This window comes from Homo sapiens, chromosome 12, assembly GCF_000001405.40.
Source record: "Homo sapiens chromosome 12, GRCh38.p14 Primary Assembly".
Taxonomy (NCBI): Eukaryota; Metazoa; Chordata; class Mammalia; order Primates; family Hominidae; genus Homo; species Homo sapiens.
The window spans coordinates 73,994,611-74,066,699 of record NC_000012.12 but is presented as its reverse complement, the minus strand read 5'-3'; the positions used below and the strand labels follow the sequence as shown (position 1 = coordinate 74,066,699).

Here is a 72,089-nt window from a genome sequence, read left to right as displayed (position 1 = left end):
GGAGCTCTGTCCCAGAGAGGCACTGGCCTGATGCCAGCCTGAATGCTCGTGTATGAGGTGTCTGGAGACAGGGAGCTGGCTGATCACCATGAGGCACGGTGTCATATCAAAGGCTCAGTGTTGGTCTCTGCTGCTGGAAAATTGAGCAGTCAGCAGTGGCTGTAGCCAGTCAGCCTTTGTGTGGTCCATGTTGCTGATCCCATCCATAACCTCCATCCCTGCCACCATGGCCACTTTGTTCATGGGCCCATTGGGCGATGACAGGGGTGTCTGGGGAAAGAGGCTGACAGGTGCCCACAGAATGGATCATCTTATCCACTTGATTATTAGAATACTCCTCTGCTGAGGTCACCCATTGGGGAGCACTCACATGGAACACAAATGTCTTCACAGTTTTTGACCACTCAGAGAGGTCCATCCACATACCTTTTCCTCAAATTTCTTTGTCACCAATTTTCCAATCACGCTTCTTCCAAGCCCCTGACCATCCAGCGAAACCTTTGGCTACATCCCATTAATCAGTATATAATCACACATCTGGCCATTTCTCCTTCCTTGCAAAGTGCACAACCAGGTGTACTGCTTGAAGTTCTGCCCACAAGGAAGATTTCCCTTCACTGCTGTCCTTGAGGAATGTTCTAGAAAAGGGCGGTAGTGCTGCAGTTGTCCAATTTTGGGTAGTGCCTGCATATCATGCAGAACCATCTGTGAAACAGGTCCTAGTCTTCTCTTTCTCTGCCAACTGGTCATAAGGAACTCCTCTTGAGGCACCAGTGCAGGCCGCGGGAGAGAAGGTAAGGCGGCAGAGGTGGTGACCATGGGCATTTGAGGCACTTCCTCATTTAACTTACTTGTGCCTTCAGAACCTGCTCGAGCCCCATCATGTATATACCACTTCCATTTGATGATGGAATGTTGCTGTGCGTGACCCACTTTATGGCTAGATGGGTTAGAAAGCACTGAGTTTATGAGGGGCTGTTCAGGTTACATGGTGACTTGATGACCCACAGTCAAACGTTCAGTTTCCACTGAAGCCCAATAACCAGCCAAGAGCTTTCTCTCCAAAGGACAGTAGTTATCTGCAGAAGATGGCAGGGCCTTGCTTCAAAATCGTAGAGGTTTCCACTGTGATTCACCTATGAGGACATTCCAGAGGCACCAAACTGGATTCCTATCTGCAACTGACACCTAAAGCATCATTAGAACTGATGGGTCATATGGCCCAAGTGGCAGAGCAGCTTGCACAGCAATCAACCTGTTGCAGAGCCTTCTCCTATTCTGGACCCCACTCAAAACTGGCAGCCTTTTAGGTCACTCAATAAATGGGCTGGAGTAACACACCCAAATGAGGAATGTGTTGTCTTCAAAATCTAAATAAGCACAATAGGCGTGCTTTCTTCTTGGTTGTAGGAGTGGCCAAATGCAGCAACTTCACCTTAGGAGGAATATCTTGACAGGCCCCACACCATTGGACCCCTAGAAATTTTACTGAGGTGGAAGGTCCCTGAATTTTACTTGGATATATTTCTCATTCTCTGGCACACAAATGTCTATACAATAACTCCAGTGAGTTTGCTACTTCTTGCTCACTGGATCAATCAGCAAAATGTCATGAATGTAATGAACCAGTGTGATATCCTGTGAAAGCAAAAAGTGATCTAGTTCTTTCTGAAAAAGATTATGACAGAGAGATAGTCAATATACATGTGAAGTAGGATAGTAAAGACAGTAAAGGTATTTTGGTGGCCTTGCCAGCTGAAGGCAAATTGCTTCTGGTGGGCCTTATGGACAGGAATGGAGAAAAAGGCATTTGCCAAGTCAATGGCTGCATACTGGGTTCCAGATGTGTTAATTTGCTCAAGCAATGAAACCACATCTGGTACAGCAGCTGTAATTGGAGTCACAACTTGGTTAAGCTTACAATAAACCACTTTCATTCTCCAAGATCCATCTGTCTTCTTCACAGGCCAAAAAGGAGAGTTGAACGGCAGTGTGATGGGAATCACCACCCCTGCATCTTTCAGGTCCTTGGTGTTGGTTCTAATCTCCACAATCCCACCAGGGATGCAGTATTGTTTTTGATTTATTATTTTTCTAGGTAGAGGCAGCTCAAATGGCTTCCCACCATAATAGCCCTCACCCTACTAGTCAGGGAGCCAGTGTGGGGGTTCTGCCAGCTGCTAAATATGTCTATGCCAATTATGCATTCTGGCACTGGGGAAATGACCACAGGGTGAGTCTGGGGACCCACTGGAGCCACTGTAAGTTGGACCTGAGCTAAAATTCCATTAATTACCTAACCTCCATAAGTTCCTATTTTAACTGGAGGACTACAGTGACATTTTGGGTTCCCTGCAATCAAATCAGCTCAGAGCCAGTGTCCAGTAGTCCCTGAAATGTCTGATCATTTCCCTTTCCTCGATGGACAGCTACCCTGGTAAAAAGCCAGAGGTCTTCCTGGGGAAGGATGGGAGAGAGATTAACAGCATAAATTGCCGGTAGTGTAGTGAAGTCATTCCTCAAGGGGACCTGGTGTCTCCTTCATTCAAGGGGTTCTGGGTCTGTAAACTGGCTCAAGTCTAGAAATTGACTGACGGGCCATGATTCTGTTTATGTAATTTAAATTAGTCTTTTGTCTATTTGACCTAGAAGTTTTCTGCTTATATAAATTAAGTAGGAATGCAGTAGGCTTCCTATCAATTTCACTTCTAGAAATACCTTGATTAATTAGCCAATGCCAGAGCTCTACATGGGTCAGACTATATTGATTGTTGCTTTTGTGTCTGCTGTCCATTATGGTAGCTACGGCCACCTTGCCTTTGACAGTTTTAAATCTCTTGCATTTTCTAAGTAAATCTAAAAAATACTAGTTTACTTTACTTATATGTTTATTATTTAAACTTATAATTACCCATGAAAACTAAATCATTTTGCATTTTGCAGATAGTTACCTGAGAAATTAATTTACCTATCCAAGTAAATTGCACAGCTGTTGGTATTCATAACTCTACCATTTGATACACTTAAAAATTATTCATTTTTGAAGAATAATTTCAAATTTGTCATTTATTTACCTATTGGATATATGTTAACATGTAAGTTTTGTATATACGTATTTATAAGGGAAGTATATTACAGAGTTCTTCAGCTATTATTTAAATTTATTTGCATGTTATATATAGAAGGTTTATTTTCTATGTAATCCATAGATGATTAACAATAACTTATACTTTATGTGCAAATTGGAAAACAGACAGGTTAAAAAATATGCCATCTTAAAAAATTTATTAAAATAAAAACAACAGAAAGGACACTATAAAAATTGAGCTTTTGGTGGTATTATACAACTAAGATTAAAGGAAGACACATGGCTGCTTTTATGAGATGAAAGTACGAGATGGGAAAAAAATAATACCATCTGCAAAATAAAAATAATCTGTGACATTAAAACTTTTTTCCAACTTTTATTTTAGGTTCAGGAGGTATATGTACATATTTGTTACATGGGAAAATTACATATCACAGGGATTTGGTGTCCGGATTATTTCATCATCCAGGTAGCAAGCATAGTACCTAGTAGATGATAGTTTTTCAATCCTCATCCTTTGTCCATCCTCTGCCCTCAAGTAGTGCCCAGTGTCTATTATTCCCTTCTTTGAGTCCACGTGTGCTAAATGTTTAGCTCCCAGTTATAAAGAGAATATGTGATATTTGGTTTTCTGTTCTTGCATTAATTTGCTTAAGATAATGGCCTCCAGCACCATCTGTGTTGCTCCAAAGGACATGATGTTGTTCTTTGTTATGGCTGCATAGTATTTTATGGTGCATATGTACCACATTTTCTTTATCCAGTCCACCGTTGATGGGCATCTGAGTTGATTCTGTGTCTTTGCTATTCTGCATAATGCATACTGGCCCACATCTATAATCCCAGAACTTTGGGAGGCCAAGGTGGGAGGATCACTTGAGGCCAGGAATTTGAGACGCTAAAATTTTTAAATCTACTTTAAATCTCCTTATTCTAGATCTGAAAATCATCATTTGCGGCCCTAGAAATACCTTTATTTGACAAATGGTAAAAACCATTGTAGAATAATTTTATTATAAATTCTGTAAATCAGGAAACATTTAACTCCTTGGGTTATCTGCAGTGCCCAGAAAAAGAAAGAGGAAGGGAGGGAAGGAGGCAGAGCAGGAAGGAAAGAGACAAAGGTAGGTGGGAAAGAGAAAGAGAGACACAGAGAGAGTAACAATGTGGAAGAGACAGTTTTAAATGAAATTTTACCCATAATTGTAACTTTACTTAATTATTTGTTAGTTTGTTGAATTGTTTTTATTTCTCCACTACTGAGAAGGAATGTAGACTGTAGAACAGGATAATAACTGTTATAAAAAATAAAGGTCCATATTTTTACCCATCTTAGTAGCATAGTATAAATGTGTTGAACTACTATCAAAATAATAATTTTAAAGTCCTAGAAAGAATAGTATAGAGAATGCATGATAGGATTTGATAGTGGAAGAAATTATAGAATGAACTGAGCCTAAATATCTTTATTATATAGAATGCACTTCAGATGGTTTTAACAAAGTTTGATTGGGTAGTTGGGTAGACAAAAGAAGACATTTCAGTTGACTAATATGGCATGGGCAAAAATCATTGACTGAAGTGATTGACAGAATGTTTACAGCACCAGAACTTTGGCTATGTAAATAAATTAGTAATATGCTGATCACAATTTCTAAGCAAGTTGATTCTGACACCCGGTTGTAGCATTTCTGCAGTGACACTCATTATCTAAAAGGTTTACTTTTCTAGAAACAGCTTTGAGATCCTGACTTTTTGTGGCTAAAGTTACATAAAATTGCTCTGAAAAAGTCTTAGTTTGATATCCTGTAAAAAATAAGCCTACATTCTCTAATCTCCAGTCTCTATATCTGGGGAACTAGGGTGTGCTCATCAATTTGACAAATAATAAACACTCTTTTTTATCTATTTTTTTATTATACTTTAAGTTCTAGGGTACATGTGCACAACGTGCAGGTTTTTTACATATGTATACATGTGCCATGTTGGTGTGCTGCACCCATTAACTCGTCATTTACATTACGTACATCTCCTACTGCTATCCCTCCCCCCTCCCCCCACCCCATGACAGACCCAGTGTGTGATGTTCCCTTTCCTGTGTCCTAGTGTTCTCATTGTTTAATTCCCACCTATGAGTGAGAACATGTGGTGTTTGGTTTTTTGTCCTTGTGATAGTTTGCTAAGAATGATGGTTTCCAGCTTCATCCATGTCCCTACAAAGGACATGAACTCATCCTTTTTTATGGCTGCATAGTATTCCATGGTGTATATGTGCCACATTTTCTTAATCCATTCTATCATTGTTGGACATTTGAGTTGGTTCCAAGTCTTTGCTATTGTGAATAGTGCCGCAATCAACATACGTGTGCATGTGTCTTTATAGCAGCATGATTTATAATCCATTGGGTATATACCTAGTAATGGGATGGCTGGGTCAAATGATATTTCTAGTTCGAGATCCTTGAGGAATCGCCACACTGTCTTCCACAATGGTTGAACTAGTTTACAGTCCCCCAACAGTGTAAAAGTGTTCCTATTTCTCCACATCCCCTCCAGCACCTGTTGTTTCCTGATGTTTTGATGATCACCATTCTAACTGGTGTGAGATGGTATCTCATTGTGGTTTTGATTTGCATTTCTCTGATGGCCAGTAATGATGAGCATTTTTTCATGTGTCTGTTGGCTGCATAAATGTCTTCTTTGAGAAGTGTCTGTTCATATCCTTTGCCCACTTTTTTATGGGGTTGTTTGTTTTTTTCTTGTAAGTTTGTTTGAGTTCTTCGTAGATTCTGGATATTAGCCCTTTGTCAGATGAGTAGATTGCAAAAATTTTCCCCCATTCTGTAGGTTGCCTGTTCACTCTGATGGTAGTTTCTTTTGCTGTGCAGAAGTTCTTTAGTTTAATTAGATCCCATTTGTCAATTTTGGCTTTTGTTGCCATTGCTTTTGGTGTTTTACATATGAAGTCCCTGCCCATGCCTATGTCCTGAATGGTAATGCCTAGGTTTTCTTCTAGGGTTTTTATGGTTTTAAGTCTAACATTTAAGTCTTTAATCCATCTTGAATTATTTTTTTATAAGGTGTAAGGAAGGGATCCAGTTTCAGCCTTCTACATATGGCTAGCCATTTTTTCCAGCACCGTTTATTAAATAGGGAATCCTTTCCCCATTTCTTGTTTTTGTCAGGTTTGTCAAAGATCAGATGGTTATAGATGTGTGGTATTATTTCTGAGGGCTCTGTTTTGTTCCATTGGTCTATATCTCTGTTTTGGTACTAGTATCATGCTGTTTTGGTTACTGTAGCCTTGTAGTATTGGTTGAAGTCAGGTAGCAGCATGATGCCTCCAGCTTTGTTCTTTTGGCTTAGGATTGTCTTGGCGATGTGGGCTCTTTTTTGGTTCCATATGAACTTTAAAGTAGTTTTTTCCAATTCTGTGAAGAAAGTCATTGGTAGCTTGATGGGGATGGCATTGAATCTATAAATTACCTTGGGCAGTATGGCCATTTTGACAATATTGATTATTCCTATCCATGAGCATGGAATGTTCTTCCATTTGTTTATATCCTCTTTTATTTCGTTGAGCAGTGGTTTGTAGTTCTTCTTGAAGAGGTCCTTCCATCCCTTGTAAGTTGGATTCCTAGGTATTTTATTCTCTTTGAAGCAATTGTGAATGGGAGTTCACTCATGATTTGGCTCTCTGTTTGTCTGTTATTGGTGTATAAGAATGCTTGTGATTTTTGCACATTGATTTTGTATCCTGAGACTTTGCTCAAGTTGCTTATCAGCTTAAGGAGATTTTGGGCTGAGATGATGGGTTTTTCTAAATACACAATCATGTCATCTGCAAACAGGGACAATTTGACTTCTTCTTTTCCTAATTGAATACGCTTTATTTCTTTCTCCTGCCTGATTGCCCTGGCCAGAACTTCCAACACTATGTCGAATAAGAGTGGTGAGAGAGGGCATCCCTGTCTTGTGCCAGTTTTCAAAGGGAATGCTTCCAGTTTTTGCCCATTCAGTATGATATTGGCTGTGGGTTTGTCATAAATAGCTCTTATTATTTTGAGATACGTCACATCAATACCTAATTTATTGAGAGTTTTTAGCATGAAAGTTGTTGAATTTTGTCAAAGGCCTTTTCTGCATCTATTGAGATAGTCATGTGGTTTTTGTCTTTGGTTCTGTTTATATGATGGATTATGTTTATTGATTTGCATATGTTGAACCAGCCTTGCACCCAGGGATGAAGCCTACTTGATCATGGTGGATAAGCTTCATGATGTGCTGCTGGATTTGGTTTGCCAGTATTTTATCGAGGAATTTTGCATCAATGTTCATCAGGGATATTGGTCTAAAATTCTGTTTTTTTGTTGTGTTTCTGCCAGCCTTTGGTATCAGGATGATGCTGGCCTCATAAAATGAGTTAGGGAGGATTCCCTCTTTTTCTGTTGATTGGAATAGTTGCAGAAGGAATGGTACCAGCTCCTCCTTGTACGTCTGGTAAAATTCGGCTGTGAATCCGTCTGGTCCTGAACTTTTTTTGGTTGGTAGGCTATTAATTATTGCCTCAATTTCAGAGCCTGTTATTGGTCTATTCAGGGATTCAACTTCTTCCTGCTTTAGTCTTCGGAGGGTGTATGTGTTGAGGAATTTATCCATTTCTTCTAGATTTTCTAGTTTATTTGCGTAGAGGTGTTTATAGTATTCCCTGATGGTAGTTTGTATTTCTGTGGGATCAATGATGACATCCCCTTCATCATTTTTTATTGGGTCTATCTGATTTTTCTCTCTTTTCTTCTTTATTAGTCTTGCTAGCGGTCTATAAATTTTGTTGATCTTTTCAAAAAACCAGCTCCTGGATTCACTGATTTTTTGAAGGGTTTTTTTGTGTCTCTATCTCCTTCAGTTCTGCTCTAATCTTAGTTATTTCTTGCCTTCTGCTAGCTTTTGAATGTGTTTGCTCTTACTTCTCTAGTTCTTTTAATTGTGATGTTAGGGTGTCAATTTTAGATCTTTCCTGCTTTCCCTTGTGGGCATTTAGTGCTATAAATTTCCCTCTACACACTGCTTTAAATATGTCCCAGAGATTCTGGTATGTTGTGTCTTTGTTCTCATTGGTTTCAAAGAACATCTTTATTTCTGCCTTCATTTCGTTATGTACCCAGTAGTCATTCAGGAACAAGTTGTTCAGTTTCCATGTAGTTGAGCAGTTTTGAGTGAATTTCTTAATCCTGAGTTCTAGTTTGATTGCACTGCGGTCTGAGAGATAGTTTGTTATAATTTCTGTTCTTTTACATTTGCTGAGGAGTGCTTTACTTCCAACTATGTGGTCCGTTTTGGAATAAGTGCAATGTGGTGCTGAGAAGAATATATATTCTGTTGATTTGAGGTGGCGAGTTCTGTAAATGTCTGTTAGGTCTGCTTGGTGCAGAGCTGAGTTCAATTCCTGGATATCCTTTTTAACTTTCTGTCTCATTGATCTGTCTAATGTTGACAGTGGGGTGTTAAAGTCTCCCATTATTATTGTGTGGGAGTCTAAGTCTCTCTGTAGGTCTCTAAGGACTTGCTTTATGAATCTGGGTGCTCCTGTATTGGGTGCATATATATTTAGGATAGTTAGCTCTTCTTGTTGAATTGAACACTTTATCATTATCTAATGGCCTTCTTTGTCTCTTTTGATCTTTGTTGGTTTAAAGTCTGTTTTATCAGAGACTAGGATTGCAACCCCTGCCTTTTTAATTCTCTATCTTTTTTCTGCTAAAAAGTAAATAAGTTATTTATTTTGTCTTGTGTTCTCTTGACCACATGCTTTTTTATTGCAGTTTACTTATTCTAAAGTTGTCTCTTAGGATTTGATTCATTCCCAAGATTATTTCTGAAATGACTTACTTGTTTATAAACCTTAAGTGAACTTTAATAAGTGAACATACTTTTATTATCAATTCTATAAAGCTTGGTAATATTTTACTAAGAGTTTTAGAATGTCTGTCTTTACAAGCAGTTTTATAACATCGATTTTTCTTAAGCAAATTATTTTATTGAAAAGGAAAATTTAAAAATAAATGTGCAATAGACACTATATGCAATTAAAATCGTTAGCAATGAAACAAAATGGTTTAGAACATAAGTTTATTTAAATCAGGCAAATCTGTATTTGAATTCTCGTTCTGTCAATGGTAACTGTGTAATTTTGGTCAATTCGTTAACTTCTCTGTGCCTAGGCTTTTTGCATCTGTAAAATGAGGTCATTAATACTTTTACCCTGGCTTGTGGACAAGGTTAAGCATTCCCTACAAGGCTGCTAAGTCGTATGCAAAATATCACAGTAGTCATACTTTTCTGTTTTCTAGAATATTTTATGTGATGAAAAATTTTCCATGACTATTCTAGAAGACTTAGAAATGTATCTATAACTGAATTGGGATTGGGGAAAAGTAAGTTCTTGATTAAATCCCCATATTAGCTTTTCATTTTAACTCTGCACTTCCAAAACATCTTGCAATTTATTTTCCTTTTGAACTGTAAACTCTATAGGTGTTAGAGGGGAGCAAGAGGGCAGAGGAACACAATTTAAGAGGTAAAAAAATGTTTCTTTCCCAACTTCAGAAATTTGTTCAAGGCTTATCAGGTTGTAAAAATCTGGAGAGTAAATAAATTATTTCAGATATGGCACTGTGAGATACAGTAGAATTCGAAGAGTTTGAGAGTCAGAGAGATCTGTGTTTATTCACTTTCTAGATGTATAACCTTTGGTAAGTGGCTTTATTTTTCTAAGCTTTAGTTTCTAAATCTAAAAAATGAAAAGCACCCTTCTCATGCAATATCTCTAACACCTGAAAGGCACTCAGTACTTGGTAATCTAAGTATTACCTTAAAGGACCTATTAAAACCAAAATTAGCAGAATTATGAAAGTGTGGGTACTGAGATTTCCTGTAATCTACATGTTTAGATGCCTCTATTGGTGAGATATTAATTCAACTAATGATGTGTATTTATTAGACAAATCCTAAAATGTTCTTAATTAATTATACTCATACCCAGTTATAACTCTCATTTTATTAAGATGATTTTAAGAAAATGTCAAGAAAAAATGTATTTGTGTGCATTATTTAAAAAAATTTGTTTAGAGTCTTATTTTAGTTATTTTAAGATATTATTTAATGGAATTTACATAAAGGCTATGTAGTCACATATTATTAAGTTTGTGAGTCTCTGTGCCTGTCTGTTTCTATGGACATATGTATGTATGTATGCATGTATTTACTTTTGCCTTTGTCTTCTTAGATATTCCTCTATCTGAGAATTTGACTATAACAAGTACTAACATTTACTCTTTTGTTTTTGCTAGCTATTCATGATACTCAGCAGCAATAGGCTGTATATGTATTCTTAACTGGATAAGCATATGTCTGCTTACTGTATGAGTATATATGTAAGAACCTTTAACCAATAAATAGCATACAAACTGGTTTCTGAACCAGATTTTGAACCATTTCAAATGACAAAAGTATTGAGTTCTACCTTAGAGCCAGTGACGCTTAGTAAAACCATTTGGTGACTTCCACATAAAGCTAAAAAAAAGCAAAAAGACAAAAAAAAAAGGACAAAAGCAGTTAAAATTCAAGTCTGCATAAGAGAAAGAAAACTAGTTTGAACACTTAGAGAACTGGGTTGAAATTCTGACTCTCATACTTACTAGCTATTCGACTTAGAACAAATTCATTAATTTTGCCCTAAGATCTTCATGTTTTATTAAAAGCAAATTAGTAATACCTGTCCTTGTCATTAAATGAGAGTTGTGATAAAATTGAAACAATGTCTGGAAAACTATGTTGTATAATAGAAAATACATTACAAACATGTGTCATTAAAATTATCTTAAATTTAAAAGTGAATATAATCATTTCACGGTATTCTGATTATTTATGTCTTTCATGCAGGTAACAGAGGGAAGACATCAAATTTAGTGCCTGTACTTTCATTCACAGAGCATAAAAATAGAAAAAACAGGGCTTGGAGTTTTAGGGGATAAGAAACAGTACATTTCATGACTCTCCAGAATTACAAGTAATGTGTCTCTGAAACCTAATAATGGATCCATCAGTTTTGAATTGTAATGCCTTGTCAGTTTGAAAGTAGAACAAAAGCCTATAAAGTGGAATTCATGCCCTTTGCTATTATTATTAGTTAAGAGGCAACCAGGAGTCCTGACTTCATGAATGACACTGATTATAATGTTTCAGTCCCCTGAAAATGTCACAGCATGCATGATTCATATTTGTGACTTTTATTTATTAATGCATGTTAAGACAGAATAACAGGAATGTAGCAATAAGTATGGATTATTCTAATAGAACATATAACTAACACAAAACAGAAGACTGACTTATGAAACAGATTAATAAGAAATTCTGTAGTGAAAATAACACAGAGTTGATTTTCTACCAGTCTAATTAAAATCCTGAATTCCTGAGAGATTCATATGAACTGGCACAGATAATACTGACTTTATATCTTCAACCAATTGGTTGAAATCATATTTCTAAAATATTCTTTATAGAATTCAAAGTGCTATCCTTCACCTTCCTCTTTTTGTTCAAAGATTTATTTCCATCTGTTATAGTAGACTTATATGGGAGATGATACATAAGAGTATAAATTTATGCCATTTCATTAGCTTAGCATTGATATTGATAGCTAACTCTTGCTGTCGTCACCTTTTTAGATAAAAATAGTTTTATTTTAAAAGTTTAATAGATAGTTTGTCCCATTTACCTTTTTAAAATGAGATGCAAACATGGTAGGATCTAGGTAGAAAATTAAGCAGCATAATTCTGAAGAAAACGTATTATAAGCACTATCTAGTTACTAATTAGACTCTAGCAGAATCCTCATCTGCAATGATTAATGTACTGTTAACCAAATTAAAAAATGAGTCATCCCGTGTGTGAAAGAGATTTGCTTAACATTGCAATTAATCTTTCCATCTATGGAAGAAAATTGTTTCCTTCAGATTTTACTTAGCTAACAAACATAGATGAATTATCCTAGTTGCAAGTCAAAATAATTTCAAGCTATAGCTTTCCTGTGTTTCAGTATTGATTAATTTGATCTACTATTTTCCTGATATGCTGGCTTCTGTGTGCTCTCTTACCATAGATAGCTGGAGCCTTATCATACATCACTAACATTAGCAGAAACATCTCATAAATAGTACTTCTTTAAAACAATTATATACAATTTTAAAAGCATATCAGTTTATTCTTAAAATGGCAAAAACAAAAAACAAAACAAAAAACCCTCAAAGCTAAAATGATATATATTTTTAACCTAAGACAAAGGCAATGAATGAATGAATGATAATGCTGAATATGAGAACAGTTGTGATCAATAAAACTGGAGTACTCACTCCTGCCAATATTACTTCACTCACTTTAGTTAGTTCATTATTTAATTATTATCATATGTTGTGACACTAATAATGACATTCTGGTAATACAAAGAGTCATTGAAACTATTTATGAAAGGAAACTCTCTATAATCATAATTAATAAGTGGTTTGTAAGAGATTCTTTCAACTGGATGATAGCATTTGCAATTATTAATAAGAAATACTCCTTCAAATGCTATCCCTTCCTGACACTGAGTATCATTCTGTGAATTGCTCTCTTTACGTGGAAAATTGATTTTAGGCAGAGATAGTATATTACTCTGAATCATGAAAGTTTTCAAAATGTGTTTAAAACACATTGCTTGAGTAGAAAATAATAACATAAATTAACAATATCTGGAATTGAAGAGATAATCTCTGGATTATACTATGGTCTCAGGTGTATTGATACAAATTGAGAACAATGGTTTCTCCTTTATAACATGATGAATAACTTTGTCCCTAAAATAATAATTTCTACTATAAGTGAGGTGATTTTTGTTAATAACATAATATTAGAAAGCTATAAACCTGGTTTATATTATTTTACCTATTCAAATTATTTTTCATGTCCATATTCACTGGATTCTCTTACATAATTTTATCTAATGAGAAGAGCATAATTTACTATGAAAATACATGTCTGAAGTGAAATAAGTCATGACAGATCTACAAGTTGAATTTAGTATTGCATGCTTATTTGGCATATAATTTGAGTAAATTTGTTGCTCCACTTACTTGTCCATTCACTTATTTGGTTCTTTAATTATCCATTCAGTATTTAATGGGTAATCACTTTATACTATGTACATTTAATCACTGAAATACAAACATAAAGACACAGAAGAACTTCATGTAGACTTCACTTTCTTTTTTTATTATTATATTTTAAGTTCTGGGGTACACATGAAGAATGTGCAGATTTGTTACATAGGTGTACACGTGCCACGGTGGTTTGCTGCACCCATCAACCTGTCATCTACATTAGGTGCTTCTCCTAATGTTATCCCTCCCCTAGCCCCCACCACCCGACAAGCCCCAGTGTGTGATGTTCCCGTCCCTGTGTCCATATGTTCTCATGAACTCATCCTTTTTTATGGCTGCATAGTATTCCATGGTATATATTTGCCACATTTTCTTTATCTAGTCTATCATCGATGGGCATTTGGGTGGGTTCCAAGTCTTTGCTATTGTGAACAGTGCCGCAATAAACATATGTGTGCCTGTATCTTTGTAGTAGAATGATTTATAATCCTTTGGGTATATTATACCCAGTAATAGGATTGCTGGGTCAAATGGTATTTCTAGTTCTAGATCCTTGAGGAATCCCCACACTGTCTTCCACAATGGTTGAACTAATTTACACTCCAATCAACAGTGTAAAAGCATTCCTATTTCTCCACATCCTCTCCAGCATCTGTTATTTCCTGACTTTTAATGATTGCCATTCTAACTAGTGTGAGATGGCATCTCATTGTCGTTTTGATTTGCCTTTCTCTGATGACCAGTGATGATGAGCTTTTTTTCATGTTTGTTGGCTGCATAGATGTCTTCTTTTGAGAATTGTCTGTTCATATCCTTTGCCTGCTTTTTGATGGTTTTTTTTTTTTTTGTAAATTTGTTTAAGTTCTTTGTAGATTCTGGATATTAGCCCTTTGTCAGATGGATAGATTGCAAAAATTTCCTCCTGTTCTGTAGGTTGCCTGTTCACTCTGATGCTAGTTTCTTTTGCTGTTCAGAAGCTCTTTAGTTTAATCAGATCCCATTTGTCTATTTTGGCTTTTGTTGCCACTGCTTTTGGTGTTTTAGTCGTGAAGTCTTTGCCCATGCCTGTGTCCTCGATGTTATTGCCTAGGTTTTCTTCTAGGGTTTTTATGGACTTCACTTTCTAGCTAAGCATAATATGATGGTTAATTTTATGTGTCAAATTCATTGGGCCAGGGGTGCCCAGACACTTGGTCAAACATTATTCTGGGTGTTTCTGTGAGGGTGTTTTTGATGAGATTAACATTTAAATTGATAGTTGAGTAAAGTAGATTGCCCTCCCTAATGTGGGTGGGTCTTTAGCCAATCAGTTGAAGGCCTGAATAAAACTAAAGCCTGACTCTCTCCCAAGTAAGAAAGGATTCTTTTTGACTAATGGCCTTCACACTAGAATAACAATAGGAGTTGGGCAATTGTCTACGTATTTTGGTAACTCTCTCTACAGTTTACATTTTACTAGTCCCCATTGAATAAATATTGCCTTTCCAATAGAGGATCTTCCCTACAATTAAAACTCTTTACTCAAAAAAAATCATTTTCTTCCTTATTGCTAAGGCTCAGATATGAAATTTATATCTACCATTCACATGTACCTGAGAGAAATTTTTATTAAAAGTATGGATAAAGAATTAGGGTACGGTGTGTATCTTGTCCTGATGCCAATTTTTACAAAGTTCTCAACTCCAGGTGTGGAATGGCTTCTTGAATTGTCATATTCTGATTATGACAGAGCCAACAACTCTTTTAATTCACCTATTCTACAGTGTAGGGTAGAAAGTTATTTCTAGAATTTGTTTTTTTAGAACAAATTTTTTAGAATAATTTTGTTATTTATGCATTTAACAATGCTTTTCTGCTAGTGATTTTTGTTTTGTTTTTGTTTTTCGTTATCAAGAATTCTGACCCAAAAAACAGTCATATATGTCAATTTCAAGATTTGTTTTAACTTTGAGAAAGCCTAGAGAATAATTTTATGTAAATTTAGTAATCTGCAAATTACGGTACTTAAAGTAGGCCTAAAATATGGGTCTTCTAGGAAAATGATTCAGCTAGGAAATTCAACCTGAAAAATTAAAATTACAATTTTTTACCTTATCTGTTAGTAAAGATTCAGGAATATGCTGGAGTTTTCACCTTTACTTGGTGGTCAGGTAGGCATGTGAGGAGAATTTCTAGAGCAATTAGGGGAGGTTGGAAACTTTAGGAGCATTGCAAAACACAGTTTCTCGAAGGACCAGAAGAAATCCTCACTTCATCGTAAATGTTATTAGCATCAGATTGGATGTGAAGAGTCTGAATGATAAAGAAATTTGCCTAATCAATTAGGGTTGCTTTTGTGTCTCTCTTTCTTTGTAGTCTTTTCTGTGAAGCAATATTATAGGGCATTGGATGATTTTTATCCTATCACTTAGAATAATTTTTAAATGTCTTTACCATTATATTATAACAACTGCCCAGATTAACAGCAGACATTAATTTACCTAACAGTATCTGCTATTTTTATGATGATATAAGAATGTCAAAGAGATGCAAAATTATGCTAGATTACCAGGGTTTTTGTTTGTTTGTTTGTTGTTTGTTTTTTGTCCAGAAGATCTTTGGTACTACATTACTTGAAATGTTTTGGGGATTTAAAATAGAAGTTTTTGTTTTTGTTAGGTTTTTCCCTCAGTGGAGTACACGAGGTAACAACTACACTGTAAAGGGAGTAGTGTGTAAAGAGGATCCCTTTACTGTCCTATGATTAATTTTATCAACTTTTCCTAAAATTAGGAGTGAATACATCATTAACAGAAATAGCAGAAAACAATTAGATAATGATAAGGTAAACTAGAAATGAAACTCTGGATTGCAGTCCTTGAGCTCAAAATATCTGGAATGATAACACTGAGCATGCAGAGGGCCTGCAGACCCCTGTAAGCCCTGTGGAGTGGCAGTCAGAACTTTCCACGCAGAAATTGAGCACTAATGCATTGTTTGTGCAAGTAAATAGGGCGAGCAATTCTTCATTCTCATGCAGGTATATCTGTCTTCAGAAGTGGTCAGAAAATCAGTATCTGCCAACATTTAGATGTGGTACGATTATGGAGCAATGGAAATAGCAATAGTCTAAGAAAAAAGTTAACATTTTACTCATTTTGAAAAGTAATTATAAGTTGAAGAATTTAACTGTCAGCAATCCAGACTCAAAAGGTGTGCAATAAAACTTTCTGGTCTAGGCAGTTATAACTACAGGTTTAAAATAATGTTAAAAGATGAGTTCAGAAATTATTATCTGCTTAGATGGAGACTTCCAAGTTGAAAAACAAAAGTATTTTCAGTGCTTAAAGTGTACCTTAAGCAATATATTGCTTGCTAAATTATTTTTGGCACAAGAAAACGTAATAATATAGTACACATTGGAAACATTTACTACAAAGTAAAGAAACAAAATACAATCAAAGCCTCCAATTTATTCTGGCCATATCTCATCTCCATTGTCTCTATTCAGAGGTAACCTTTAACCTGAACTTGGCACTTAAATTCTTATGCACATTTTAACACGTTATCTTGTATGTAGTTACCTCCCAGCAGCATGTAATTTACGTTGCATGTATTAACATTGTATTAAAGATAATATATTTTAAGATCATTTTGAAATTTATTTTTACAATATTTTCAATAATTATCCACATTAATATAAGCAGCTCTTGTTCCTTCATTTTAGTGCCTATAATTTGCTCTATGAGTGAATAATACAACATCTTCAATGCAAATTCAAGCAGCCTTCAATTTTTCAATATTACAAACAACGCTATAATGAACATTCTTGTGCTCCTCTCCCTGGACACATACGGCCACAGGGGAAGTGTAATTGCTGAGTTATAATATATGTGCATCTTCCACTTCACTAGAGAGTATAAAATTGCTCTCCAAAGGGGCTGTGCCTATTTAAAATCTGTCAGCAGTGAATAAGAGTTCCCTTTGCCCCATATCTTGCCATTAGTTATTGTTATTTTTAAAAATTTTTGCCAATGTAACGGGTGTAAAATTGCAGGTAATTATTGCTTTAATTTGCATTTTCCTAATTACTAAAGAGTTTGAGCATTTTTATATGATTATTGGTTTTGTGGATCACCTCAAAACCAATGATTTGCCTTAATTTGTTGTAAGCTCAGCAAAACCTTTTGAACAGCATTTATTTCATTTTATTCAGAATTCATAAGTGTTTAATAGAAAAAAATTTTGAACATTTTTATTTGTTTGTAATGTTGCTCTAAATGATTGATGCCTGTTTTTCACCTCCAAATATTCTGATTTAGTTGTTATGCAGTGCAGCATAGACATCGGGGTTTTATAAATTCCCCAGGTAGTTCTAAGTACAGTAACATTTGGGAACCTTTGGATTAAGATGATCTTGAATTGTTATTGTCCTAAAATGAGCAAATCAAGTGGTGCTCTATTATTCACTTATTATTGTCCTAGAATCAACAAATCAAGTGGTGCCTTATTGCTCAGTGAACATTAATAAGTGAGGTGGGGATTGGTGGACAAAGGAGCGGGAATCATTCAGTTGGCAAATGAAAGTGAAATATTTTAATTTGTTTACTTGATAAAATATCCTGGCACCCTTGGGTAGATAAAGGACTTACTCTGATAATACTGAGGACATTCATTTGTTTTCTGACAAAGAGGGAAGAAATGTTCAGGGAGGGAAAGACAATCCTGCCCAGCTGTTGTAGTAAGAACATTGAATATTAAAGACAGTTGATTACATGAATAGACTTCAGTCTGGTCGAAAGTTTAGACCTTCTATGGAGAAAGTATTTCTGATAAATGAACTTTTCTTCACCCAGTTTTGCAGAATAAACATGAACTGAAACTCTTACTGGTAACTGGCACTCCTGGGCAGACATACCTAAAGCCCATGTCTCTGGAGAAGTTCTGGAAAGGAATAAAAATCCATGTGAGAATGTAAAAGGATATTCTGGAAGGAACTAAGAGATACTTATCGCTATGCACCTCTACCTTCAACCTCTCAGTTGGCGGCATCAGCAGCATGCCACCTCTTTGGTTCTTGGAGGTTTTGGCAACTCCATTCAGACTGAGACTGCTGTATAACTTGCCTAATGCAGAGATTTGTGTTCAGTGAACTGTATCCATTTCTATTTTAAAGAAACTCGTAGCCTTCACCTGTGTCAGCTTGAGACAACCACGCACCTGGGGTTAGGGTCAACAGAGCTCACTATTACAACAAAGCAAAACGAATCGCTGTCACTAGCCTGCATAGGTAATGCTCCTGCTGCAGAGCACAAGGTAAATTGGCAGGTGGAAGCCTGTCTACTCACACACATTGACTCCCAGAGATAAGTTTACCTTCCTGCTGTAATTTATTATTTATATATGCTGTATATGTATAAAAAATACCTTTATTTCAGAAATTCTAGCTATATTTTACTTTCTTGTATTACAATATTATGAATTTTTAAAAATAAAAATTCTGGTCTGTGTCATTTTATATCATTCATTGATGATTATTGTAGAGTAAAATAAACTTTTTATGATATTAAACCATTTAAAAATTCTGGGCTAATTATAAACCTACAGAGAAATTGCAGTGATTGTACACGAGTTCCCCTATATTCCTCAACATATTTCCTTCTTTGCTGACAAATTTTACAACCATAGTGCAATTATCAAGAGCAGAAAATTAACATTGCTACAATATCATTAATTAAACTGAAAACCTTTATCAAATTTCACCAATTTTTCCATAAATATCCCTTTTTCTATTTGAGGATCCTATCCAGAATCCCACATTGCCTTTAGTTATTTATCACTATTCTCCTTCAGTATGTGGGAGTTCCTTGTCTTTCCTGAACTTGATTAATGCTTTTAAAGAGTGTTGATCAGTTCTTTTTATTTTTGATCAGTTAATTTTGTTCCTCAATTTGCGGTTGTACAATATTTTCTGATAATTAGAATGAGGCCATGCCTTTGTGGCAAGAATACAACAAAGATGATGTTGTGCTCTTCTCAGTGCATTATACTAATTTTGTCATGTCAATATGCTTAATGAGGAAGATAGACAGTTTGTTAAAAACCATAGTTTAAGGGAATAGGTGGAAACTATTGAAATGTGTGAGCAAAGAAATTAATTAAGTGCCATCTGAAAATACAAACGCCATGACTGATGTACTATTGATACCTCCACAATGTGCATGACAATGAACAGTACAATAAGGTCACCCCACCCTTAACCAGTGCAATAGTCAAAAGCAGTGTCACACAACATACAATTTAAGAAGTCAGTGCTTACATTTTTTTCTTATTGTTGTGGACATGCAAATAGGCCTAAAAATTGACCTCTCTTTCACAAAATTCCTGGCAACAATTATATGGAACTATCAGTTTTGAATCGATACTTGAAATTCAATCATATAAATTGTGAAGGAAATCCACTAGAATGTTCTGCAACTTGTGAGAAGTCTTGGCTTGGAACAGTATAATGAAAAGTGCAATCAAACAGTCAAGTAGATTGCTTAAAGCTAAAATTCAGATGTTTCAAAATTACATTGGAAGGTGAAACTCATATAACTGGAGAAATGTGGTGATGTTCTGTTTTGTAGCTAAAGTGAAAAGACTTTCGGTGAAACCCACAAAACACTAATAAATTACTTTCAAATGCTATATTTTGCCATGCTTAAATGCATGTTTAATTAGTTTAGAAATTAAGATTATTTTGTTTTCTCCATTTTCTTGTTTTCTTTCTTTACTTCTTTTTCATCTTCTTAACTATGAAGTCCTATAAGTAAATAATTTAGCAATTTTGTTGCCCTTTTAAACTCTCTTCCTATCTCTGTATTCAGATACAAATTTTTCTTATCAGATACAAATTTTTATGGGCACATTACTTCTCATTATAATTAACATAAAATGATAGTGTTCCTTTTAATGGAAAAGTAACTTTAAACTTTAAAGTATAAATGGTATGTATTTGTAATTTGGCTCAGTGGATAATTATGTGATAAAAATATTTTCTTAGTACAAGTACCCTTTTAGCAGCTGCAACGTCATCACTTGTCATTTTGCCTGTCCTCCGTAGGCTGTGCACATTAGCATGAACTGGAAATAACACTCAGAAAGCAATTTGAGAAACAATTTTTTTTTTGCAAAAATAATGCAAAAGTATTTTAATGATAAAAAATGACATATAAAAGTACATTAACAGAATTCTGACACAAAAAGCATTCATGAAGAACTAAGTTGTTTTATACAGAGCAGACTATAAACTTTTTGACCTGATAAATAAATTACAAATTTGCCTAGCAATATTGGATATAAAAATAATCTGTAGTATGAGGATTAAACGTTGTTTAATGGGAGAGTTTATAAAAATTTGCTGATATTCTGTTTTGATGGTTAAAAAATGTTAAAAAAATTAAGTTTACTTTTTGTTCCTTTGTTTTGATATCACAATGTAGTATGATATAAGCCACCAATAACCACTATGTCATGTACTGGACATTGACTCTCAAAATATTTTACCTCCTTACTTTTTCAGTAATATAATTTTTTAAAACTATTTTTAAAGTGCTCTCACCTTACAGAATGTGCTTGCAAACTTATTTCATTCAACTTCTCTATTCAGAGATGATGTCACAAGGCCATTTCAGAAGTGTCATATCGCTTTTAGATACCATCAACTGTAGATGATTTTCATTGACACTCTAGTGTGATTTTCATAGTTTCCTTCCATTATTGCTTATCATTCAGCAACTGGTTTAAAAAGGCAAAAGTACTATTAATATACTCTACATACAATTTTTAAAAACTAGCAAAGTCTCTGGTTTAGAAAAGAAGGAAAAGAGAAAATTCTCATTTTATTGATTGGACCATATGAGCGAAACAGAGACATGAAACATTGAGGAAAGTCTGATATTTTTACATCCCTTCCCTCCAAATTGCTTTTTTGTCTTGTTTTTTTTTTTTTTAAATTTTTTTTATTTTATTTAAATAGTTTTGGGGGTATAGGTGGTTTTCGGTTACATGGATTCGTTCTTTAGTCATGATTTCTGAGATTTTGTTGCAACTATTACCCGAGCAGTGTACACTGTACCCAATATTTGGTCCTTTATTCCTCAGCCCCCTCCTAACCTTTCACCACAAAATCCATTGCATTATTCATATGCCTTTGCATCCTCATAGCTTAGCCCCCACATATAAGTAAGAACATATCATATTTGGTTTTCCATTCTTGAGTTACCTTACTTAGAATAATGGTCTGCAACTCCATCCAGGTTTCTGTGAATGCCATTATTTCATTCCTTTTTATGGCTGAGTTGTATTCCATGGTGTATATATACCACATTTTCTTTATCCACTCATTGGTTGATGGGCACTCAGGTTGGTTTCATATTTTGACAGTTGCTAATTGTGCTGCTGTAAACATTTGTGTGCATGTGTCTTCTTCATATAATGACTTCTTTTCCTCTAGGCAGATACCCATTAGTGGGATTGCTGGATGAAAGAGTAGTTCTCCTTTTAGTTGTTTAAGGAATCTCCATACTGTTTTCCACATGGTTGTATTGGGTTGGTGCAAAAGTAATACTAGTTTACATTCCCACCTACGTATAAATGTGTTCCCTTTTCACCACATCCACACTGACATCTATTATGTTTTGACTTAATTATGGCAATTCTTGCAGGAGTAAGGTGGTATCTCATTGTAGTTTCAATTTGCATTTCTCTGATAATTAGTTCTTTTAAATAGTTTTCTTCCAAATATTGTTATAAATATTTCTAAATATTTTTGAAATATCTTCTAAATATTTTTCAACATGTATTTTTGAAAGAGCTATGTGTAATAGTGGAAATACATGATCAAATGCCTAAATAAGGACATTATAGCTGGGGATGATTTGAGATTGGTAATGTTCTTCATTCATTTTTAAATTTATTTTCTTAGAGAAAAGATACCCTCAAAAAGAAATTAACAAACTGGGGACTGTTGTGCCCTGTGAGTGGGTTTATATTTTTATGATTTCTTTTCAGTCCTAAGATATTCCTGATGTATATACACTTTTAAATTTTGTCTGATGCAATCTGATATGATTTGGCTCTGTGTCCCCACCCAAAGGTCATCTCGAATTGTACTCCCATAATTCCCATCTGTTGTGGGAAGGGAGCTGGTGGGAGAAAATTGAATCATGGGGGCGGTTTCTCCCATACTGTTCTCATGGTAGTGAATAAGTCTCACGAGATCTGATGGTTTTATGAGGGGTTTCCGCTTTTCCTTCTCTCTCATTCTCACTCTCTCTTGCCACCACCATGTAAGAAGTGCCTTTTGTCTTCCACCATGATTGTGAGGCCTCCCCAGCCATGTGGAACTGTGAGCCTATTAAACCTATTTTTCTTCCTAGTCCCTGGTATGTCTTTATCAGCAGCGTGAAAATGGACTAATATACAATCCTTGTGCATTTTCCTGATGGCAAGAGAAATAAAAGGCTATATTTCTGCAGGGAAGAATAACCTGTCACATCTTCAATCTTTATGGGGAAAAAAAGGCAGTATCTACAAATGTTGGTTTCTTAAGATTTTTAGTTGTGACGGTTTTAAGGGATCAAATAAATAGCCTCTCTCTTCCCATTCGACTCCAGAGCTAACTGAGACGTAAACACAGGAATTAAGCGTATGTGGTTCAGAATCTTTTAACTCTATTGCTAATAACTGTTTGGCAATATGGGCTACTACAGCAATATGGGCTACTACACCTCTAATGAGACACAGCAAATAAGTGAGTCACTGGCAGAGTTAGAAAACATGGCTGATATTATATCATGAAGTATCACGTAAGCATTAATCCGATCTAGAGAGAGGCAGATCCTTCCAGGAAGTCCAGGAGTAGCTGAGTCATGTGTGCTCACTTTCTTTTACAAATTTACCAGTCAGAGAAGTCTTCTTCCCTGGGGGTGAGTGAGTAAGGTTTTGATGAAAGAGGCATGAACTGTTACTATACAGTTCTCTATGTAAACATAGAAAATATGTGGAATAACTGGTCCTCCCTAAAAAATGTTTCTCGGTGAAACAAATAGTGACTAGAGGAAAATGTGAGAGGGCAGTAGACTTGAAACAAATTCTCTTTACCTCATTGCTAGAAAGGGGTAATTTATTTACACAGAGGACCTTTTTTTGTGCTAAACACCCTATTAAAACTTAAAGATCTAGAAGTAAACCAAAGTTCTCTGATCATATAAAGGATAAAAACAAATATATATCATGTCAAGGGATTTGTAGATAATTAAATTATGAAGATGAGAGTGAATGACAGAGTGGCTACTTTTAGATGCTCTGGGAAAAGTACTCTTAATATTTGAAATTTGTTATGAAATATAGAAATATAGAAAAGTTTAAGCAACAGATTTGTTTTCCTGTTTGGTAGGTAGTTTTCTGCTGGCTTCTTTTCAGCTGCTGATTTTCTCTCCAGTTCTTTACAACCTTAATTTCCACCATAAGTTTCTAATTTCCAAGGCCAGAAAGCTTTACTCCTTCTTGGGTTTGTATTCCTTCCACAGGCTATCCAGGATTATTACTGCATTTAGTTTTCATTTTTATTCAATCTTCTTTGTTTTCCCTAGAATAATTCCTTTAAATCTTACTTCATATTTCATACTTTTGACTTTTTTGGAAACAAAATAGAGCCAGTTTTTTTTGTTTAGAATGCTACATAAATGATATTCTGTTCTTTTGTTATATTATGTTTGTTGCTTATTGGTGATAAATTTTATCAGCTGGTTAAAATTGGCCAGATCACACAGAATCCTCAAGTCCACACAGATAACAAATAGATAAATAAACAACAAATAGATAAATAAGAAAGAGGGAAACTTTTCTTCTTTCAGAAGGATAGTGAAATTACACATACACACACACACATATATTCACATATATGCATGTATACTGTATTATATATAAAAATAGAACATGTATATTTATAAAATTCTGCACTTACAGAACCAGAAAAAGATATTAATTCTAGGCATGAGAGGAAGTTTAATGAGTAACAAAATATTTAATTAGCCTCAAAGCATAGTACTTACTATATAATTCCTACTAGATGTTCTGAAAGCCACCCAAACTCCTTAAGCCCTAGCTGTCCTCTACTCAGATCCACAGTCTGTACTGACCTGATTTTCAATGTAAGTGTGAAGAATGTTCCCTCTCCTTATTCTCCATTCTCTCCATATTCTCTCCCCTTTCTCAGCAACCCCTCCTCTACTCCTTTCTCTCTCTCCCTTCTCAACCTCTGTGCTCTGTTACATAACTTACATAATTCTAGAAAAAACTTGATTGCTGTTTGTGATTCTTGGGGGCAGGTAGCTTGTCTTATTTGTCACTGGGTCCAAGTGCTTAAAACAGTGTCTGGTTCATAATGTAAATTAACATAATCACATAACTTTCTTTCTTGCTTGCTTGCTTGCTTGCTTGCTTTCTCTTTTCTTTCTTTCTCTCTTTCTTTCTTTCTTTCTTTCCTTTCTTCGTTCTTTCTTTTTTTCTCTTTCTTTTTTCTCTGAAGTGCAGTGGTACAGTCTTGGCTCACTGTAGCCTCTGCCTCCCAGATTTAAGTGAGTCTCCTGCCTCAGCCACCAGAGTAGCTAGGATTACAGGTGTGTGCCACCATGCCTGGCTAATTTTTGTATGTTTTGGTAGAGATGGGGTTTCACCATGTTGGCCAGGCTGGTCTCAAACTCCTGACCTCAAGTGATCTACCTGCGTCGGCCTCCCAAAATGCTAGGACTATAGCCATGAGGCATCAGGCCTGACCTAGAATACTATTTTCTAAAGGAAAGGAAATACTATTAAGAGAAATACTATTTTCTTTCTGTTGTTCATATTGGATAATTTCCATTATTCTATTTTCAAGTTCAGTGACTCTCTTCTCTGCCCATTCTATTATTCTGCTGTTTAGCCCATTCATTGAATTACCTATTTCCATAATTGTATTTTTTACTTTGATAATGTCCATTTGTCTATCCTTTATATTTTATATTTCTTTGTTGAGACTTTATAATTTTTATTTGTTTCAAATATGTTTGTAAAAGCTCATGAAAACATTTTTAAGATGATTGCTTTTAAAAATTCATCAAATAATTATCTCTGTCATCTCATTGTAGGAGTTTGATGATTGTCTATTTTTTATTCAAACTGAGGTTTTCCTGGTGCTTGGAATGAAGTGAGACTTTTGATTGAAACATGGACATTTTGAGTATTATGTGATATGAATATGGGTCTTCTTTAAAACTGTCTCTGACAACACTCCAGTGTTGGAGGTGTCTTGTGATTTCCAGGTGGTGGCAGAAGTCCTGTTTCCCCACTTGACCTCCACTGAGATCAGGTGATGAGGGGCTCCTTGTTCCTGCTTGGTAGTGATGAGAGAGTTGCAGCTCCTCTGTGGAACTCTGCTGGCACCACCATGGCTGGGAGAGGTAAAAGTGCCTCCTTACTTATGTGACCTCCACTGATGCCAGATGGAGAGTGGCCTCTTTACTATTGGATGGTGGTGAAAGTACTTAATCTTTATTTTGTCTATAAGGTACCACTTCAGTTACCTCTGAGTGTATTTGTTGTCCTGGCTCCTCAGCAGTCTCCACCAACACAGTAGAGGTAAAAGAGAAAGTAGTGGGTGTCTTCATTACCCCCCAGCTGGGAAAAATGTCTCAGGCTCCCACTTGGTCTTCCCTGCTACCACCCTGGTGCCATACAACAGCCTAACAAGTGTGAAAGCCTGAGCTCACTGCTTGACCATTGCTGGTGTGAGTGAGAGCTGGACACTGTTTTCTCTGTGGTATTTGCGTGGATTAGAGGAGTTATTGTCTAAAAGTATTCCGTCTTGCTAGACTGCCCTTTTTCTTGTCTCTGGGCTTTTTACCCCTGTATTTGTTAGGATTCTCTAGAAGTACAGAGCTAATAGGATAGATTTTATAAAGGAGAGTTTATTAAGTAGTATTAATTCACACAGTCACAAGGTCCCACAATAGGCCGTCCACAAGCTGAGGAGCAGGGAAGCCAGTCCAAGTCTCAAACCTAAAGAACTTCAAGTCAGATGTTCGAGGGCAGGAAGCATCCAGCACAGGAGAAAGATGTAGGCTGAGAGGCTAAGCCAGTGTTGTCTTTTCACATTTTTCTGCCTGCTTTACGTACACTGGCAGCTGATAAGATGGTGCCTACCCAGGTTATGCGTAGGTCTTCCTTCCCCAGCCTACTGACTCAAATGTTAACCTCCTTTGGCAACACTCTCACAGACACATCCAGGATCAATGTTTTGCATTCTTCAACCCAATCAAGTTGACACACAGTATTAACCATCACAAGTCCCCCCCTTGTCAACTTGAACTCACACACATCTCCTAAGATCACACAGAATCTTCAAATAAGAACAATAATAAAGTCATAATTACGCCTAAGACAATAAAGTTATCATTTATACAACTGGAAGTGCACCAATCCCCGATCCAAATGGTATTACATAAAGTTAGCAATACTTAAATCATGATATGAAGTCGACAAATCTTATGTCACATGATAAAGGAAAACGGAAATAAAATAAGGATACTTTCTAAGTAAAAGTGTATACATGCACAAACATGCTTTTAACAAAAGAAGGAGGAAATACTAATGACAATTACAGTCCTCATTTCTGCAACTGGTCATGTGGTCGTAACTGGTATTGATGACTACCTTCTTCTACTAACCATTCTGTATGCCCTTTGCCTTCAGCAAGCACCTCAGCAGGTGTTTTTTTTTTTTTTTTTTTTTTCCTGTTGGAGAGATCCAAACTTTCATTCCTCAAGGGTCTGGGCCATTTGTAGTCCTGCCTGGATTGGGCTGTTGTAGTTTCCCATTGACCTTAATCATAGGACATGGTAATACTAAGAGACACCCTAATGGATCTCCTGTATTACATGCATACTCTTCCTTACCTCCATTGTGGAGTAGTAGACTGATTTCATCTTGATAGTCTGGGCCAGTCACCCCAGCCAACACTGTAACACTCTTCTTAGCCTGTTGACTTAAAGGTAGGAGGAGCCCAAAGTGTCCAGATGGCAATCTTAACTTCTAGTTTTATGGCATTGTTGTTGTGTCTCCTGGTGGCAGCACTCCTCCTTCTGGAACTAAGACCTCTAAGCCAGCAGAATGTAATGTCATGGGAACAGGAAGCAAAAATTTTGCTAGTAGATCACTAGGGGTGATAGTGAGTGGTGCCGCTTCCACTTCCACCCCTCGATTACTGGACCTGTAAATCCTGGCTATGGGAGAAACAGTATCATGTATTGGAGGCTGATTCAGAGCATACACAGCCCTCTGGAGAACTTTGCCCCAGCCCTGCAGAGTATTGTCACCTAGTTGGCACTGTAATTGTGACTTCAAAAGGCCATTCCAGGCCGGGTACAGTGGCTCACACCTGTAATCCTAGCACTTTGGGAGGCCAAGGCAGGTAGATCACCTGAGGTCAGCAGTTCAAGACCAGCCTGGCCAACATGGCGAAACCCTGTCTCTACTAAAAATACAAAAATCAGACAAGCAAAAATTAGCCACGCCTGGTGGCATACACCTGTAATCCCAGCTATTTGGGAGGCTGAGACAGGAGAACCACTTGAACCCAGGAGGTGGAGGTTGCAGTGAGCCGAGATCACACCACTGCACTCCAGCCTGGGTGACAAAGCAAGACTCTGTCTCAAAACAACAACAACAACAACAACAATAACCAAACAAACAAACAAAAAGGCCAATCCACCATTCTATCAATCCAGCTGCTTCAGGATGTTAGGGAACATGATCAGACCAGTGAATTACATTAGCCTGAGCTTACTGCTACACTTCTTTAGCCGTAAAGTGAGTGCCTTGGTCAGAGGCAATGCTGTGTGGAATACCGTGATAGTGGATAAGACATTCCATGAGTCCACGGATGGTAGTCTTGGTAGAAGCATTGCATGTAGCATAGGCAAACCCATAGCTGGAGTAAGTGTCTATTGTAGTGAGGACAAACCTCTGTCCTTTCCATGATGGAAGAGGTCTCATATAATCAATCTGCCACCAGGTAGCTGCCTGATCACCCCAAGGAATGGTGCCATGTTGAGGGCTCACTGTTGATCTCTGCTGCTGGCAAATTGGGCACTCAGCAGTGGCCATAGACAGGTCAGCCTTGGTGAGTGGAAGTCCCTCTTGCTGAGCCCATGTGTAACCTCCATCCCTGCTGCCATGGCCACTTTGTTCAGGGGATCATTGAACAACGATGGGGTGGCTGGGAAAAAGAGGTTGAGTGGCGTCCACAGAATGGGTCATCCTATTCGTTTGATTATTAAAATCCTTCTCTGCTGAGGTCCCCCTTTGGTGAGCACTCACATGAAATACAATATCTTCACAGTTTTTGACCAGTCGGAGAGGTACATCCACATACCTTTTCCCCAGATTTCTTTGTCACCAATTTTTCAATCATTCTTCTTCCAAGTCCCTGACCATCCAGCCAAACCATTGGCTACAGCCCATGAATCTATATAATCACACATCTGGCCATTTCTCCTTCCATACAAAGTGCACAACCAGATGCACTACTAGAAATTCTGGGAAGATTTCCCTTCACTGCTGTCCTCAGGGTTGTCCTAGAAAGGGGCTGCAGTGCTGCATCTGTCCAATTTTGGGTGGTACCTGCATATCATGCAGAACCATCTGTGAACCAGGACCTAGTCTTCTCTTCCTCTTCAAATGATAACAGGGAACTCCTCATGAGGCCATAGGCGCGGGCTGGGGGAGAGAAGGGTGGGTGGCAGGAGTAGAGACCATAGGCCTTTGAACCACTTCCTCATGTAACTTACTTTGCCTTCAGGACCTGCTTGAGCCCGATCACGTATATGCCACTTCCCTTTGAAGATGGAATACTGTTGTGCACGACCCACTGTGTGGCTAGATGGGTCAGAAAGCACCCGGTTCATGATAGGCAGTTCAGATCACATGGTGACTTGATGACCCATAGTCAAATGTTCAGTTTTCACCAAAGCCCAGTAACAGGCCAACAGCTGTCTCTCAAAAGGAGAGTAGTTATCTGCAGAAGATAGCAGGGCCTTGCTCCAAAATCCCAGCAGCCTCTGCTGTGATTCACCTATGGGGTTCCTGCCAAAGGATCCAAACAGCATCCTTATCTGCCACTGACACCACAAGCACCATTGGATCTGCTGGGTCATATGGCCCAAGTGGCAGAGCAGCTTGCACAGCAGCCTGGACCTATTGCAGAGCCTTCTTCTGTTCTGGACCCCACTCAAAACCAGCACCCTTTCAGGTCACTTGATAAATGGGAAAAAGTAACACACCCAAATGAGGAATGCGTTGCCTCCAAAATCCAAATAGGCCCACTAAGCGCTGTGCCTCTTTCTTGGTTGAAGGAGGGTCGAAATGCAGCAACTTATCTTTCACCTTAGAAGGAATATCTCAAAGGCTCCACATCCCTGGACTCCTAGAAATTTTACTGAGAGAAGTTTCCTGAATTTTAGTCAGATTTATTTCCCATCCTATGGCCAGGAAATGTCTCACCAATAAGTTTAATGTGTTGCTACTTCTTACTCACTGGATCCAATCAGCATAATGTAATCAATGTAATGGACCAGTGTGATATCTTGCAAAAGTAAAAAGCGATCAGAGTCTCTCTCAAAAAGATTATGACACAAAGTAGGAGAGTTGATATACCCCTTAAGGTAGCACAGTAAAGATATATTGCTGGACTTGCCAGCTGAAGGTAGATTGTTTCTGGTGGGTCTTATGGACAGGAATAAAGAAAAAGTCACTTGCCAAGTCAATGGCTGCATACCAGGTACCAGGAGATGTGTTAATTTGCTCAAGCAATGAAACCGCATCTGGTACATCAGCTGTAATTGGAGTCACCACTTGGTTAAGCTTGTGATAATCCACTGTCATTCTTCAAGATCCAGGTGTCTTCTGCACAGCCCAGATGGGAGAGTTAAATGAGGATGTGGTGGAATCACCACCCCTGTGTCATCCAAGGTCTTGCTGGTGGCACCAATCTCTGCAATCCCTCCAGGGATGCAACATTGTTTTCGATTTACCCTTTTTCTGGGTAGAGGCAGCTCTAATGGCTTCCATTTGGCCATTCCCATCATAATAGCCCTCACCCTACCAGTCAGGGAGCCAATGTGGAGGTTCTGCCAGCTGCTAAGTATGTCTGTGCCCATTATGCATTCCGGCACTGGGGAAATGACAACTGCATGAGTCCAGGGACCCACTGTAAGTTGGCCCTGAGCTAAAACTCTATTAATTACCTGACCTCCCTAACCTACTTTAACTGAAGGACCACAATGATGTTTTGGGTCCCCTGGAATCAACGTCAGCTCAGAGATAGTGTCCAATAGTCTCTGAAATGTCTGATAATTTCCCTTTCCCCAATGCACAGTTACCCTGGTAAAGGGCCAGAGATCTCCTTGGGGAAGAATGGGAGAAAGATTAACAGCATAATTTGTCAGTAGTTTAGTGGGGTCCTTCCACAAGGGACCCAGCCTCCCCTTCTTTCAAGGGGTTCTGGGTCTGTAAACTGGCTCAAGTCTGGAAATTGATTGAGGGACTGTGATTCTGTTTTTATAATTCAAATTAGTCTTTTGTCCATTCAATCTGGAAGTTTTCTGCTCATATAAATTAAGTAGGAATGCAGTAGGCTTCCTATCAATTTCACTTCTAGAAACAATGTGATTAATTAGCCAATGCCAGAACTCCACATGAGTCAGACTATTCTAATTGCTGCTTTGCCTTTGCTGTCCATTACGGTAGCTACACCCACCTTGCCTTTGATCGTTTAGTGCTCCCACTTGGCCCCTGCCACCTTGAGATCCAATTATTCCCATTGTATTTACATTTTTTAATTGAATGACTGTGGTACCTACTGTTAGATCTGACACACAGAGAAGAGCAATTATAGTGCTCTTCAAAAATTCAGGTTTGCAAAGCATTGGTCAAGGGTATATCTTCTAGAACCCCCTAGCTAGAATAAATAGGTATAAAATGACTAATCCACTCCAGCATCGCAATCTCCCTAAGACTTAGAATCCCTTCCTCTACATTAAATCAGGAGAGACCAGGCATTTCCAGCTCATTCACAGTGGGCCATCTTTAATTCCATATTTCAGCTAACCAAGCAAATAAACTATTAGAATTTTTTTTTAACTCCCCGAGCTGCAACATTAAATGCAGAATCCCTACTTAGTGGGCCCAAATAAATAAATTCAGCCTGATCCAACTCTATGTTACTTCCACAATTATCCCATGCCCTTAATGTCTATTCCCATGCCTGTTCTCCAGATTTCTATTTATATAAATTAGAAAACTCACGCAGTTTTTTTCAAGTTTAGTGCATCTCCTCATGGGTCACACAGTCACTCTGAACCTCAGTTCTAGGAGCCTGCCAGGACTTTAGTTACAGGTCTAGAAGCAAACAGGGGTATTGAGGGTGGTTTCTGAGGAGAATCAACATTATCTTGCCTGGCAATTGCCTCTGGAGAGGCAACAATCTGAGTCCTGATGTCCCTAGCTAGTCTTTCTTCTTTTAACTTTTCAGACACCTCTTTTCTTTTCTTTTTTAAATATAATGTCCACAGTTTTAGTTATACTTTGTGGAAGGAATAGAAAAATGAGTACATGCTGCATCTCCCTGGGCACAGAAGTTGATGGAACTCGTGTTGATTTTAGACTATATCTTTTTGGCAGGGCGTGGTGGCTCATGCCTGTAATCCTAGCACTTTGGGAGGCCACAGCAGGTGAATCATGAGGTCAGGAGTTCAAGACCAGCCTGGCCAATATGGTAAAACCCCATCTCTACTAAAAATTGTCTGGGCATGATAGCGCGCATCTGTAACCCAGCTACTCGGGAGGCTGAGGCAAGAGAATCTCTTGAACCAAGGAGGCAGCGGTTGCAGGAGCAGAGATTGTGCCACTGCACTCCAACTGTGTGACAGAGCAAGACTCCATCTCAAAAATAAATAAATAAATAAATAGACTATATCTTTTTAAGTACTTACACATGAGATAAACAATAAGTCTCTGACCAGCAAAACAAACAACCAGTCAACAAAAAATAAACAATTTTCTTGCTCACTCCCTACTTCAGTATTAAATATTTTAAATACTCCACTAGGATAAATCATATTCACCTAAATGGTTAACTTGCAATATGCTGAAAGCTACATATGAACGAGAATGCAATTTTTCATCCCTTTTGTTCAAATCCTATTCTTGCCTCTGTATTTTCTAAATTGTGAATAAAAACTGACTACCTCATACATGGATTAATGTAGATGTAAGGGTCAATCCATTTACAAAACATTAGTAAAATCTTGTTTCTTTCTAAATTTTAATAAATATAAATAGAATTATAACTTTTATTCCAATAACTTAGTGAATTTTGTCACACTTTCCATTGGATGTAGACCCCTTCTTTCAAGACCACCATTTAGTCTGGATGAAGAACAAGTTCACACCAAGCAAAAATAGAGTTAAATAACGAAACTCTGAGATGGGAGACCTTAGAGAGGCAAAATGCTGTCAGCTGTTTGAGGTTTTAGTTCAGCACGTAAGAGAAATTTTAGTGATGGGCATTTTCAGTTTGCACTGCAGTGCCAACCAGACAGGACGCTGCTCAGTAACCTGACAGAAGCTGAGAAGAGCAAAGAGCAATTTTCACACCTCTCTCTGATAAGGCAGTGGGTTAATTAAAGGCAATCAATTGAGTGACAAATAAAAAGGAATTGCAAAGATTGTTTTAATGTAAGAGCTTTTCAACAGTGAATAGACCTTGTCAATTGAGGAAAATGTAAAAAGCAGAGGAGTCTGCCTGCTTGATCTTATGGAAGGGGGAGGAATAACTGAGAAACTTGCTATCAACCTTGAGTAAGACACTTTCCTTTTTTGTTTTGTTTCTTCATCTCTAAAATGAGGGCTTCCTACAATATAATTATCTCCGTGCGTCTATTACTTTAGTGAACCTAGACTCAAAGAAAGTTTCTGAGTATGCTCAATATTCGAAATATTGAAATACTCTTTATATTTTACTCAGGCAATTTTCTTGGCCAATAAATCTCGTAAAATGCTTATGAGGCTACATTAGAATGCCTGGATTAAAAAAATAATAGTATGAAGTCTTATGTTTCTGAATCTCAAATGATTTAAATATACCTCATTAATCGCCAAATCATTCTTGGAGGTATATAGGTGGGTGTGTTTAACATTATTATCAACAATTCAATAATGCCGTAGAGATCAATCTTATCTTCCACAACATAAAGAAGGTATATATTTTACCTTCAAAAGGCTCATAATGAATAAAAGAGAAAGACATTCAAATATAAATATATCTCCAAACACACTGTCAAATATCAATGGGATAATTACACAAAATGAATTTGAGATTCATAGTGAAGAAACTACTCTCTTTAGAATATATTAGATTTTTGTGAAAACAGCATTAGTAGTTTCAGGCCTCTGGGATATGATTAAGTGCTTAAAACAGTAATTTAATTTATTATTGATTCAGGTGTACTTCCCATTTCTTAACAGGCCTATTTTTTAAAAGTTTGTATAAATTAAAATTTTATTTTTTTTTAAAAAAAGGAACTCTGTCAGCTGAATCATCCTTTTAAAAGATAAGTACAGTGAATGATTAACCTTTGTATTCAGTTATATTTAATATTCTAAATTTATACAGAAGATTTTCACGTATTTGAAATTTTTAAATGTGAGGCTATATCTGTACCTTAATGGCATATAAGTAAAATTTAATTTTCTAAAATATTCTAAAATATTCCTAGGGAACAGTTTTAATACGGGGAGCCTCTTCATTGAGAACACATTGTTCTTAGTAAAACTAGTAACAAAATCTGTCTCTAAAATAAAACTAAAAGTACTACAAATTCTTCAAGACATTAAATAAAGTATATTCTTGGTTTTTATTTGAAATCTATTGTTATCAAAACTTCAAATGTTATATAAAACAAGTTTTTACCATAGCTCACCTTTTTTTGCTTTGTAAACATATAGTTACATCTATAAAATAACATTGCCATAACAAAGGAAGAACATTTTCCATTTTATTACAAAACTTAAAAAAATAATAGTACATATAAATATATAGTGGAAATAATTATTCCAATATATTTGCATAGATCTCAATATAATTCATATGTAATACCTATCATATAAACTTGTTGAAAATAGTGTTTTATGCATTTTATTTTAAAGTGTTATAAATTCAAAAAAGTGGCTTTTTGGGCTACAGGTAAAAATCTTCAAAACGGTGCAGAATATTAAATATTATTGAGAAGTGCAAATGTAGAAGCAAAAATGTAGGGGATAATATTGTTTGTTGTATAAGATTTTAAGAGTCATTTGTTGCTCAAGTGCTTCAAAAAAGTCAAAGCATTTTCAAAATGGTAACTATACTAAATATGACTATATATTTTTCACTATAGTATACAGTGAACTTCTCTCTGTAATTCTTATTTCACAAAGGTTTAGTTGGTAAAATGTACTCTACATAAAAATTGACTTCCCATTTTACAGTGTAGAATACTTAATGGATATTTGTACCATAGCCATTTCTTTTGTGAAAGAATCTTTCATTTTGTGACATGTGTGTATATGTGTGCATATTACCACAAAAATCTTGCATAAAGTATGAAAGAATCATATTTTAAGATAAAGTATATTAAGCCAGGAGCAGTGGTTCATGCCTGTAATCCCAGAAATTTGGGAGGTTAAGATGGGTGGATCACTTGAGGTCGGGAGTTCAAGACCAGCCTGGCCAACATGGTGACAACCCATCTCTAGCAAAAATAGAAAAAAGTTAGCCAGATGTGGTGGCATGTGCCTGTAATCCCAGCTACTCAGGAGGCTGAGGAGGGAGAATCACTTGAACCCGGGATGCAGAGTTTGCAGTGAGTCGAGATCAAGCCACTGCACTCCAGCCTGGGTGACAGAGCAAGACTCCATCTAAAAAAAAAGCATATTAAATGGAAACATTTATTTATTTATTGCTCATCTAGAACAATATGATAAATTTATACTTTCACTGAGAATAGCAAGTCACTCATGCTTTTTATCTCCTCCAAATTGAAGACCATTTTTCATGTCAAGTTGACAGCTATGTTAAGAACAATCAATTTAGAGCTTTTAACGTGGTTAGGGACCTGCATTTATGCTTAGCAATGCATAACATCTTTCAACCAGCAACCTCAATTATTTTTCTCCTATATGCTGTATAACAATACAATAAAATTTAAGCCCATTTCCCTAATACATGCACGTTGTTTACAATTTTGTGCTCATACAACTGTACTAATATACTCTACACAAAAAATAGACACAGAAATTGATCAGATATAATATTTTCATGTACCTTCAGGAGTAGAAACTGCACTTTGGGTATCACTTCTCTAAGGCACCAAAACTTTTCCTTTACCAAAACTTTGTCCAATCTAAGAATGTCTTGATTCACATTAAATTAATTAACAAATTAATTATAAACTGCTTTTTCAAATGGCCTTTGCATGTCTCAAATTCCTATGCATTTGATAACACAGGTAGGTATCTGCTAATTCTTCTGTTATTTTTTTCCTCCCAAAAATGCTCCATGCTAGTAGATTCCAAGTGGCGTAGAGAGTAAGTTTACTTTCTATTAATAATAACCTCAGAAACTGAGGTTTAGGAATTGCTACCATATGAGGGTTGTAATCTGACCAATTAACTCATTCTTAGCTAAGCCTCCCAAAACATATATGTTCCTTATGGTTGCAAAAGGTGTGACATTTGATGTGTATTTGCATGCACACGCACACATTGGTTAAAAAATGTGTATCAACACACAAAAATCTTATAAAAGAGGTCACGTTTCCTTCAGCCTACATCCTTTTCATTTTGTTGTGATCTGCCAAATTCTAAATAACATCTGCCATTAAGAAGGTGGTTGCAGGTAGATAAAACAATTTTTTTCTTGAACCACTTAGTATATTTAATATGCAAATATTCAAATAGGAGCTGAGTAGGATGGATTCTCTCTCTCTCTTTCTCACTCTCTCTCTACTGAGAGGAGGAAAAAGAATCTGGTGCTACCCAATCTGAGAATAAGAAGATGAGGAAGGAGTGGAAGGAGCATGTAGACTAATGGAGCCAGCAGAAAAGGCCCAGGTCTCAGAATTGAAAGCTTATATTCATTTTAACCAGGTTTCAAGAGGCATAGACCACCAGCTCATATGTAGATTGCATTATTACTATTCATATAAAAAAGTGAGGATTTCAAATGAGTAAAGATGACAAATATATATATATATATATAAAAGATTGCTAATATTTTCTTCTGTAGGGAGATCAAGTAGCCACTAAGTTAAACATCAAAGTTGGATTGGCATTTAACACTGTTTTGATCTAAGGTAGATATAGGTGGAAAAGAGAATAGATAACCGATTCAGATAATTTTTGTATCTGGTGATGACTTTTGCCATACAATATTCTCCTCTATATATTGTAACTCTGTTAACATTCTACATAATTTAATAGGATAGTTAGTATTTGTCTGGTTGGCATTTTGATATATTCCAGAACCTCATCTAAAGTGCTCAACTGTTGCTGAAAGACTATACAAGATCAGAAAAATAATCATTAATGCCTAAAGGTATATCTTCTAGACTACATCCTGTACAATTAAAAATAGAATATGAAGGATGACATCAATTTGGCTTATGCCTTGAGTTGGAAAATTTTATAAATAATTCAGTGATTTAAAGGGCTTATACTAAATATTTTACTTTGATCTTTTCTTTGTTGGTTTTCCATCAGTTGAATTCCTGGAAAAGACCACAACTGAAGTTTTTATGGAAACCAACCATAACACATACTGCTCTTACATGGAGGAACAACACCTAAAACATCACAGAAGAAAATTATCCAATAAAAATGAGTTAGGAAGCTTAGATGACCTACATTCTCACATGCTTCTGGACTAAGTTGTCAGCAGTGGAGTCCAGAGACCTTATGTAGAGCAGAATAATTTCAAAATAAAAGCAATATCCAAGTATTATGGGCATAAATCAGAGATAGCCCAACACCTTGTGACCAATGCAAAAAGGCAACAGGTGTTGGGGAGAGGAAACTGACTTTGGTTTGTCTTTTGACTACTTGGGTGGTGCAGGAATGTTATTTAAAATAATAACTGCTAAGGATGAAGAGGAAAAAAATATCAGAGAAATTAGCAGTGTAAACTAGGTACATGCAATATAAACTATAACAAGTTCAACTATGGCTTAAATAGGTAACCATAATAGAAAGAGGAGAATTCATGTAAGAGGATCAGTCAACTCTAGGAAGCAAAGTTGAATACAGTACTTAATTCTAGAATTTAACTTTAGCTGCACCATACATTTGGAGAGTCATGGGGACAGTTGGGGATAAAGAATATAGTGGCTGCTCCATAAGGAATTTGTATTTGTGAGTCAGAGACAAAGGCAGTTGCCCCATATGTCAAGTAAAATCTCAGCAACTCCTGGAAACACTTCTTGACCAGTCTTGCTCAGTGGTCATCCTACATATCTTTTGGGTCATCTAGCAGTCATTGTTTCTGCCTTTCATAGATGCTTGATTCTATAATTTGTGGTTTACTATCTCAACTTACCTCGATCAGAAACTTCAGAAATACATCTGTTTTATATTGCATTGTACCTTACACAGTGATTAATTTTTGATGAGCTGCTCAACAGATATTTAATAAACAATGATATCAAATTATAAGCATTGAAAACTGCAGGTACCTTTTTGTCACAGCAGTATGTCTTATAAAGGACAAAATTATTACATGAATACAAGATTGTAGGCCATACATATATACTGGAGACTATTTTTAAAGCTTACTTGTGTTATTCATCTGACTGGTCTTTGCACAGCAGTTAAAGAGCAGAATCACACCTGATAACTACCCTCCGGAGCCAGACTGCCTAGATTCAAACCTGAGTTCTTCCTCAGTCTGAATAGATGATCTTGGGTTTATCACTTATTACAACCTTGTTCTTTTCAGAGATGATAACAATAATTCCTGGCATCATTTGGTTGCTATGTAATTGAAACAATTATTATATCTAAAGAACTAAGGTCCTTTAGTATAAAGCAAGCATGTCATAAATATTAACTATTATTATCTGAACCATAAATCTCTCTGTCCTTTCATGTGTAAAATCTTAGATACAAAGGCATTTCATCATTCAAAGCCTATGAATGACACCTGCATCTTGGGAAAATCTAGATTCTGGAGGATAGCATTTTTGAGACCATTGAGTCTGAACTGAAGCAACTCGTGGGCCATTGATGGAGAGATACATGTATCTCTAATTATTCAAAGGCCTTTTGCTGAGAAACTACAAAATCATGAAAAACATTCCTCAGAAATTACTAAAATTATAATTAGGACATCACGAATGTGATCTTTATTTTCTTCCATACATGTCCTTCATGCTGTTTCTAGACTGACAGTCTTACTCTAATACATAGTCCACGTGGACGTAAAGATGTTAAAATCTAATCTAAGGCCATAATTAAATTATTTTAAATCTATTTTTCCTTTGGTAGTGTGTAAAATACCTGCTATCTTACATTCATGGCATAGAAAAATTGATAAATAGCTTTAATATATCAAAAATGTACTAAATAATCAAGTCTTTGTTAAAACAAGGATCACTCAATCACAAAAAACTTACTATATTAGTATGATATGGGTTCATATATGGATGTGTTTACATATACACACATCTCTCTAAATATGAAAATATATACTTTAAGCATGACAATTTAGGAAATTGTACTAAGTACAATATCTCCAAAATTCAAATAGAGAAAGTCATAATGTAATTACACAGTTTTGTTTGGTAGATAATACTATTAAAATAATAGCTATAAGATTAGTACGGGAAGAGTCCATATCTTATTTTTCTTTCACGGACTGACATATATAATAATAGTTTCTAAAATAAAAACTGACTATGTTTAATATTGTATAGGTAAGAAATGCCATTGACAGAAATATTGGAAAACGAAAGCATATCCAATCATAAGGACATACAATTTAGAATATAATACACAAATTCCAGTGAAATGATAAATATACCAGCTTTAGAGAGTAATGTATATGCTTTAAACTTAAAAGATAAAATATTAGAATCAGGATCAAAAGAGATGTGATTGTCTCCAAGTTGGTGCTTAAACTTCATAAATACTGTCTTATGGCCTTTTCGTTAGTGTCCATTTTTCAAATTATAACTTACAGTTCAGGAATTCAAGAGAAATATAAGGCTGCCATTCAAAAGGGTCTTCTATTGCCACTTATTTTTTGTTTAATTCAAGTTTTAATGTGAATACTCTTCAATCACTAGCAAAAAAAGATAATACGGGGTGGAAAACGTGAGAAGAATAATTTTTTGTCGAATACACTTTAGGCATCACAGGATTTCTGGAATTAGTCCTTGTGATTGCAAAGCATTATCATTATTAACAATGATGTAATTGTAAATAGGTGCATGATCTTAAGCATACAGATGGAGGAATTAAAAGGAAAAAATATGTACTATTTAATGTCAATGAATGGTTTTCTTAAAAACTATAATTTAATAGAATTGACTAAGAAATATAAACATCTAAATGAACAGTAATTGTTAAACCAATTAGTCAAGCAAATGTCTAAACCTCTTTCTGGCAAATCAAATCAAGAGCACATGATTTTATCAAACCTTCAAAGAAGAAATAATGCACATTTTAAATCAGTCCTCTAAGGATGACAGAAATATCTCCCCAAATCATTAAATGACATCTGTATATTTTTAATTCTAAGGTAATCAAAAATAGTACAAAAAATAAAATAATAAATTATTCTTCCTCATGAACATATATTCAAAAATCCTAAGTAAATCACATTTAGCAGTGTGTTAAAATATTGAAACATTAACAAATAGAGTTCATCCTAGAATCCATGCATGGCTTATTTTAGAAAATTTACCCATATCTATCAACACATTAATGTAAAAACAGATAAAAATATTACTATCTAAATTAAATCCAGAAAATCATGTAGTAAGAATTGGGAGTGGATATTAGCAGGACTTCTTCTATTTAACATTTCACCTAGAGCCCAAAAGAAGATAATATTTTCTAAGTTCTCTCACAAAACAAGATATAAGACAATTTATTTATATCATACAAATGAAATTTAGGTCTCCTAGACCCAAAAAGAACTCTAGGTCTTCATTTTTAGTAAATTTAATTTTAAAATTAATGATTTTTTTAAAAAGTACATTTATGAAAATGTATGAGTCTGTTCTTCAGTCATATGAGCCACATTTCAAGTTCTCAATAGCTATGTGTGGCTAGTGATGGATACATTGAGTAGATGGAGAACAAACTTTTCCACTAGAGAAAAAAAAAAAAAAATATATATATATATATATAGTCGCCCAGGCTGTAGTGCAGTGTCACCATCTCGGCTCACTGCAAGCTCCGCCTCCTGGGTTCACGCCATTTTCCTGTCTCAGCCTCCCGAGTAGCTGGGACTACAGGCGCCCACCACCACGCCTGGCTAATTTTTTGTATTTTTAGTAGAGACAGGGTTTCACTGTGTTAGCCAGGATGGTCTCGATCTCCTGACCTTGCGATCCGCCTGCCTCGGCCTCCCAAAGTGCTGGGATTACAGGAATGAGCCACCGCGCCGGTCTAAGGGAGATATTTTAAAAAGGTATTTCTTTGAAGGGAGTTGCTGGAGTATGGGGTAACTCTTTCTCTTACCCTCCAGTATCCTCACGGCTTAGAATATTGGTGGTCCTCACCATTATCACAAACTCAGTGAGTGAGTTCTTAAAATAAACACTGACAGAGAGTAGGATGCTTTTCAGGCAAAGGTTTTTCTTACACCCTTAGCTTTAGCCAGTAAGAAGACTGTTTCAGAGTACTAATCAAAGCACTCTGTGCTTTCAGACACACTGTGGGAAGTCTATCTACCAAATGACTGATTGGGTCCCTGGATAATGTTTGGACTCAAGTATCTTGAAGGGGTGTATTAGTTCATTCTTATGCTGCTACGAAGAAATACCCGAGACTGAGTAATTTATAAGAAAAGAGGTTTAATTGACTCACAGTTCCGCATGGCTGGGAAGGCCTCAGGAAACTTACAATCATGGCAGAAGGCACTTCTTCACAGGGCAGTAGGAGAGAGAATGAGTGCCAGCAGGGGAAATGCCAGCTTATAAAATCACAACATTTCATGAAAGTGAATCATTATCACGAGAACAGCATGGGGGAAACCGCCCCCAAGATCCAATTACTTCCACTTAGTCCCACCCTTGACACATGGGGGTTATTACAATTCAAGGTGAGATTTGGGTGGGACACAGAGCCAAACCATATCAAGGGGTTTTGCCTAAGATTTCCTACCTGGACAAAGGTGATTCTGTAGAAAGATACAGAAAGCAGGCCTGGGGAGTCAACTGTTCCTGTGTTGTGAATTTGAAAAGCCCATAAAATATACACTGCTAAGAAAAGAGATTAACATCCATAGAAATCCAGAACCAGATTGCAAGAAATGGATTCTGTCCATTCACATCCAGAGAAATCCAGAACCAGATTACATGAATCAGATTGGTCAAATCAGAGTTTTTCCATCCCCTACATCCCCTCTTCCTCCATCTCCTCCATACCCAATTCTATATAGTCAGGCATAGCAAAGTGAGTGCGAGAGAATACAAGAAAGAGTAAGGTCCAGTGCTTCCAAGTAAGATTGTGTATCAAGCCTTTGCAACATGTGGCAGAAATGCCTTATTTCACAGAAAAATTATATTATTGAAATTTGTTTTTAAAGGGCCTATTTTGTAATAAATATGATCACAGAAGGTACATTTTGGAATTTGTTTATAAACTCCATTTATACTAGCAACAGGCCCAGCAAGAGGCAGAAATAGTAAAAATAAATAAAGTTAGTCAACATCTCTTCTGTCCCAATATCTCCATGTCTACCTTAGACTAGATTTAAAGCTTAAGATAAGGGAATTCATTCTACAAAATATCAGTACAATTAAAAATTATAGCAATTATGGCTGTTACATTGCAAAATAAACAGATAAAGCAATGGAGCAGAGTGGAAAGTCTAGATATAGGCATAAAGTTTCTTTATACCTCTTATTGGAATATTATTAGACAATATTGGAAATAGTTCAATCAAAGAAGAGATAACTGATTCACTAAACAGAATTTGAATCAATAAATATTACCGAGCAAGTGATACTTATTACCAACTCAAGGTTAAGAGTCTCACCACATAGAGGATGTCAAATAGCATAACAATGCTGATAGCCGGGAGCAGTAGTCTCAGGAAGTCAGCCTCCCTTCCATGGTTTTCAGGTGTTGGGTTGGCCAAGGGAAACACAATTCACACTGGCATTGGAAGGAACAAAGTTTTGCTCACATAGAGTAGAAACAGAAAAGGTTAGCTTCAATAATGAGCTTCAGGCTCTCAGCCAATGCAAGGGGATGGTCTGCACACATTCCTCTTGTGATTCGGATAAAGGACATCCATTCCCTCCCTATGGAAACCCATATAGTACGGGAGTTGATGCACACACTTAAGTAGAACAAAAAGGTACACAAATTTGGAACAGATAAAGAAATTCCCAAACAGAGATGGGCGAAGCACAAGCTATGAAGGCTCTTAATTTCTTTGTAAGGATATATTCCCAACCCAAAGCACACTCTTATACAATTGGACAGGAAAGACTGTGCAAGTGACTGCTTCTCCCAAGAAATACCCCTTTGAAAAAATAAAAATAGAAGGATTCCTACCTCGTAGTATAAACGTAAATTAATAGCTGATTAGATAGGCAAAATTACAAAATTTAAAACTTTTATGACAAAAATATGAAATATTTACAAGATGCAGAAAGCATAATATATAACAAACAATAAATTTGTGTTATAATTGTGTATTCTATACAGATAAAAAATGAAAAGTTAAGCAAAAAATTTAAAAACATTCATTAAACACATAACATTATATAATTAGCATTAGCATATATCATTTTAATATATCAAACTTGAAAATCATATATTATTAGCAAATAGACAAAGGCTAAAAAAGGTTATTTACAAAACATGTAACCAAAATGATTTACCAAAGAACCCTCAATGCCATTTTAAAAATAGAGATATCTGTTCACACTCATCTACTTGGAAAAAATATTTAAGGAAATAATTTAGAAACTGTTAAGTTGGGTTGATGAGTAATTGAGCATTTGTTATATTACATCTATCTATCTATCACCTATCTATCTATTATCATCTTTATCAATCTATCTGTATCTATTTTTACTTTATGCTTGGGAAAAAAACCTTTGTTGAAATAAAATAAAAATTGTTAAAACTAAGAATGCTGCAACACAAGCCTTTTTGCTTCCTGCTGTAGCAAAATAAATGCATTCTTTTTTTTATTTGGAAAGCACTTGGAAAATTAGTATGCTTAATGTTAAAAACTTTATACATTATTACATAATAATTCAATTTTGAATATCCTAAAAAAATTGCAAGTGGTTAAAAAAGCTGTATTCGTTAATATTTCCACTAGCGTGTTACATGTAATAAAATTTTTGAAACATATATTCATTGATAAAAGAATACTAATTCAGGTGACCAAGACAGCTTGTTAAAAACTGATTCTTTACAAACTGAATGTAAAAGTTGTTTCTCATTGAAAGAATACTGATGTTTTGCTAAATATTAAACCTGGATATGAACTGTTTAAATATTTTTTAAACTTTATCAGGTTAATATTATAAAAGCTTTCCTTAAGATACATATTTTTTCCTAAGTGTATTTAATTGAATTAACAGGGCTTTCCTTAAAGATGTTAAATTGGTTCTGTGTATCTAACATATTACTAATAAAAATATTTAACAAATTTTTAATTCACGATCTCATATTAATCTGACTTGTATCTCTAGAAGAGATATAATGTGATGTAAATTTGAAATGATTCCAAACTTTTACATAGTTTGCTACTTGAGTGACATATGTTTTGCTGTGATAAAAATTTGGAGTGTAATTCCGCCCTCCTTGAGAATGTTACATCATACCTTATCAGGCTCCGTATGTGAGTTATTGACCTTCAACTACTGGACTCCAAAATTCATAAGAACCCAAGATTTTACAGGCAGTTTGAAAGCTTAAGCCATGGCAGGGCTATCCTCTGTCAGCTGCTTCTCAGAAGACCAAGAGCTTAGGCTGTGGCTGGGCCACATCCCGTTAGCCTTTGAGCTAATCTCCGGCCAACACCGGCACCGCCCTCTAGTGTCTAGGGACAGCACACGTCACGCCGTCAAGGATCTCTGTAGTATTGGTCAAACCATCCCTCTCCACAACCTTTCCTATAAAAGCATGCCTCAAACCTCAATTAAACTTAACTTTCTACAGAGGCCTGCTTCCATCCTAATTGAGCAACTAGACTTTAACAATTCTGGATCTCACTCACTATGTGGTAAATTGTACCTGATCTATCAAGTGTATTCTCTGTGAGTTGTTAGTTGTTCTCATTATTCTTCCCCTCTTTAAGCATTAAAAAATAAAGAAAAAAATCTGTGTATGATCATAACGATGTGATTTATAAAATTAGACTTTTGATTGTCTTCTTATTTTAACTATAAAAAACATATCATTTATACTTTAACAAATATTTTTGGTAGAAGAAACATCTTTCACGAGTAGCATCTCCAGAAGCAAATGATTTTAAAACAAACTTAAAGAAAAATTGAATTAAAAATTGAAATAAAATAGACAGAAAAATATGCACACTAACTCTCATTGAATGACTCTACTGATTGTTCTAGGATTTTCCATTTCAATTTTTCTTTTTAATAATCATCTGTTACTCATTTTACCATATTAAATTTTTATCTTTCTCACTAACATCTTTTAAAAGTAAGAAATGACTTCATTTTTTAATACTACTCTAAATAGTCTAGTAGTTTAATGGTACTATGGAAAGAAAGAAATGAAATTCTAGTGAGAATTCCTCCCACAAAATATGTATTTAACTACAGCTATTTTTTTTTAAATTTTACTATTATTGAACTGGCATAGAGACAGGGAAAATAACCTGATTTTTATTATTCTCTTGTATGACACATTCTATGCTTGCTTTCTATTATATTTTACTTTTAGTAGTTTCAGTATATTTTGAAGAAAATTTCTAAAAATTAATCATTATAAATTTTATATAATGCAACAAGTACTATTGAGTTATTTCAAAATGCAAATTGCACATTTACTAATTTGGAACTTATTTGCCCTAGCACCATCACCAGAGGGAAAAAACAATCACAAAGCTTTGCTTAACATTTGTATCTATGAGGAACCACTGACCTTCAGTTAGTGCTATTAAATTTTTTTAAATATCATTTTATTCAACTGAGTGGCTATGGAAAAAGTCTGTTTTAGAAGGATGATATTATCTAAATTAAAAGTGCATTTATGTGTGACAACATAAGGTCAAATACATTTCTACTTTATATGTTATCCAGAAGCCTGAACAAAAGTCGTAAGTTATTACATCACAATTATTATACTTTTTAAATTGCTATTTTACTTTATATTATGAGGTGTTAGCTCTCTTTTTCCAATTAACAAAAACCCTACTGCCTAAGCATTTTTAACAAATGTGAGCAAATATGGCTTCTTAAAACTTGCATCTCTACTTAAAATTTTTTAAGTGAATTTCACAAAACTTTTTTAAGACATATGAAGAACAGTCTATTAATCTATATACAAAGAGTTTATAATGAAGATAGTTGCATAAATGATTTAGAAGACACTGTCACTACTCTATTCCTCATCAAATGCTCATTAACAACAATGTCATCAAGTCTCAGAAGTACATTTGGTGTTTTGATTAATTAATTCTGACACATAAGAGTTTGGTTAAGCAATTACTCAGCAGTTTACATATTGACTACTTTGCATTGTATTAAGTATAGTGAAGGATACATAAAAATAAAATATTAGGTTGGTCCAAATGTAATTGTGGTTTTTGTCATTACTCTTAATGGCAAAAGTCGCAATTACTTTTGCACCAACCTAATACAAGACACATACTCATACAGGGATAATATCTTTTTGGAGGCACAAAATTTATATGTAAATTCAACTAAAAAGCACATGTGATTTAGTTTAGGAATTTATATCATTATCACATTTATCTTTTGTTATTCTTTAAAACATAGTGAGTTTTTTTTTCTTTTTAATGTATAAAGATTCTTCTCTTATTCCTCTGTTGAACTTGATTCCCTGCTGATCATACAGTATCTTCCCCTGGACAAAATTTCTGTGAACAAGATTAGGGGGAAAAAGAGTTGAAGAGGGCTGAGCAAGAGTCTTTCCCTATCAAGTCTTATGTCTGGCAGGAGTTGCAGAGAATAAGATGTCTATGTCAGGCATAGTGTGAGAAGCAGAAAAAGAGGACTCTAGAAAAAAATTTACTTCATTTATTTTTCTTGTTAAGAAATTAATTTTTTAATTTAGAATTAACACATAGTAATTGCACATATTTATGGGATGTAGCGTGACATTTTAGTGAATGTATGTATTTTATAAAGATCAGATCAAGTTAATTAACATATCCTTCACTTTAAATATTTATCATTCCTTTGTTGTGGCCTCTTCTAGATATCTTAAAATACACACTACATTATTGTTTGCTATAGTCACCCTTCTGTGTAATAGAACACCAGTAATTATTCTTCCTGTCTAACTATAACTTTGTATCTGCTGACTAACCTCTTTGGTTCACCCCTCTTCCCTACTCTCCTCAGTCACTGGTAACCACCATTCTACTCTCAACTTTTATAAAATCAACTTTTTTAGATTCCACATGTTAGGTTATGTGATATTTGTATTTGTCTAGCTTATTTTACATAACATAATGTCCTCTAGGTTCATCTATGTTGCTGAAAATAATACGATTTTAGTTTGTTTTATGGCTAAATAGTATTCCATTTTGTATATATACATAACACATTTTATTTATCCATTCATCTTCTGATAGACATTTAGGCTAATTTCATATCTTGTATATTGTAAATAGTACTGCAGTAAGCACGTAAGTGCAGATATCTTTTTGACATACTGATTTTATTTCCTTTGGTTATACACCCAGTAATGGGATTGCTGGATCATTTGGTAGTTCTATTTTTAGTTTTCTTTTGTGTGTGTGTTGTGTGTATGGAACCTCCATAGTTTTCCCTAATGGCTGTACTAATTTACATTTCCACAAACAATGCATAAGTTTCCCTTTCTCCACATCCTTGCCAGAATTTGTTATTTTTTTGTCTTTTTGATAATAGCCATTCTAACTGAGATGAGGTGATAGCTCATTGTGGTTTTGATTTGCATTTGCATTTCCACACATTTACAGCCAACTGATTTTCAACAAAGGCAAGAAAAACAAAAACTGGGGAAAGGACATTCTGTTGAATAAATGGTGCTGAGAAAACTGAATTTCCACATCAGAAGAATGAAACTAGACACCTATCTGTCATTGTATACAAAAACCAACTCTAGCTTGATTAAATACTTAAATGTAAGACCTGAAACTATGAAAACTTAGAAAAAAAATAATGAAAATGCTTCATGAAATTGGACTGGGCAAAGATTTTTTGATTAAGATCTCAAAAGCACCGGCAATAAAAGCAAAAATAGACAAATGGGATTACATTAAACTAAACACTTTGTGCACAGCAAAGAAAACAGAGTGAAGAGAAAACCAACAGAATGGAAGAAATTATTTGTGAACTATGCATCTAACAAGAAGTTAATATCCAGAATACATAAGAAACTCAATTCAACAGCAAAAAAATCAAATAACCTAGTCAAAAATGGGCAAAAGAGTAGAATAGACATTTCTCAAAAGAAGACATACAAATCACCAACACATAGTTGAAAAAATAGTTGAAAAAATGTTCAACATCACTAATCATCAGGGAAATGCAGACCAATACTTCCTTTACTTGTTCACTATCTAGTCATTCATTCATTCATCCAGTCAGTCTCATCATCTAATTTTACATTTAGTACATAAAGCTGAATTACAATTGTTTTGATATCTAGAACCTTAAAACCTAGCAACAAAGTAGTCAAGTAGGTACAATTATAATAAATTCATGATTAACTCTTCAAAGAAATGCATTTTAAGTGTTAAAAACAAAAATGAGGAAACTATTAACCGACAAGAAAACGCATCTAATGTTTCCATGTTAAGGGAAAGATCAGGCCTTAAAGAATGAGTAATCTAGGAAGGAGGTGAGAAGAAAAAATAAATAATTCTGTAGATAAAAACAGGAAATGTTATGTTTTATTCCTCATTACTTGTTTAAATGAGTGTAAATTTCTAGAGTTTCAGACACAAATATGTTCTAAATATTCATTCATTTAAATAATTTTCTTTAATTCAGCAAGGAATGTACTAGAAACTATGAGGTTGGTGCAAAAGAAATTGAGGTTTCTGCCATTACTTTCAGTGACAGAAACCACAATTACTTTTGTACCAACCTAATAAAAAATGCTACCTTTTTAGCATAACAATATATTTAAAATACAAATATTATTTTCAAATTATTAAGCCATATTTTTAATTATCTTCAGTATTTCTAGGTTTTTACTATAAATAATGTAAAGTCTATTATAATGCATTTTTAAAGAACTATTGACTGTGATAAAAGTCTTATCACAAAGAAATAAAGTTAAAAAAGCTTTTTGAATGTTGTTTCAAATTCTCTAGGTGAAACATTAACATCAAACAAATAATTACATCACTTTTAACTGAATTTAGCAGTTGCTAACTGAACTGCTGTCAGTGTAGCTACCCTCACAATCCAAAAGTTTCTGCTCAAAAAATGTCCAAGGACCTTCATTCAACCTCCAAAAGTATGAAAATGGTCAATTTTTGTATTTATTACTTATGTGGTATGTTGGAAAAATATGCTTAAAACAATGAGCACCTACGGATAAGAATTAAACAGAATGGAAAGGAGTGGAGAAATCTAAATATCCAAGGCCAGAGGGAGTCCCCACATCACAAATCTTTGTTGTTCTTTGATAAAAGTTCATCTGAATCAATGAATTATTAGTAGGAATTTGAAAAAAAAGTTTGTATATAATTTGTAATGGACATGCACAGAGCAATGTTAAATGCAGTTTAATGTGAATGAGAAAGAAATATGAACATGCTTCTTTCTTATACTTATTTCTGTGAGAAAATTGGGCATTGACAAAATGTTTCATAGTATATTTTCATTTTTAAGCTTTCAAAATTTAGATTATCTTTTAGATATGCCTGATAATGTATTGTCTGTGAATGCATACATGTAATCTGAATATTTTGAAATTAATGCCACAGATTTTATTTTGAAACAATTCATATTTGGGTGCCATTGCCTATTACTCCTAGTATTCTATAAAGTAATTACCATTTGAAATGTTTTGTTTATTATGTTTACACTTAGAAAAATTTTATGTAATCCCAGCTACCCCGGGAGGCTGAGCGAGGAGAATCGCTTGAACCTGGGAGGTGGAGGTTGCAGTGAGCAGAGATGGCACCATTGCACTGCAGCCTGGGCAACAAGAGTGAAACTCTGTCAAAAAAAAAAAAAAATTAGATGTATTCTACTATATATTTGTCCTTAAAAATAATGTCTGTGAGCAGTTCATCCTGTAAAAGTATAGATTAAAGCTTACTACAAAATTATACTGATTTTTTGTGGTTTTAAACAAACATGTTTCCATAATTTATTTATTTATTTATTTATTTATTTATTTATTTATTTATTTATTTTTTGAGACGGAGTCTTGCTCTGTCACCCAGGCTAGAGTGCAGTGGCGTGATCTCGGCTCACTGCAACCTCTGCCTCCAGGGGTTCAAGAGATTCTCCTGCCACAGCCTCCCGAGTAGCTGGGATTACAGATGCCTGCCACCACGCCAGGCTAATTTTTGGATTTTTAATACCAACAGCGTTTCACCATCTTGGCCAGGCTGATCTCAAACTCCTGACCTCGTGATCCACCCACAGGCATGAGCCACCACGCCTAGCCTCCATAATTTATTTTATGGTATGAAGCTGCAACAGGTGCTAAAGATCATCTATGTCACCTTCTCAAAGCCTTCTGTTTCTACTGGCAGATGTACATTTGGTAGATATTAAGAAAAAAAATCATCCATCATAAAGGGATGAATATCACCCAAAATTAGTACTGCTCACGGAGGGACTGTTGTGGAGAAAATAGCTCTACAGATTTTTTTGGGTAGTGAACTAAACATTAACAAAAGAGAAATAAATGAGTGTTATTGAATATTACATTTCATATTGTACAAAATATACAAAACCTGCTGTAAAATAATGTATTTATGACATTAAGCAGCATAAATATTACAGTTAATAACAATATATTGATTGTATACTTGAAAATTGCTAGAGTAGATTTTAAGTGTTCTCATCACACACACAAAATAATATGAAGTAATGTATATGTTAATTAGCTTGATTTAGCCATTCCACAATGTATACAGATATAAAAACATCATGTAATGCACCATAAATATGTACAATTTTTATTTCTCATTAAGGAATACATATTTTTTTTGTGAGGCAAGTCTTTCTCTGTCGCCTAGGCTAGAGTGCAGTGGCACGATCTCGGTTCACTGAAACCTCCGCCTCCTGGGCTCAAGTGATTCTCCTGCCTCAGTCTCCGGAGTAGCTGGGATTACAGGCATGTGCCACCACGCCCAGCTAATTTTTGTATTTTTAGTAGAGACGGGGTTTCATCATGTCGGCCAGTCCGGTCAATACATTTTTTAAAATCTTCAAAAAATAAAAAATAAAGAAACCTAAATATATCATAATTCAAGTCCTCTGTCTCACACATTATAACGTATAGTCTAAAGTGATAGTTATATCCTTTGCTTTTCATTACTTCTAAGGGTAGGAATCGCACCCTGATATTTATTTATTTATTTATTTATTTATTTATTTATTTATTTATTTATTTGAGCCTGTGATATTTAAACCTTTGCTTGTGGTAATTCTTTGAGTCCCAGTTGTAATGTGCATTTCTCCAGACAGGACTTTTCTCTCACTCTGTTAAAGGTCTTGCTGACTACGAATTAGGGACTACCTTAAAATACATTTTCAGCAGATTCTTTAGGTGGGTGATTATGAGTTGCGAGTGAGCGATTAGAGATTTTTTTTTTTTTTTTTGAGATGGAGTCTCCTTCTGTCACCCAAGATGGGGTTCAGTGGCGCAATCTCGGGTCACCGCAACCTCCGCCTCCCAGGCTCAAGCAATTCTCCTGTGTCAGCCTCCCGAGTAGCTGGGATTAAGGCGCATGCCACCACCGCCTGGCTAATGTTTGTATTTATAGTAGAGACAGGGTTTCACCATATTGGCCAGGCTGGTCTTGAACTCCTGAGCTTAAATGATCCACCCGCCTCGGCCTCCCAAAGTGCTGGGATTACAGGCGCTAGCCACCACGCCCCGCCTAGAGATTCTTTCTAGCAGTGCTTTTCGTTTTGTGTTTTTGTACTTCTACTCTCGAGCTAAGGCTGAGACAGACATGGTTTCCCATCACCATGCTGCCTGTACATAGTGGGTTATTTCCTCATTCACTTGCTGAGAAAAATGGACTTTTTTTATGAGAAATCTAAGCTCTGACTTCCTGCTTGCAGAGGTTCTGGGCATTTTTTCCTGTCCCTCTTGTCACCAAAGCTTCCTGGCTTAAGGGCAAAAGTTGGCCTTAGGGCCTACTAGCTTCTCTAAAGAATTCCCTTTGTTTCATGGTATACATTTCTGAAAATTCTTAGTTAACTTCCTGAAAAAAAAAAAAAGAAAAAACTTTTCCTCCCTCACTTAATATCCTCATGCCCCAAGATTCTTAGACGCTCTTTACTGGAAATTTTTTTCTGGTTATAGTATTTAAAAATACATCTAAAACCGTCTTTCCCCATATTTGCCCAGTCAGAGAGAAGAAAAGAGATATGATAGAAAAGAGGAAAAAGAGGCCACTGAGACTTGCCACCGGGAGAGTGTCTTTACTGTCAGTAATTCAAAGTATGTAGGCTCAGAAATTATTTCACTCCTGATACCAGTGCAGGTGGACTTATATTCCAGATTCTTTAATAGGAAAACATATCTGAAAACTAGGCTTTAAGTTAAAAGATCCCACTAGGGTACAAGAGTGTTCACTACATGAATATGTGGTATAAATGAAAACTACATGTAGAGCAAAGCATATCCACTCTCTTTTTAGCTGTAGATCTGAGAAGGGAAATCAAATGTTAAAATAATCTTAAGTAGAGCCAAGAGTCATATATCCAAATGTATAACTCTAGCAAGAATGAAAAAAGAATGAAGCATATAAAATGTTACGGAATAATGAAATACGCATTATTCATAGGAAATAGAGAAATAAATAATTATCTTAGATAATCATCTACTTGGGATAGTGAAAACAATTTAATAAAAGTGAAATGCAGAATAGAGACTATAAAATGATATTCACATATCCTTAAAATTAAAAAGTTAAATATAACCAGAAATTTACCAATAAAATGTAACCTGAAACTTAAATTTTAAAAAGTAAACATAACCAGATGTTTATGTCTTATTGGTACATGCTACATAAGTTATGAAAGTACATAGAAGTAAATAAAGAGTATTTATATATGGAAGATTCAATAATGTTGTAGACATTTCTCTCTCCTCTCTCTTTTCATCTAAATATATACAATAATATAACAATAAATGTTAAAAAAATTTTAACTGGGCAAAACAATGTTACATTCATGTGAAAGAATAAACAGAAGAAAATAACTAGAAAATTAAAAAATATATATTACCAGACTTCACAAATATAAAGCTACAATGATTAAACTTTTGGTGTATATGTAAAAATGATTAGTGGGCTAGATTAATGAAACATAATAAAATTTACAATATGTTATTACTAAACTGTTTTTGTTATTATATCTCTTTATCATTTCTAAGTGTTTTGAAACAGTTTTTCTATTTGGTTTTATAAATGATATAATGAAATATTTTCTTGGCACAAAATCATAAATATGTTTCTAATATTAATCTGTGGCCCATTGAATAAATAATATAAATATTGATCTATACTCTCTTTGAACTAAATACTGTACCATCAGCCTTGTTTACATAACACATTTATCTGGAGCTATACTAACTTTAAAAATTTATTTTCTGGGATAAGAGATTTTTCCACAATAAACATAGGATGAGGTCTGTGTATAGAAAGTAGGAAAGGTCAATGTGTAGAAAGTCAGAGATAATGGAATGATGGGGAAGGATACTGGTCAAGGTGTCTCTTAATGTCCAGGCATATGTGACCCTTGGTTTCAGTCCCAAATGTGCAATTTTTACTATCTCTGTTTTCTTAGTATCTCTCATGTCTTTTTATGTTTACTGTAGTGTGTTAATACCTGAGTGATTGACAAAGTAAGTGTTGAATAAAAACCAACTTTCAATTTCTCTGCCTTCCTTTCCACATCACATTCCTCATCATCCTTCCCAGGTCCAGAACACTTCTAGGAAGTTTTATTTTTCTTATATGCTGAATAACTTGAGGACCCAAACTTGCAAATATGAAAACCTGAATTCTATTAATTCTATTAATTCATATTAGCCTAATTCATATTCACCTCTTCCTAGAAGCTGAATAACTTGAGAATCCAAACTTGCAAATATGAAAACCTGAATTCAGGTTTGTCTTTTCACTATAAATTAACTATTGTACATCCTGCACCTTTTATCACAGAAAATAAACTTTTAAAGTTAATATAGTAGTGGGGGTAGGCTAATATGCAAAGCAGTAAGTACAATAGTTAATTTATAGTGATCTTCCAAGAAAATAATGGTGCCTTTCCAAAAAAATGTGGATCTTAAGTCTCCTTATCTGATATAAAGACACTGTAAAAATACTTCTCCTCTTAACAACAACAACAAAATAATAATAATAAACAATATCCCAGATGGATGAAGCAGAGGCCAGTTCCTTCTACTGAATATAGCATTTACTCATATGAGCCAGGTGACACTGTAACCGCCCAATGGGCTCACCTTGTCCGCTGCCTAGACAGAGCCAATTTATGAAGAAAGAGGAATTGCAGTGGAGAAAGTAATTGGCGCAGAGCTGGCTGTGTGGGAGATTGAAGTTTTATTATTATTCACATCAGTCTCCCTGAATTCGGAGATCAGAGTTTTTAAAGATAATTTGGCGGGTAGGGGCTTGGGAAGTGGGGAGTGCTGATTGGTCAGGTTGGTGATGGAATCATCAGGGGTGGAAGTGAGTTTTTCCTGCTGTTTTCTGTTCCTGGGTGGGATGGCAGAACTGGTTTAGCCAGATTACCAGGCTGGGTGGTGTCAGCTGATCCATCGACTGCAGGGTCTGCAAAATATCCCAAGCACTGTTTTTAGGTTTGACAATAGTAATGTTATCCCCAGGAGCAATTTAAGGAGGTTCAGACTCTTGGAGGCAGAGGCTGCATGATCCTTAAATTGTAATTTCTAATCTTGTAGCTAATTTGTGAGTCCTGCAAAGGCAGATTGGTCCCCAGGCAAGAAGGGGGTCTTTTTGGGAAAGGGCTATTATCAATTTTGTTTCACAGTCAAACCATGAACTGAATTCCTTACCAAAGTTAGTTCTACCTACACCAAGGAATGAACAAGGACAGCTTAAAGGTTAGAAGCAAGACAGAATCAGTTAATTCTGATTTCTTTCACTGTCATTATTTCCTCAGTTATAATTTTGCAAAGGCGGTTTCAACACTACCTATCAGTACTTTTTCTTAGAGTTGTGACTTAATAAAAGAGTCTCAGGTTCACACACTTAAATGAAGAAGGCCCCAGGCTTCAGTTTCTAGGCCCTGGTACCAGTATTATCATTTGTCTTGAGGAAATCTTGGCCCATTGTATTTTCTTATTATTTATTGTATCAATAAGTATTATTAGGTTTAAGAGAAGAACAGAAAAACTAAAATAGCAGTGACTAAAAATGAGGTAGGAGTTTATTTTGTATCACATAAATGTCCAGGTAGAGAGTCCAAGACTGCCATTACCATCCACTGTCCGAGTCCCAGGCTCCTTCTCTCTTGTCTATCTGCCACAGATAGACTTAACTTAGGGCCTTAGCTGTTTCCACTTGCATACTACGCAGCAGAGGAAGGCAAACAGTAGAAAGAGGCAAGGAACACAGTCTTATGTCTCCTGAAGTTTCCAAGACTTGACCGCATGATGCTGCTGCTTCTAGTTCATTGACTGAGCTTAGTCAAATGGCTGTATCTATCTCAAAATAAGTCTGAGTTATAGTCACCTTGTCTTGTACTCAGTTAAATATATTGAGCTCCTACCACTATAGAAGAATGAAAAAAATGGATATTGATAGTAAGTTCACTTTGTCACACCCAATGACTTGTAAAAGCACACTGTGTCTGTTGTTATTTTGCCTTAGAGACACCTCCTATTTTCTGTGAGCACAAGCATGCTTTATAAAATGAGCTTGTTAACAAAAATTATAAAGGGTTTAAAGGTTTATGAGAATCTTACCTTGTGGTCAAACATTAAAGTTGGGTAGATATGTCTATGAGGTTTTATTAAGAATTGGGTTTAACATTAATACTATACTAATGTAAAAGTGAAATTTGGCTATTTGGTATAAAAATCATACAGAAAGCATTGTCAAGTATGAAATAGTATTTGGCTTTCTTTGGGCTGTATTTGTATAAACAGTTATTGGCAGGTGTTCCAAAATTACGAAAAATTCCTGTAATTCTGATATGACTTAGTGTATGTTGTTAATAATTATAATTGTTATGTAAAATTATTGCATACCACAGAAGTAACCAAAATTTCCTTATCAATTGTGGCTTTAATAATGGCTAAGACTTTTTATTATTCACAGACAATTGTTTTCTCACCAGCGCCAATAACAGTTTAAAAATGCCATGGCAACATCAGGAAGTTACCCTATATGGTCTAAAAAAAGGAGGCATGAATAACCCACCCCTTGTTTAGCATATAATCAAGAAATAACCATAAAAATGGGCAACCAGGCTGGTCGCGGTGGCTCATGCCTGTAATCCCAGCACTTTGGGAGGCCAAGGCTAGTGGATCACCTGAGATCAGGAGTTTGAGACCAGCCTGGCCAACATGGTGAAACACCGTCTCTACTAAAAAAAAATACAAAAATTAGCCAGGCGTAGCAGCAGGTGACTGTAATCCCAGTTAATCAGGAGCCTAAGGCAGAAGAATCACTTGAACCCGGGAGGTGGAGTTTGCAGTGAGCCGAGATTGTGCCACTGCACTCCAGCCTGAGCGACAGAGTGAGACTCCGTCTCGAAAAAAAAAAAAAAAAAAAGAAAGGACAACCAGCAGCCCTCTGAGCTGCTCTGTCTATGGAATAACTATTCTTTATTCTTTTACTTTCCTAAGAATTTATCTAGGATCAATTTGTATATAGGTAGAGAGCCTATCAAATTATTTAGGCAGGTATATAGAAGGAAACAAAAAACAAAATTTTTCATTTCTAAGTATTATTATTGATTAGAATACAATTTCCTTCATGTTCATCCAAATTGTGACTATATTTTCTACATTTATGCTTAAAAAATAATAGCCCCAATGACTGCTCATTGTTAGAAACAACCATAGTGTTTTCTAATGGAACATAGATGATTTCACAATAAATTAATGGACAAGGCTACTCTGAGACAAAGATGGGACCAAACCAAAACAACAGCTCTTCATAATCATGTTCAAGTGCAGGCAAAATGATAATATGTCTAAATCACAGACAAAATGTCCTCCTCTCCCAGTAACATAAGTAACTTCTGCTTTTTTGAGAATTACATTTTTTCTGCCTTCCTAACTTCTAGATAAAATTATTAAGATACTCATGTAACCACCTCTACTTTTCCTAAAATTCAGAACAAAATCATGCTTTATTGAATCTTCTCCAAATCCCTAAATATAAGCCCAAGCCTGTAAGAAGCCTGTATCTAAACCTTTCACTGAGAAGCTGTGTGCCAACACCTCCACATCCCATGCTCTACTTGCTCCCTTGTTTCAGTGAGCCAATAAGCTCACTTTTGGTTCAACTGCAGTGATTCTGCTTTCTTTGATTGAAAAGCATCAATATAAACAATGCTTCTGGACTTAATGATGGAATTACATTTCGATAAACCTCTTGTAAATTGGAAATATTGTAAATCAAAAGTGTTTTTTGATTTGTAAATAAAAAATCAATTTTGATTTGTACATCAAAATTATTTGTTGATATCAAAAACACTTTTGATTTATAATATTTTCAATTTATCACAAGTTTATCTGGATGTAATGCCATCTTCAGCCCAGGATTGTAGCAGATCTGCCCTTTCCACACCATTTGAAAGGAAATAAATTGTAAGTTGAACGATTATAAGTTGAGGGCTGTCTGCATTTGTAATTTTTGAAATGTCTAATCCATTAATTTTATTTTGATAGCTTCTGTGTTGTTTTATTTCACAGAGGTAATTAATTTCCAGTATTTGACAGATCTAAAAGCTAGCTATATATATTTATAACCATATTTTTGCAGTAGATTCCTATGGAAATATTTTATTTTTCACCAACTGAAATAAATGATGCTAATTGCTACTAGTTGGTAAATATTTTTCTTTAATTTTTAAAAAAATTTTTGTGGGTACATAGTGTGTGTTTATAAACATATACACATATGAGGTATATGAGATGTTTTGACACAGGCAATCCAATATGAAATAAGCACATCATGGAGAATGGAGTTTCCATGCTCTCAACCATTTGTCCTTTGAGTTACAAACAATCCAATTACAGTCTTTAAGTTTATTTTAAAATGCACAATTAAGTTATTGATTATAGTCACCCTATTGTGCTATCAAATAGTAGGTCTTATTTATTCTTTCTAAATATTTTTTTTTTGGTACTCATTAACCACCCCCACCTGACTTCAGTCCCTCACTACCCTTCTCAGCTTCTGTTAATCATCTTTCTACTCTCTCTGTCCATGCATTCAATCGTTTTGATTTTTAGATCCCACAAATCAGTGAGAACATGCAATGTCTGTCTTTCTGTGCCTGGCTTATTTCATGTAACACAGTGAACTCCAGTTCCCTCCATGTTGCAAATGACTCGATCACATTGTTTTTTATGGATTAGTAGCATTCCATTGTGTATGTGTACCACATTTTCTTTATCCATTCATCTGTCGATGGATATTTAGGTTGCTTCCAAATCTTAGTTATTGTAAATAGTATTGCAACAAATATAGGAGTGCAGATATCTCTTCAATCTACTGATTGCCTTTTTGGGGGGTATCTACCTAGCAGTGGAATTGCTGGTTCATACGGTAGCTCAACTTTTTAGTGTTTTGAGGAACCTCCAAACTCTTCTCTATCGTGGTTGTACTGACTTATATTCCCACCAACAGTATATAAGAGTTCCCTTTTCTCCACATCCCCAGCATTTGCTATTGCCTGTCTTTTGGATAGAAGCCATTTTAACTGGAGTGAGATGATAGATCATTATACTTTTTATTTGTATTTCTCTGATGATCAATGATGTTGAGTACCTTTTCATATGCCAGTTTGCTATTTGCATATCTTCTTTTGAGAAATGTCTATTAAAATCTTTTGCCCATTTTTTGATCAAATTGTTAGACTTTTTTTTTTTTTTACTATAGTGTAACTTGAGCTCTTTATGTGTTCTGGTTATTAATCTCCTGTCAGATGATAGCTTGCAAATATTTTCTCCCATTCTTTGGGCTTTCTCTTCACTTTGTTGATTGTATCCTTTGCTGTGCAGAAGCCTTTAACTTGATGTGAGGATCCTATTTGTCCATTTGTACTTCGATTGCTTGTGCTTGTGGGGTATTGCTCAAGAAATCTTTGATCAAACAAATGTCCTGGAGATTTCTCCAAAGTTTTCTTGTAGTAGTTTCACAGTTTGTGGTCTTAGATTTAACTTTTTAATTCATTTTGATTTGACTTCTGTATATGGCAAGAGAGAAGTGTCTAGTTTCATTCTTCTGCATATGAATGTCCAGTTTTCCCAGCATGAGATTGTCTTTTCACTGGTGTATGTTCTTGGCACCTTAGTCAAGAATGAGTTCACTGTAGGTGTGTGGATTTCTTTCTGGGTTCTTTATTCTATTTCATTGTTTTATGTGTCTGTTTTTATGCCAGTACCATGCTGTTTAGATTACTATAACTCTGTAGAATAATTTGAAGTCAGATGATGTGATTCCTCCAGTTTTGTTCTTGTTGCTTAGGATAGCTTTGGCTATTCTGGGTCTTTTATGGTTTGGTATAAATTTTAGATTTGTTTTTCCTATTTCTGTGAAGAATGTCATTGGCAGTTTGATAGGAATTGCATTGAATCTGCACATTGCTGTAGTTAGTATAAACATTTTAACAATGATGATTCTTCCAATCCATGGACATAAAATACGTTCCCATTTTAATTGTCTTCTTCAATTTCTTTCATGAACTATTTTCCATTTTGTGATTCCTTTCAATTTCTTTTATAGTTTTCATTATAGATAACTTTCATGTTTTTGGTTAATTCCTAGGTGTCTAATTTTTATGTGTGACTATTATTAATAAAATTACTTTTTTACATTTCTTTTTCACATTATTTACTGTTGGCATATAGTAATGCTACTGATTATTGTCTGCATATTTTGTATTGTGCAACTTACTGAAATTTGTTTGTCAGTCCTAACAGTTTTCTTGTGGATTCTTTAGGTTTATACAAATATAAAATCATATTATCTGCAAACAAGGATAATTTGACTTCTTCCTTTCTAATTTGGATGCCCAGTATTTCTTTCTCTTGTCTGATCGCTCTAGGTAGGACTTCCAGCACTATATTGAATAACAACGGTGTTGGTGGGCATTCTCTTCATGTTCTAGATTACAGAGGAAAGGCTTTCAGTTTTTCCCCATTCAGTATGATACTAGCTGTGTGTCTATTGCATATGGCTATTATTATGTCAAGGTATGTTCCTTCTATGCCCAATTTTTTGAGTGTTTTTATCATGAAAGAAAGTTGAATTTTATCAAATCCTTTTTCAGCAGCAATTGAAATGCTTTTTATCCCTCATTTTGTTGAAATGATGTATCCCATTGATTTGCATATTTTGAACCTTTCTTGCATTCCAGGGATAAATCCCACTTGGTCATGATGAATGGTCTTTCTAATGTATGGTTGAATTCGGTTTCTAGTATATCATTGAGGATTTTTGCATCAACATTCACCAGAGATATTGGCTTGTAGTTTTCTTTGTGTCCTTTTTCACTCAGAAGAGAGGTAAGAAAGAAAATTAGACCTAAACCAGAATTACAGTCAGGAGTAAAAATATTGGCTCTTAGTTGCCACTGGTGCTGGATATTAAGTAATGAGGCTCTGAGAGCAGTAATGAGAAGAAAAGATCTTTTTATTAGTTCATTTAACTGATTAGTGACAAGTTGCAAGTAACACATAATAAAACTCTAGAGCTGCAAGATTTAGCGGTGGAGAAAAGGTAAAGAGAGACATTGACATGAACAAAAATACTTTACTTCATTTTCTGGGCACCATGTAAACCTCCCAGAGACATTGACATGAACAAAAATACTTTACTTCATTTTCTGGGCACCATGTAAACCTCCCAGTTTCTTGTGCTACCGTCAAGAATCAGAGCCCAACAAACTGAATGAAATATTCAAGCTGTGTTATTTTTAAATAATTTTCTTTATGGAGCATAACATAGAGAATTGCACAAATCATATTCTTCAATGACTGACAAAATACAGAAAGTGCATGGCTTGAAGAATTTTCAAAAATTAACATGATTGTGTAACCACAATTCAAATCATGGAATACAATATTATCTACATCCTAAAGGCCTCTTACGTTGTCTCTCCTTCTGGTGATTGTGTCTCTCTCTTCCACAGAGTTAAAGATCACACTCACTATTTTTTTTTTTTTTTTTTTTTTTTTTGAAACGGAGTTTTGCTGTTTCTCAGGCTGGAGTGCAGTGGCGAAGATCACACTCACACTCTTTTTTTTTTTTTTTTTTTTTGAGACGGAGTTTTGCTGTTTCCCAGGTTGGAGTGCAGTGGCGAAGATCACTGTCACTTTTTTTTTTTTTTTTTCTGAGACGGAGTTTTGCTCTTTTTGCCCAGGCTGGAGTACAGTGGCGCAATCTCAGCTCACTGCAACCACTGCCTCCCAGGTTCACAGTAGCTCCTCCTGAGTATCTGGGATTACAGGCCCCCACAACCATGCCCGGCTAATTTTCGTATATTTAGTAGAGATGGGGTTTCACCATGTTGGCCAGGATGGTCTTGAACTCCTGACCTCAGGTGATCCACCTGCCTCGGCTTCCCAAAGTGCTGGGATTACAAGCATGAGCCACCATGCCTGGGCGATCACTCTCACTTCTAACATCATTAATTAATGTTATCAGCTTTGGGAATCATAAAATAAGCAGTCATTTGTGTGTGGCTTCTTGTGTTTGGTATCACATCCAGGACATTCATCCATGTTGTGGCACACAGCAGCATTCTGTTCATTTTCACTGATGTTTAGCATACCATTTTACAAATATAAAAAAGGCATTTGTCCATTCTCTTGATGATAGCCTTTCACTTTGTTACCAGTTTTTGGAAATTTTAAATAATACTATACTTTTTTGTATTAGATATAAATAAAATCTTCATTTGCTCCAAATCCTCAGAAAAATTTAATATTGTCATTTGTTTTAATTTAAGCATTCTGGTAGGTATGTAGTGATGCCAAATGGTGGTTTTAATTTGTAATTTTTTGACGACTACTAAGGTTGAATATTATTTCTAGTAGCCAGCCATAGAGATTGATAACTTTTTTGTGAGATCCCTACTCGTATTTTATTTTATTGACTTGTCTTTTGCATATATTTAAGCATATATACACACACATATATGTATATACACATGACATATATATGAGAAAAAATATGTTAGAGAATGAATGACTTTTGATCTTACCAGATGCTTTTTTCTGAATGTGTCACAATGATCATACGATTTTCTTTTTTTATTCTTAATGTTGTAAATTAGAAAGGATAATTTTTTCTGTAAATGTTTGGAAACAATTGGTAAATTCATTTTGGCCTAGAGGAGTTTTCTTTAGGCAAAGATTTTTCTTTTAGATTTTCTTTATATATTTGTGTGAGTGTGTGTGTGTGTGTACGTGTGTGAGTGTTTATGTATATGTTTTCAGACTTTCATTATGTGTCCATGCCTGCTTGGGTAGGAGGTATTTTCTTCTAGGATTTTATTAATTAGTTATAAATTTTCAAAAGTATTGTTTTAAATTTACTCATAATATTCTATTATTATTATCATGTAAGTGTCTGTAGGCTTTGTAGAAATGTCCTTATCAATTCCTGATATGTGTAATTTTTTGTTTTACTCTTTTTTCTTATTAGTCTTACTAGATTTCTTTCAATTATCAAATAAGTATTATTCCCTTTATTTTGTTTGTATTGTGTATCATTAATTTTTGTTCCTATTTTTATTATTTCTATTTCTCTATTTTCTTTGGTTTACTTTGAATTTCTATCCATGATTCATTTTGACAGATGTTTAGTTCACTTAAGTTTTTAAAAAATCTTTCAGTATAAACATATATTTTTCTTGTCTACTGTCCTAGGTTTATCCACTACTATATTTAGTGTGCAATTTTATTTAATTTAAAATCACTTTCTCCTTTTTTAATGTGATTTCCTTTTTGACTCATGGATTATTTAGAAATGAGTCACTTAATTTATAAATGTATAAAAATTTTATTTTTTTATTATGAATGTCTATCTTCTTACTATTATCAGAGAACATATTTCATTTATTGTAATTCTATGACAAAAGTAATATTTGCTTTATGGCAGCACACATGGCCAATTTGGTAAATGTATCATATACACTCAAAGAAAGTTGAATTCTCCAGTTTTAATGTAATATTATATCAATGTCAATTAGATAAAGTTGCAAATGTTATTTTTCAAATATACTATATCCTTCACGAATATTTTGGTCTACTTTTTCTATACCTTACTGAGAGATATGTGTGAAAATTTATGAGTATAATTGGAGATTTGCTCTTTCCTCCTTTTATTAATATCCATCTGTTTTATGCATTTTGAGACCATGCTAAGAACTGAATCCATATTTAGATTCATAAAATTTTCCTGGGGATGGACATGTTTATCATTATGAAATACACTTATTCATCTTAGCTATCGTTCTTATATTAAATTCTACTTTTCATATTACATTGCAGGTATTCCAGCCTTCTTTTGGTTAATATTTGTCTGCTATAATTTCTTCCATCCTTTCAATTCAGCTTTACAGTGCAAATATGTTCAACTCTGTATCTCAAAAAGAGCATAAAATTAGATATTTTTAATACAATTATAAATTTGGAAATTACTTAGTCTACTACTTTTTAATGTAGTTACTGATATATGTGGTTTTAAATATGCCACTTATTAATATATTTAAAAATAATGTTGTCCTATATCTCTATGTTCTTCCTTCTTTTTTGGCTTTTGTGTTAACCAATATTTTATTGTTATTATTATGGTATTATTTTCCATTTCTCTATTTTTATTGCATCTTTAGTTATATATTTTTCTATTAGCTAGAATAACTTTTAGATTAAGTCATATTTAAATAAGTAAAGAAAGCACCTTGGCATGTTTTCTAATTTAAATTATTACTTTATCATTTATTTTCAAATACAAAGACCTTATTAATTATATTTATCCTTTCTGCCTTTTATGTGATTTTGTCAAGTATTGTAATTCTTCATATATTTAAATCCTATTATTTGATAATCATCTTGATTTACTTGCATATGCACTTTTCCTTAGATGTATTAGATGCTGTGTTGCCTGCTGTGATAATTAATTTTATGCATCAATGTGACTAAGCCACAGAATACTCAGAAATTTGGCAGACATTATCCACAATGTGTCTGTGAGGGTGTTCTGGATCAGATTAACACTTTCAATCAATTGAAGACCTGAATGTAACAAAAAGACTGGGTAAAAAGGTACTCCTTTCTGTCTGACTACCTCGAACTGGGACATCAGTCTTTTCCTGTCTTCTAATTTGAATGGAAACATCAACATTTCCTGGGTCTCAAGCCTGCTGACTTTTGACCTAGAATCACACCATCAGCTGTCCCGTTTTTCAAGCTTTTGGACTCAAACTAGAACTTGTACCATTGGATCTCCTGGTTGGCAGGTCTTTGGATTCAGACTGATGTTACACCAGATTGTGGGACTTCTCAGCTTTTATAATGATGTGAGCCAACTCCTTATAATACATATGTCATATGAGAAAAATTTATTATAAGGAGTTGGCTGACACGATATGAGGGAACTTCAATAATTCATTAAAAATTCAAAGACAAAAATAAAGCATATCAACTTTATTGCTCAAACAAGCTCCAGCAAGTTCCAGACACTATTTTAAGCGATTATACCAGCCATTTAGTCCATCCCTGAAGAACTAAGGCTCCTGGGAACTTAACCACATAAATACAGTCTTTTTTACTTTATTACCTAAAGTAAAAATGGGTACCCGTTAAAGATTTTTTTTAAGATTAAGAAACAAAAAGGAGTCAGAAAGGGCTAAATTGACTGTATGGTAGATGCCTAATGACTTCCCATCAAAACACTTATAAAAATGCCCCTTTCTGATGATAGAAATGAGCAGAAGCATTATCATAGTAGAGGACTCTCTGGTGAAGCTTTCACAGGTGTTTTTCTGTTAAAACTTTCCCTTTCTCAAAGCACTCTCACAATAAGCAGATGTTATTATTCATTGTCTCTCCAGAAAGCCAATAAATATTGGATATTCTCTTGGAATAAGAAAGCTGAGGAAAGTAGATTGGGGAGGGGCCAAAAGCAAAAAGAGCACATAGTCTTTGATGGAGACTAGCTTTAATCTGATCTCACTTTGCGCCCTAATCTGAGGCAAAAAATATACACCAAATTGTCCTCTCCTCGAGGCAAGGGGTCCAGCTAGTTTTGAGGAATGCTCAAGCAAAATGCCTTGAGGATTCCCCAAAACTGTTGCCATGACCTTTGCTCATGATAGCATTTGCTTTGTTTTGCTCATGCTACTATTGCTTTGACTGGATCACTTCCAACTCTTGATAGCCATTGCTATGTGCATTGTCTTCAGGATTGTACTGGTAAAGCCATGTTTTATTTCCTGTTACAATTATACAAATAAATGCTTCAGGATCTTGATCCTACTTGCTTAAAATTTCCATTGAAAGCTCTGCTCTTCTCTGCAGCCAATCTGGGTACAACAATTTTGGCACTCATCAAGTGGAAAGTTTGCTTAACTTCAGTTTTTCAGTCAGAATTGTGTAGGTTGAATCAATTGAGATGCCTCTGATATTGGCTATTGTTTCTGCTGTTAATAATTAGTCTTCCTCAGTTATGGCATAAACAAAATTAATTTCTTTTTCACAAATTGATGTGAATGATCTATTGCTGCAGGCTTCATCTTTAACACCATTTTGTCTCCCTTAAAATGAATTATCCATTTGTAAGCTGCTGCTGATTTCTTTAGGTCATTGTTTCCATAAACTTTTCATAAAGGATTAATGATTTCACCATTCTTCCACCCAAGCTTCACCATAAAATTGATGTTTGTTTTTGCTTCAATTTTTGCAAAATTCATATGCTGATAGAGCCTCTTTTCAGACTGATGTCTTACCCTTCTTAGTGCCTCACACTAGATCTTGTTCAGATGTGTTATAACAAGTTAGTACAAATCTACTTTGGTGCAAAAATATTTTGAAATCCATGCATAGTTTTTAAAAAATATGCATTTTTCATAAAATTTTTGAAGATCTCTCGTGTGTGTGTATGTGTGTGTACCATATATATATATATATAAACACAGGCATATATAAGACATTTATTATACAGAATTAGTTCACACGATATATCTATATTACTAGATAGGTAGGAATACATATTTTTCCTATTGGTTCTGTTTCTCTGAAAAACTCTAACTAATATACCCACCCAGCTCATTTTTACTGGCATGTACACTCCTACAGCTCACAGCTTTATCCTTTATCTGCAGAATTTTTGTTGACCAGATAGAACCATCTACTCAGGGAATTTCTGTCCAACTCCCCCATCCTCATCCTTATCTTTGACAATCAGCTGACAGTTAACTGACATATTAATACCAATAGCTGAACCCCTTTCCTTGAGGGGGGCCGGTTTGATGTATAGTTGTGATTCAGTTTATCCCAATGAGATCAGATTAAAGCTAGTTTCCATCAGAGACTATGCGCTTTCTTTGCTTTTGGCCCCTGCCCGATGCACTTCTCTTATACCAATTTCAGAGCTTTCATAGAGAAGAGATTGGACTGTTAGACTTGGACTGGAGATATATGAATAGGGTCATTTGAGAATATTGAATCCTCAAGTTCCCCTGAATTCTCTGAGCCTATATTCTTAATTTCTTGTGTTTCTAATGTCTATTAATTTGTATTGTAACGTTAGAATTTGTACTTGATTCTATTTTATTGACCAACTTCCCTGCTGGAATTCCCTTTTATTTGTTTTCTTGAAAATGCTAGTATTATTTATATTAAATTTGTGTTTGTTAACTGCAATCTATAATTTTTCTGAGGGTCTGTTTCTGTTATCTATTTACTTTCTCTTGCTTTTGGTCCTTTATGACTGATAATTTGTAATTAAGTGCTTGGCATTATGTATGAAAAACTCCATTAGGGTAATTTTGATCAAGAGATCAAAAGGAAGGGATAAAAAAGCCACAAAATGGCCTCTATAAAAAACATATTAGAGAGGCTTTTGTAAAGATGTTTGTCATAACAATGAATAAAAGAAGTCTAGCTGTGAACAAAGATGATGTTGAGGTCCAAAGAAAATTACCAGACACCTAAACTAGTCATTGAAGGGTTGGGAAGAAGTATTGAAAGTAGATAACTGCAAAAAAAAAAAATAGTAATTTTGTGGTTTGTGATAGCAGTGAATAGCTGATAACTACAATTCTATCAAGGCTTTGTAGAGCAGTCCCACACCACAAATACATTCAGGGGCTATGTAGGAAGTAACATGACAGATTTCACTCAGCAATGTAGGCAGACTCTAAGTATAGGGTTTGTTGTTTGTCACAGCAGGAGAATGGAGCCTTAGGTAGTTCTGCCGAGCCCCACTCATTATAGTGATGGCCACTCTGTTGAGATTAATTTAAAAGCCATTTTTAAGGGATTCCTATAGTGATGGGATTTGCTGTCTATTTCTTGAAACCAAAAACAATCTTTAATTTTTTTCTGTGTACTCTTTCTAACTGGTATTATTTGACAACTCTGAGCCAAACAATAAAATAACAGCAGTTTAAGACAATGTGTATGCATATATATATAGCATCCATGTGGTTATTCTTAGTTTTTTTACACACACATATTAATATATATGTATAGTATGTATGTTATATATGTATAAATCTGTGTCTGTGCATGTGTGCATATACAGGGACATATATATGCACACACACACATATATGCATATATAATGGTAAGCATCTTACAACAACCTACCATCTTAACAAACAAATAACTATTCAGCCCAAAATTTGAGACTGAGTAATCATGCAATGGATAAATAGATAAACCACCTGTCATCAGACATCACAACTGCATGTGATTCCTTTATTGTTAAAATTTTAACATATATGTTGGGCAACAAATACTGATTGACTGACTGCTGTATAACATACACTATCCTTTATTTTTATTTGTTTATATTTGAGACAGGGTCTTACCCTGTTACCCAGGCTGGAGTGCAGTGGCACGATCAGAGTTCAATGAAACTTTAAACTCTTGGGTTCGAGTGATCCTTGGGTTCAAGTGAACCCTTCTCAACCTCCCAAGTAGCTAGGACTACAGGGACACATCACCATGCTTGGCTTCTTTTTTTTTTTTTTTTTTTGTAGAGACAGAGGTCTCTCTACATTGCCCAGTCTGGCCTCAAGCAATCCCCCTGCTGCCGCCTCCTAAAGAACTAAGATTATGAGCATAAGCTACCATGCTGAGTCTTATACTGTCCTTTAAAATGAGGATAGAACCAGCACTACCCCAAATCAAACAGTAACTATATACAAATTGAGACACATTGCTGTCATCTTCCAGAATGTGTTGGTAATAATTTAAAAAATTTAGGATGATTCTAATGTTAATGTTACCCCTTAGAAAAGTGAGATGCAGAAGCTGTAAAAGCTATATGCTTAAGCCCTTATAGAATGACTAACTCATCCCAATTTTCCAAGGACATTTCCTGTTTTAGCACTGAAAACCCCACATCCAGGGAACTGTGTAGTTCTAGGCCAACCAGGATGGTTGGTCACCCTGCTGGAAATAGTGGTGAAAAAGATAAAGCTCCTTTCTATAAACCTTACATTTAAGTTTTCAAAACCAACAATTAAATATAAATGAATATGTAAAATGCATGGTTCAAAGTACAGATAAATGAATTATGTATTGAAAAAGATCAAAATTCAGGATAACGCAAGATTTTGGTTTTAGCAATAGGGAGTGCTAACTTTGGTTGAGATTAAGAGAAGAAACAAGTAATAATTCCATTTTGATTAAATGTCTAAACCAGTGTCTCAAGTCAGCCTCAATAAAGAACGTAGTGCATTAGAAAAGCACAAAAGACTTCATTCTATTTTCAGATTTGCCAATAGTCAGCTGTGTGACCCTGAATAAGCCACTTAACTTTCCTGAGTCTGAATTTCTTCACCGTAAATTATAGAAAATGGGCAATATAATCTTTGTGGTTTTTTCTCAGTCTAAAATTCTAAAATAACCTTCCCAATCAAGATTTAAATTTTTCCAACTTTATCTTGAGACATAATAAACGTCATGTTGCCTGTTTCTGTCGAGTTGCTACTCAAACCGTTAATAAGTAGAAAAAATTGGCCTTTTGCCTTTTGGATAATGTTACTTATTGTTCATCAGAAGTTGCATGGTGAATAGAAATTTATTGTTATGTCACATTTTATTTGCTGGGAAGGAATATTAGCTAATAATGGAACTGTTTACAGCACAATGCATTTGTACAAAAGAGTTTGCCTTCTGCACAAAGCTGATGAGGGATTTTTGAACTAGTTCATTTCCTCCTTATGACTTCTTAAAAAAGGCTTTCCACTTGCTGGGCAATCATTTAAAGAGCAAAGTTATAGTTTATATCCCTTGTGGCGTATATTGAGGGGGCAAAGACTTTCTCAGTGGTGGGATATTTAAGGCCATTTTATACTGCATGATCATAAGCAATTATCTCCCCAGTGACTGCTCTTCCAGGGATTTTTTCACTATGCAGACTTATTAAGCCCATGAGCTTTTGAATCCAATAATCTGGTTTGAAACCAGTTCTGTTACTTACTCATTTTGACACTGTAGACAGGCTATTTATTTACTCTTTTTATAAAACAGATAATATTTCCCGTATCACAGAGTTATTTGAAGCTTAAGTGTGATAATATAGATAAAATGCTAAGTATGGTACTTGAAACATACTAGCTGTCCAATAAATGTTTGCTCGAACTATGATAATTTTAAGATCCAAAACAAGTCCTATAGATAAATTAATAATAAAGCAGTGGATTGCCATTTGGCACTACTGAGCAATCTTTTAATATACCTAAGCCAATTTTATCTATTATGCGAGGTATTTATAAGTGTCATAAATTTCATCATGGTCAGTAAATTGGACCTTGGATTTCACCTATTTCAGATCATAGCTGACTCTTCTAAGTGTTCATAGATGCACACAACGAAGTACCTACTTCGTTGTACATTGAGTACATTGTACATGGGAGTAAGTGTACATTAAGTAAACATTAAGTGGATGCTAGAACCATAAAATACGTAAACTTTAGATATGAGTTTAACCTAAATAGTTGACATGAAATATAAAATAGAATAGTTTTTAGAAAAAAAATGGGGCTGTCATAGAATATAAGTAAAATCGATTCTTTTATCTTTTTTTTTTTTTTTTTTTTTTTGAGACGGAGTCTCGCTCTGTCGCCCAGGCTGGAGTGCAGTGGCGGGATCTCGGCTCACTGCAAGCTCCGCCTCCCGGGTTCACGCCATTCTCCTGCCTCAGCCTCCCAAGTAGCTGGGACGACAGGCGCCCGCCACTACGCCCGGCTAATTTTTTTTGTATTTTTAGTAGAGACGGGGTTTCACCGTTTTAGCCGGGATGGTCTCGATCTCCTGACCTCGTGATCCGCCCGCCTCGGCCTCCCAAAGTGCTGGGATTACAGGCGTGAGCCACCGCGCCCGGCCGATTCTTTTATCTTTATTTTAATTATGCTAACAAAAGTGTTGTTCCTCAGAAGGAAATTATTTTTACATGCGTCAATTGATTTTATAAAGGAGATAAGTAGTTTTCAAAACACAAGCTCAAAATCAACATCTTAAACTTTATAAGAGCTTTGCCTTATCTAAGTTTGAAGATTATTGTCTTATAGGCACAAATAATGATTAAATGCAAATGAAATAACTCAAAATTTCTTTTATGATACAGAGTAGAATGCACACAAATTAGTTTATATTTTATATTGTTTACAGGTTGGGTAGAAAAGAAAGTGAAATTTTGAAAATTTAACATCTAAATTTGTGTTTTAAAGAGGTTTAGCTCTCCATGACCCAATGGTATTGCTTAAGTCTTCAAGTCATCACTAACTTTTCCTATTTCAACAATACAAGATTTAGAGTGCATTCATATCATATTGCTATTCCAGGAAGCAAGATATTTTATGATCACATAAATGCCTCATTTCCAGAAAATATGTAGAATACCTTTAGAAAATAATTGCTCTAGGTCTCAGTAGAATAATTGAACAATGGAAGAAAGGTTACATGGAACAATGGAAAATAAAAAAATAATTTAAAGTTTTTATATTGTTAATTTTTTTTCTATGTGTTAATAGATAAAAGAGTCTACTCCATTCTTTTTTTTCTGATCCTTAGAAATTTCCAACATTTTACTTTTCTTCTACAGAAGGCACATATTTATTAGTGTTTTCATCATTTAAAAAATGGTATGTAACCTCTTGGAAAGTTGTCACTAAAGAGAAATTGTTGGTACATATGAAGGAAATATAGTGGTATTCAAGGAAAGAAAAACTGTATCCTTATTATGCTTATAGCTTTATCAACTTTTAAAGGATTACCATGTCTTCTCAATAAAGTTCTTCAGATACAGATAATTTCTGTGCGAATAGGATATCCCTTTACAATTATTCTTGGGATTTCTTGATACCTTTTACTCATGCATATGAGAGAAAGGGCTGTTAGATTTTTGTCAGTTGTGCTTTAGGTAATATCACACATAGAATTCGATTAAGTGATCAGCACCTGAAAAAATAAAAAAAAATGTACAAATATAAATAATTACACCTGCGATTAGATTGACATTGGTAATGCATATCATTATTTATCTATTCTTTCAAATACGGTAATAGTGGTAAAGAAATGAAGAAGACAGCGCTGTCCTTGAAAATATTTCAGCTTAGTACAAGTTTTATTAACTCTTAAGGCAAGCATAT

General features: G+C 35.1%; 1 long non-coding RNA gene across 2 annotated transcripts; it reads right to left on the bottom strand.

The window, feature by feature from the left end:
- Positions 1-16,718: 16,718 nt before the first annotated feature.
- On the bottom strand, positions 16,719-44,620 carry LINC02394 (long intergenic non-protein coding RNA 2394). 2 transcript variants are annotated; one of them, NR_187487.1, is made up of 3 exons: positions 44,457-44,620; positions 20,867-21,042; positions 16,719-18,207 (listed from the first exon to the last, which is right to left on the bottom strand). It is a non-coding gene; the product is annotated as a long intergenic non-protein coding RNA 2394 (long non-coding RNA). The 2 variants fall into 2 exon arrangements; NR_187486.1 differs by lacking the exon at positions 44,457-44,620 and adding an exon at positions 27,243-27,507.
- Positions 44,621-72,089: the final 27,469 nt, after the last annotated feature.